Source organism: Anas acuta, chromosome 7 (genome assembly GCF_963932015.1).
Source record: "Anas acuta chromosome 7, bAnaAcu1.1, whole genome shotgun sequence".
In the NCBI taxonomy this organism is placed as follows: Eukaryota; Metazoa; Chordata; class Aves; order Anseriformes; family Anatidae; genus Anas; species Anas acuta.
In genome coordinates, this window is record NC_088985.1 from 31,709,901 (window position 1) to 31,770,848 (window position 60,948).

Consider the following 60,948-nt stretch of genomic DNA (forward strand, 5'->3'; position numbering starts at 1 on the left):
CTATGTTCTGCTACCAGTTGGGAAGAACTGAGCACCAGCTCCGTGTGCCCCCAACCCTGCCTGCTTCACCTGCCTGCCTGCCAGGCAGCGAGCTGTGAGAGCTGGTGCCTCCTTGTGACACAGGCAGTGAGCAGGAAAGTACCCAGCAGGGATTATAATCTGCCCTCTAGTGAGTCATGCAGTTAGCATTTGGCAGTGTCATTAGCCTTATTTATGCATTACATAATTACGTATGCATTATATAGTTATTTCATTATGCGACAGTGATAATGCTCATGCTTTACACCTTCCTAAGAGGCTCTTTAATACAATCAATGGATTGAGCATCTAGGAGTTTGCTGATAATTATGGGCACGATCATTAATAACTCTTTCTATTGGTATATTATAGCTATATAGGACACAAATCATGCCTATTTTCCTAGGGCAGTTATTGTTGCACAAAGCCATCTGTAAGTACACCTGAGATTGTGCAAATCAACCCTCCAGTTGTTGAGCCTCAGTGCTCAGGGTCAATGTTTTTAGCTGTCTGAGCTATCAGACAATAACACCCAGATCCTCTTCTGTGAGGTTGAACAGGATTTTTCTCACTGATTTAAATGGCACAGAAACAGATTTGAAACACACATTTTTAGCCAAAGGAGCAGGATGATAAAAAGGAGTTTGTGATTTGGAAGGGCATGGTCCCTGAGGTCTGCTCTTGTAAGCTGTCTTTGACAACTAAAAGGCCCTTTATCAAGAGTTAATTGCATCATGCCAGAATAACTCAACAGCACACCGTAGCAGTGCTCCTGTATCCTGGGACAACTCTGCTTCAGGAGATGGGAAGAGGTTCCATCATTGCCCTAAATGCCAAATCTCCTTTAGGGCAGGCACCACAATCCCATTGTTACCTGATAATTCAGCTGGGCAAAAACATGAGAGACGGCATCATTAGAGTCTTGGTCTGGAGTTTTGCCTGTGATGTGTACTCTTCCTAAAGCAGAAACCTGAGAGCAAGTCCTGCAATGATTGATCATGCCTGCAGGAGTATTGGGGCACAACCAAGAAGAGTGTGAGTCCCTCTCAACTGCAGGAGCAGTTCACCCAGCATGGCCTCATGTTTCATCCACCATCATCAGCACTGGCTGGAGGTGCTCTAATAGAGCTGGGGGAACCCACCCTCATCCTACAGTCACTTCATTCCTGTATAGGAAGCTTTTATTGGCTTCATCATTTTATCTATCCTACCACCTAGGAAATGTGTTTCAATAAAAGGACATTTATTGAACAGTCTTTATCATAACAGTATGTCCCCTAAAGTAAGACTTCCAAGATTCAACTTTCTGTATTTAAAATGCAAAATTCAAGGAGGTTTTATTGCCAGACTTTCACTTCTCAATAATTATGTTTTAATTGTTCTTCAAATCCACATTACAATGTGTCATATATTCAAGGAATTAGGATAGAGAAAAACCCACTTTCCTTTTTCTTAATAAGTCAAGAAGAAGTGTTTTAAATGCTGCTTTTTGAATACAGCCATGCAGTAGTATTCTTCCTAGATTTTTAAATAGGTAAATACTACTGGGGTATGTGAGCAAGAAAAAAAAATAAAAAAAGATTAAAGAATGATGAGATCACTGGGGGAAGAAAAGTGTCATAGCAAGTTCCATATAACAAGTTAGATAGCAAACATAGTCAGCTAAGAAAAAAGAGATCAGGCACTGAACTCAATTTTTATTGTATTAAATTTGAAATACCACATCTCTTCATTCCCATGAGAGAAGTTTTTTACAGTCTCTAAGTTCTTTCACATTGTACTTCTGTAAGAGCCATTTGCAGCCATGGTTATGGTTTCCAAGGCCTGTATCTGTAAGATACTAAGGCAAATTTTTTTAGCATGCCGTCAGTCAAAGTGCACTCACCCACTGAAGGTCTAAACATTTCCTGCAGCAACTTCGGAGGTGAAGACTTTCTGATACTTGCGAGCCCTGTAAAATATATTGTTTACAAATGAGAAATTCTGATGCCTGATATTCCAGGCAGCACTAAGTGTCAGATCTTCCTTCTCGACATCATTACATGCTTGCAGGTGTTAGGTATTTCATTATTTAAGAGTAGGCAGAAAAAGCAGACAATAAGTATTCATAAAATGTCAGACATTCTCCAAAGGGCTGTTTGAGTTAATGCAGCCCATAAAGCTCTCACTTTTATTGGGCTTGAAAATGATAGTTATTCAAAGGAAATTATGTCACTACTTAAAATATTTTACCAGAAGAAACTGCTTAGCACCATATCTTTAACCACCAAGAAAGAAACTGTAGTTTCCACTACTTTACAGCTTTTTGACAGAAAAAAATAATCTCCCTATCCTGGGTCAAGAATATGAACACTATTTTTGGCTAGGACCTGATTCAAGTTGTGTGCCCTGCTTGGTGATTATCCATACTATTAACCCTCTAAATCCAGGCTTTTGTCATCTGAATCCGAAATCCTCTGGGGTACACAAATGAATATAGGGTCAGATGAAGGCCAGCTCAGTTCAAAGAACCTGAGTTTCCTCACACAGGTATTTGGATGCACACGAAAGCTTGGCTGAAGAACAGAATTAACAGCTGTGAGGTGACACAAAACACTCCCTGACACTACCCTGCAGCTCGAACAAGTACTTGGGATCTTGGTGGCTGCCTTGCAGCTACACTTTATGCTTGCCTAGCTACTAACTGGAGCAGCAAGCTAGAGGGTTGTGATGATGACTATGACAAATATATTCCCACAGAGTAGTTTTCTGCCACTTCTTATTCATCCCTGTGTGGGACTGGAGCATTCCAGTCATCTGGCAGAGGCAGGTGCATGGATAGGGTCAACAAATTCACCTTGCCATGTCCCCTTTCAGCAAAGGGCTGATGGGTGCTTCTGAAAGGGGAAGAGCCGAGAGGCAAAAAGACAGTGCTCGCAATGGGCAAACAGTGATGATCAAGAAAGCAGAAACCATGTTACATAGGTTCCTGCTACTGCCTAGGTGAGGATATAAAAGCAGAATAAAAATAACTGAGCTTGGATACAGAATGGGTTCCAGCTCCTGCTAGAATTTTGGGTCTGTGACAAATACTTGTGACAAATATTTGTTTTAAGTCTGCAGATCAAAGTCAGTGCACAAACCATGCTGTTGCTTATACCTTTACAAAGCTCACAAGACACCAAAAAAAGCCTGATGGCCAATGTGAGAGGAAAAGTAACTCTCTAAGATAGCTGAAAACAACGTTTGTTTTTAAGGATTTCATACAGACATAAACACAACGTATTTTACCTATATAGCTTTACAACACTAGTAAGGGCTGTTCACCTCTAGGGGAATGATTCTTGTTATTTGTACACATATATTTTAAAACAGAATGAACAAATAAAAAGCACTAAAGTATCTCATTGTTGTCCATGTTTCTGACTTGCCAGAATAGTCTTAGAAACCAATCATGCTGCATAGCAAATTAGCTAATTAAAAGGAGAGAAAAATTACATTCAAATTGTATAGTTCATATTTTCTAGAAGACTGAATGGAGGCAATCTAACAGACCCTCTTTATCTGTTATTATAAAATACTTCTGAATTAGCAAATAAATTCTGCACCAGAGAATATTTTTTGAACGTCTGTTCAAATATGCAATCACAATTGTTGGTGACAAACTGGTAGTGATACAGCTGTCCATTTGCCTTCGTGACTTTTGCTGCATCCATCAATACAGTCATTCTGGAGGGCCCAGATGTTCGGTCTAACAACTCACAAACCTTATGTGTGCTACAAGCCCCTCACTCTTCAGTGAGGCTGTGCTTATTCCTGTAAAGACAAAGTAGGTATTTCTTTCAATAACATTCACTTGTCATTAGAAAAATATCCTAATTATGAATTCAGAAGTGACAGATTGTGAGATTCAGTTTGCAAAGATGATGTCACTGGTGGGGAATTGGTGGGTAACCTGCAATTACCTCTTTGAATAAAGACATCAGTGTTGTATCTTGAGAAATAATGGCTAATGATATGTCTTCCAAAAGGAAATAGCGTTATTAATTACCTTACTGTGAACACACCACTTATTGACAGCTTTGAAGGCCATTCATCCAATTAAGTATAATGACTAAAAGCTTCATTTGGCCTTCATGCTTATACAGATGGGCTAAGAACAGAGAGCAAGATCCTGATTTCATTTATAACCTTCATAAATATTCAGAGAAAGTCACAAACACCCATGGAGCTACCCCAGTTTCTATTGCTGTGATTAGAGTCAGACTGAGGCAGGTAATGATGGTATAGAAAGGGCTGTAAATTGATACCTCTAATACCTTGAAGACTTATTGTTGTGCAATAATACAATCTGTCATCTCTTCTGATTGTTACTAAGCACTTTGCTTCCAAGCACTTTCCTATCAACATTTAGGAGGGGATTTCTTTTCCAAACTATCGTCCAGACCTACAGGCATTTCAGTGACAGATGATTGCAACCACAGCCCTATCTAAGTTACTTCTTGCTTAAAAAAAATTAACACACACACACAAAAAAAAACCAAACAACACAAAACCACCACCAACAAAAACACCACCTACAACAAAAAGAAAAAGAAAGCCACAAGAAAACAAACAAATAAGCAAAAAGCAGTATTTCAGAGTTCCACATTTTTTCTTTTTCTCTCAGGCAAATCAAACAGTCATTCTAAAAAAACATTTGTTCAGAGAACTGTCCTGGCTTCAGACATACAGGATCATTTTTCTGAACCCATCTAGGCATCTCTAAAGTCCTCATTAATGTGTCATTTTGTTGATTAATTATTCTAATGGCTGCAAGACATATCTTACTACACGGCACAGCTCAGCTAACATGCCTGTAAGATAACAGTGTGGCTATTAATGTTGCTTTTGCCCTCACTGACTTTTATCTTTGAACAGCAACAGGTTGCTAATGATATGTGGTTATCGTTTTCGCATTTTGGAACATCAAAAATGCTGACAGACTAAGGTGGCAACAGTTTGTAAGCACTCAGGTAGAACATCAAAGACCTTACTAAAGGTTTAGTACACACCAGCAGTAGCAACAGTTTTAGATCTACCTGTGCCACCATTATAATCGCTTGGAAATCTGATACTGATGCTCACATGACATCCAAGAAATGCTTTTTTGTTAAATGGAAAGCAACATTACAGCCAAATGGCAAAGCAACTGCAAGTGTTTTGTTTCTATGCAGTGCTGAAAAGCCAAGAAGTTCACAACCTTGCAACAGCTGACATTGGAGAATAACTTAATGCTGCCAACAGGTCTTGAGAGAATGCAAAATTATATGTAAATACATCAAGTAAATGTTTTTAAGTGATAGGTCTTCACCCTGTGCAAACAAGTTGCAACAGCAGTATTTATCAAAAGGGTGCCTGATGCAAAGAAGATTAATTGTTTATGCAGAGGCATTCAGTCTGCATTGCAATGAGTGCAAGCACGGACAATAAATGCTTCTAGAAACCACCTCCTTCACGGCAATGACTGTGAATGAACTAAACACAGTGGCAGCAATTTTAAGCATTATTTTAATACCTCCTGCCACTTTGCATTGGTAGTGTTCATAACACTTGAATATATATTTAGAGTTGATGCCAAGCAGAGAGAGTAACTGTTACTAAGCAGGCCAGAATTACAACTGCTTTGTAGAGGTGCCTCACACATAAGGATACCCAACAGTGGAAAAACATGCTCTTGTCTGGGGATCCCTAGAAACCCGTTGTACCAGGAACAAGGCAATTTTTTCAACTTGAAGCTAGTAAATATTTATCTTTTCTTGTTATACTACCAGATGTCTACTACTATAACTAAAGTCTGGTAGTGTGGTAGGCGATGCTTCCTGCAAGATGGGCAGGGATCCCAAGGAGAGGTCTACTTTGCTTTTCCTGGCTGCTCTTCAGAAGTTACATCTGACCTTCATATTTCCCAAGGTAAAGCAACCATTTCTGCTACTAGGAAAGTGGGACCCAGGGACAATCAACGTGCCGATAAAACGCAAATGGATCTGATGGTTTTGAAGAGAGAGTCTGAATTTTGCACAGAATAGCTTGGCACATGCTTTGGAGATCTGCAGTGCCACAGGGACAATTCCACAGCAAGGCTTCACCCCCCTGCTCAGCCTAGTCAGCCCCCCAGGCTCAGCTGTGGAGCTGCAACTCAGTTTTGTCATCGTTGCTGCTGTTTGAGACATTTCATTTTGCTTATGAGCTCAGGAGGGAAAGTTTTCCCTGCAACATTCTCTGCAGCCTAGAAACTAATTAAGCAACAAGACAAGTGGCTTCGCTTTCATCATATCATGTCCCAAACAGCAATGAAGTAAGTACAGTGATTGCAAAACCGCAGTAATACATCCTCCCTGTCTTAGGTGGATCTCCATAAGGGATCCTACATACCGGATAAGGAAGAATAAGAATTATATTTTCTGAGGGTACAGCTTGTAGAGGGATGAAATATCTGTCTTCTGATCTTGCACTTGGTTGCAAGTCAGTAAAACATAATGAGGAAAAAGGTTCAAAAAACTTGTAAAATCATTAGGGGAGTTGTTTTACTGATACATGATTTTGTAATGAAGTTCATGCAGAAATCATACAAAAAAAAAAAAAAAACACATACAAAAAAACACTAAAACAAACAAACAACAACAACAAAAACACATTCCTAGAAAGTAAACAAAAACATTTTCTAATTAAAACATTTAATTTTGACAACTACACAATGAGGGGGGAAAAAAAGAATATTAACAATGAAAGTCTGCTTTCTCTATAGCATTCTAATTCAGAACCTCATTTTCTAAACATTTAATTTGAACAGCAAAAAGAACAGCACTGATTTCGTGCACTCTTTTTTTTTTTTTTGATGCTAAAGGTAATCATGAATACAAGCATTTTCAAGAGTGTAATTTAAAGTTAGTGAACACATGATAAAATTTAGAACAATCCCTGCAGTACAAAAAGAAAAAAAGTGTAATAACTTTTTACCTCCTACAGTCCAGAATATTAGGGCAAGATTTATGTAGGCTTTCACATTCTTAAACCAAGTCACACAGCAAAAAATGACAAATATTGAAGTTAACAGAAAATATTGCAAGTACCAATGTACATGAGATAAAATCATTGATAACAGCAACCCTGTCACAGAAATATAACTCAATGCCTAAGTGCAAAGACTCGTGTCATAAATAAAAATAGAAGCCAAGCTTAGGAGGACCAATCATATTTTATGATATACTAATGCAAAGCACTATATAGCTGTGATGCAAACACCTGCTCCACTTTCAATTGTACGTTCCTTACTGGCCACAATAACACTGCTAGCATCCTGTTAAACCTGGGTGCCATAAAGTAACTCGAGGCTGACAATATTTAACAAAGACTAATGCAATACCTGAGCTTCCGTAATTTACACCAGTCAACAGGCTATCTATTTATCCTTCAAGGTACGTATTAAACTCTGAGTGAAGTAATAGTGCATAAGCTATCGCAATAAATTATGCCTGCTACATCAGTGAGACAGAAATGAAAATTAAAAAAAAAAAAAAAAAAAGATACAAAATTAAAAAATTTGTCAGAAGCACATAAAAAAAAAAAAAAAAAGTTGTTCTGTTTAATGTTCTTGCCATGAGAAAATCTGCTGATAGAGTTAATGAGAGATTACCTTGGGCAGAGGGCAGGGGGAGGGGGAAATGTTACGGGAAATGCTTATCTTTTCCAAATCTTTCTTGAGGGCAGTGTTAAAAAAAGGTTGATGTGATTGAAGCTTAATGTCATTACTTGCCAGGGGAAATACAGGATGTTAAGAGGGTGATTAACCTGCCTTCACAGTGCAAGCATGTTGGCCCTAAACTTCTCTCATATTAACTTTTTATCTTCTGAAGTTCTCCTGTGCATACGCGCAGGTAAACTCAAAAGGTCAGTTCTGCAGTCGGAGTGCGAGACGGGAGCCGAGAGCTGCAGCTGCAGCCAGAGCTCCTCCGGACACTTTTTGAATCTGAGGGGGGGTCAGCTCCAAGGGTTTAGTTTAGATCCGTGCTTAGCTAAAATTAATTGAGGGCAAATTATGACCCCTTCAATCAGAGAAATACAGAGCAATACTGCTTTTGTCAGTGTTTCTTGGGCTTGCACAGAATTTCTTGATGTTAAGAGCAGAATTTGTTCTGAATCATTTATTTCTTTGTGCACTTATAAACCAAGCTTTCTGTGTACATGATTTTTATGCTACAGGACAGATCCACTGCCTAGCAGCTATTTTTCAGCAGCCTCCCCCAGCCTGGTAACTAACACTCATCTGTGATTTACAAAACAAAGTTCTCACCATCAGCTGTTGGAAGTTCCTATTCTGGCTGCCTGGTATGGAGCAGAGCATGACTTCATGGGATGCCTTCACCCCATGAAGGGAAGACATCTCCCAGGAGATTCAGGGAGAGTCCAGCAGCAGGGGCAGGAGCAAGGGTTCCCAGAACATACAAAGCTGAGGAAGAAAGCCCCAGAGGCAAATATAAGCATGCCAGCTCACGTCTCCTAACACTGTAAGAACAGGATGTTCCAGAGCGGGCATCATGACAGCCCAAACCTTGTTGACACCTTGATGTCTGTTGGAACACCAATGAACAGCATCGTTACTCTTAAATTTGTGAATAAGGTGACTCTCCAGAGATGCAAGCTTCTTCACCTGCAGGAAAACTGTGTTCGTACCTTCTCCCAGTGCTGGTAGAAAACAGTCTTGTGTTAAAATTATATCAAATTACAGCTCTAAAAATGTTAGAAAGATAGATTTATAAAGTCAAGTGCTCCAGAACTGAGAAATAACAGTGTTAGAGTTTCCTGATTGCTCACATATAATTTTTCCTGCAGGTTTTACTGTGCTCATGTTGAGAGCTGAAATTATACCTCTTGCTTTCTCCCCTTCCTCTCCCAATTACCTAGATGAGTCAAGCTTTAAAGACACATTTTTTAGAGACATTTCAAGGCCCTCAACAGTCTTGCAGTTACATATTTTATAGCTATTAACTAATTATCTTAGAGCAGGTGGGTGAGATGAACTGGCCTTGCTGCATCAGCAGCTACTGCAGCAGCACAGCAGCCACGCATGCTAGGCTTCCCGACCGATGAGTGAAGCAGAGATGTTGCAAGGAAAGGGAAAGGTGTGTGACACATAACCAAAGCCTCTATAACACTCTTGAGGCAGGTGAGTGAGATCCTGGGGCACTTCACGACCTATTTTCCAGCAAATCCCAACGCCACTGTAAATCTGATGGCAAGAGCCTCAGCTGTGGTTCTGTACGCCTCAGTCTGACTTGTCCTCAGTTGCTCTGCTTAGCAGATCAGCATCTTCCCTCCCATCTACAGTACAGAAGATAAAGATCTATCCTTTCTGACATCTTATTCACTTTGTCATTGTGACTTAACATCTATTTGTGTCTGTGTAATCATCCCAGGACAGTTACTGGGAGTGTGTGTGTGCTTGCACCTGAAAATTTGACTGGCCAGGGAAAAAGCATCTTCTTATAAAGCAGATGGTCTGGACCCTGACAGAATCTTGCAGAAGAGGACAGAAAACCTGAATTTCCTACAGCCTGGCCAGCTCTTTAACCATTAATGTGTTCTTTGTCCTGCTCACTTATTTCTCTCCCATCATAAAAATAAATAAATAAATAAAAGGTATCATTTCCATCTTTAAAAAGAACTCCATAAAAAGCTTAATTACATAAAAGAGTCTAGCTCAGTGTAGGCTACGTGTTATTTTGTCCCAGTCAATCAAAATGACAGATTAAATACCTCAACAGTGTTCTTACACTCACTTGCACCAATGAATAATCTACAGTCTGTTGCAAAAAGCTTTTTCACCTACACCACTAGGAAAATCTATAACCATATGCAAAGAGTGTGGTGCCAATCAAATATTTTTAAAGTGAATCTAGAGAAACAGAAGTGGTGTAATTTACATGCTACAGTGAGCATATATGTTACTTGATTATCAAAACTTTTATTCCATTTGCTGTAACAAAGTTTCCAAAATTGGAGTGCACTCATGGGACCACCTTTTACAAGACTCATTCAGAGACATATCAACAGTTAGAGCCGATTAGGTACAGGAGAACATTGTAGAACATTCACAGTTCATATAACCTAGTATAACAACTGCCAAACTCCATAATACCTTGCTTTCAGAAGAACAATTCACCCCTTTATACATCAAACAGCAATTTTCTTAACTGCGGCAATTTCGTATGTGATGATAAATTCTTGTGGAAATTAGCCCAATAGTTTCTCAAGAAAAGTAATGCTAAGAAACTCCCTAAGCTTATTGGTGCATCTTATTCAAAATTCATATATGATTTAAATACTTAAATATACTTATATTTCTTTGAAAAAATGGATGCCTATGCTCCTGATGCTTGCACAGGTCTTCCTCTGCCTGGATTAGTCTCACTGCAGCTCATACGATTTACCATGACTACTTATAACCACTGGTTGAAAAATTGACAGGCAAGGTATTTTTTCCAAGAAAAGTACTTTGTAGGGCTTAAGGAATATATATATTGGTAATCGAATTTAGAAAGTGAATGCACATACATGTAAAGAAAGATCATTGTTAGCTGATGTGTAACAGATCTAGTCCATATTAATCTATACTGACTTGATGAAAATCCATGACTTCACTGAATTTTGGATTGACTCCTAACAATTGCAGATCTCAGCCAAATATAACATACTCTTACAATGGTGATTTTCAGATTGGCCCACTTAGGATAATATGTTTCATAAAAACCTAGACTGTAAAACTCATGAGTTCTTTCTAGCTTAAATAGCTCCAAGGAACTAGATTAATTGCAATTTGAACTCTGGTTTACATAAGCCTTTATGATATTTTGAAGTATCATAATAAATCCTCAATTTTTTAATTATTGTACATTAAGCACCCTAAGTCTCCCTTAGAAAAAATGTAAGTCCAGCAAAACCAAATAATAAAGTCTATTTCAAAAGGAGATTTGTTCTTTCCTTTTTGTTTTGCTTTCCTTGTGTGAAAATATTGTGCCTTTTTGAACCATGAGTTTTACTTCAGTCCAGTGACTTGGGATTTCAAACATAAGTTACAAGTTATAGCCTAAGCCTGTATCAGTTTACTTTATGGGAGTCTGGAGTGGTTAAACAATGATAAATTCATGATAATATGTAAGGATTAAAAATATTTTCAGCTTAATGACCATCAATACTGTGGCCAAATTCTGCTCTTTTAAACCAAGATAAAATACTTTTAACTTATTTTCATTCAATATTATGAAAACCAAGATTTTGCTTATATGGAAATCAGAGCACAGTTCATGCCCTTCTCAAGCTTTGTTTATATCTTTTCCCCATCCAGATTTTGTTGTGCTGAGTCTTCTGGTTTCAGTTTAGCAACTGTTGGATTGGATTATTAATGATTTAGAAAGTATGGAACTGTTGGATTAGATGTTTTAAATTTAATATTTCTTGTTTTGTTTTCCATTTGTTCACTATGAATTGGCATGACTAAGAGAAACAACTTTAAAATGTTAAGATTTTCTTTAAATCAAAAATGACTGCATTTCAGTAAATTTGCAATAATCTTAGTTAGTTCTAATTTTACCATAATCCGTTCAATCATTTAAAATCTAGAAATATCCAAGCCAGTGCAATTTATTTATTTTTTTTTTAATTTTGAAGAAAGTCAAGTGCTGAGTTAGAAATCCTGGCTCAACATCTGTACTAGCTTGTCTTAAACCAGGTTATGACAACACTAGCATCTTCTATTATACAAGAATATTTCATCTGCATCAGTTTATTCCACTGGTTCTGATTAGTAATTTGCTCATCCACAGCTGAAAAAAAAAATCAAACAGGAATTAAGAAATAAAAAGGGGATTATTCTGTTTTTCCTATCTGTATATAACAATACAGTGTAAGAGGAAGAGATCTATCTCTGAAATTATGAAGGATAAGGATGAATGTAAGCAAATTGATTCAATTTTTAAATTAAATACAATATTCCCTTTGTTTAATAATTGAATTTAGATGAATTTATATTGTTTTCTTATATATATAGCCTACTTAGGGTAATTTATTTCAGTAGCATCAACAAGATTAATTCCTATATTTTTTATCCATTGGAATTATAGTTTCTACACAAATGGTGATACAATCATTATCCAACATATAACAAATGCAAAGATAAATATATATATATATATACAAAAAAATTATACAAGTGCTTCAATAATATACACTAGATATGGTGTACCCTGCTTTATTCTTGATTGTTATTATTTAGATTTATTTATTTATTTATTTTACTATTTTGATTTGACCTAGTTCACAGAAACATTTATTTCCCTGTGGCTTGTAATTTATGGTAGATATTTGTTGACCTTTAGGTAAAAATGATGAATTTCATAGAATTATCCTTTAAAAATAATAATAATAAAAAACAATGAGTATTGGCTGTGCTTGGGCAAGCTTTTCCTTATTGCTACCACAATAAAAACATTTGTGTGTAGGAGGTTTACCATTACATGGTAATGTAATGTTCCCTGCTTTATTGCATACCAGAATGTGATTGTCCAAGCTGGTTCCTGAACTTTCTTCTTTACTCAGTGTTCACACTGATCTTATCTTGTTTCTATTTACCCAACTGCCTTTATCCTCTCTGACTTTTTTATAAATATACATTTAATAGTAACCTTACACAATTTTAAATTCCTTGAAGAGTATTTTACGTTATTCTAGATTACTGTCATTTTTATCTCTTTAATATCAGTAGATACGTTAATAGACTGAATATTCCATGTTTTATTCTCCATCTACATCTGTTTATAGGCCTTCAGTGTTTTTTAATTTTTCTGCTTCATTTTCAATGAGAACTTTATTTGATAATGAGAACTATTATTGATGTAACTAACTGTAGTTAGGCACAGTCCTGTCCTTTTTACAAACTGGCACTTTCTAACATGATCCTTGGAGAATATATAATCATACAAAAATATAATATTAAAAAAAAAAAAAAAAAAAAAAAAGCTTATCGTTGTTCTTATTGCTTCAGTAGTAATTTTGTCACAAACATAGCTTGAATATTTTGGGTTTTATCAGAGTAAAAATGTAAATTTTAATATTACTTATCATACAGTTCATATTAGTTTGAATAAAGGGTTTCTCCCGGATTCCTAGATGTCATATTCTCTTTTAATGTACGCATAGAGGTAATACTTACCTGCACACATCTCTGAGTAGTTTTGCAATGTCAGTTTGAATTCATTATTATCAACTCATTTAGCCAGCTAGAAGATGACCTAATCCCTTATCTATCACTCACAAATGTAGTCATGTTAGAATTAGTAAAACAGAATACAAGAATAAAAGATTGTAAAATCTTTTGCTTTGTTTTGTTTTTACATCTTAAAAGACACTACCCAGTTCAATTCTGCATTTTGAGATACAAAAAAACATGAAGGTTGGTTATATTCTTATGAGGTAGCTATTTAATTAACACACATATCCTGGTAAGGGGATGTTGCCCAACTATAAGGGTTGACCCAAATTGAGGTCCCTTCCAACCTGAATTAGTTCATGATTCTAGGATAAAAATGTCCCTGTAGCACTTGGTGAAAATTGATGTCCAAGACATATTAACAAATATTTGACTAGGAATTTTTTTTTCCTGTTAACATTTTGGTCATGAAGAAACATTTCAGCCTTCTTGGCTGGACTTGGTAGTGGCCATATTACACAGACTACTTCTTCTAGTATTGACATGATAAAAGATGGATATTTAAATTGAATTTTTTCTCCTCTCTCAGGCTGTGCCACTATATTTTTAGTAATAATTTTCTTTAGGTAAACACAGGAATATCTGAAAAAAAAAAAAAAAGTATGTTGAAAGCAACCAGTACAACCTCGAGACAAACATTACAATGCCTCACCAGATGGTCTCCTGACCCAGTGCGGACAGTGACCACTGAGCAAGAGAGGCAAATGCTTTCAATATGGGAGATCCTGGAGGTGAAGAAGAAGCTACTGATGGGAGAAAGAGCTTGAAACAAGATTTCACCTGCCAGCCACAGGAGGGAGAACAGGTGCCTTGGGGGCTAAACAACATCAGAAGATGAAAGCTGGTCCTGGAGAATGACAGAACTTAGGGTTTAGAATTCAGTTCCCATCAGTGATTCAATATTTACAAACACTTTTATTTGCAGAAGATAATACAAGGCTGTTTGGCCCAGTAGAATTATTAAAGAATTAATTTGACAGTGAAGTCCCACGTAGTCTGCTAATTACACAAAGAGATGGTACAAGAACTTCATACTATGTGCCCTGCCCAGTAGCAAGCATCCCTCTTTCAAAAACATTTCAACAATTATGGTAGTAAATTTGTCCATTCTGAAACTCATTTTCTGGCTGCTTGAAAGAAAAATGCATTGCAAAAGCAACGTGTTCTTTTCCTCATATAACAAGAATATATTTATGATAACTTAACATTTGTTCAAATGGTGAAAATCCCTTTTAATTGAATAAATTTTCTGAAAAGCTTCCTAGCTACAATAGGTTTATGAGTCATTTATTAGAAAAGGTTGAAGTTTTTAAGAGAATCCAGCTGGAACTTGCCCTGAGCATTGTACAAATGCTTTAGTAAATGCTGATGACTTTTTTCATGTTTGCGTGATTGAAAAAAATACACAGTAGTTTTGTTTATTAATGCAGAAACTTGCTTAAACATATTCAGAACTGTTTCTGGTTTGATTGAACATAATCTCTCTGTTTCTTTTATTAAGAATGCTTTAATATAAACAATCAAAAATATGAAACTGTATGCCTCGTTCACATGGAAGTTGAGAACATATAATGGCAGGAACTCTGGCCTTTCTGGGAACCAATGTTTGGCACCACTGCACGCTTTCTAGTACTTTCCAATTACCTGAAGGAACAGATAAAGAAAAGAATAAGGACAAGGAAAAGTTAAGTAATTGGAAAAAAACACACTTAGCTGTGATGGCATTTGGTTTAAACACTAAGAATATAAAACCAGTAAAATCTTCTCTGATTTAGAGTCGCTTTCTGTCTCTCAACTGGAATTTATTTCTGGATTCAGAGGTGTTGCCTAAATGTCCTACACGTAAAATCAACACAATACCACAAGGTGCCAAATCCCTCCAAAGTCTCGTGCTGAGTCTGCTGCCTTCACCGAAGTGATGCCCTTACTACACATTCCTGGAAGAAGAGTTTTCCCTTTGAGCTACTGATCTAAAAATGAGCACTTCAGCAAGCACTGCATTTTCCTTTGCCATGATTAAGGGAGAAAAAAAAGAAAAAAAACTCCTGAATTTCCTCTATTTCTACCTATGTAACCTCACAGATCCTAATGGAGAAAATGAGGCTGTAACTCAACACATGATTTTGCATAATTGGACCCATCTTAAATTACAATCTTCTAGTATTACTAGCCCTGCAGTCTGACCTTGGTTTTAATTTTTAAAAGTTTACTTTGCTAAAATGTCTCTTTCTCAACTTCAGTGATATATTCAAAACAATGACTGAGTAAGCTAATAACTACAAAGTGGGCAAACAACAGAGCACTCATCAAACTTTTTTTTGTACTCTGATACCATTTTAAACACAAGGGATATTAGGAACAGAATGTGATTTAAATGTGCTTTGACATGGGAGATGATACTGGGGAAGATAAATGTTTTAAATCAAACTCTATTTAAGATAAGCGTGGCATACAAAGTAGCTACTTGACTCTTGAATTTAAGAGCAGAGTTATTCAGATACATACTTAAATATACACAAGTATATCTGGAAAATATGTTCAATGAGTATTAGTAAAGAAATGCAATATGCTTGGGCAGTATGCTGTTTATTATTGTTCTGCAACTAATTTTTACAGCTTTCTGAAGTGCAAAGTCTATACCAATTAGAAGCCAAATTTAAAATACAGGTGAACCAGCTTGTAAGAGTATTTCAACAGCTAATGAAATGGCTTATTCAGAATTGATGTGCAAATCAATGTCTTCAGCTGCTTACCTGTGTGTCAGAGGAAGGATAGGTCTCAGAAAGGAATGGACCGATGCTGCTGCCATCTCTCAAAGATCTTGGGATACAAACACATTATTTTTTTTATATAAGTTTACCATTAGACAACCCAGAATATTTCCTAGCAACCAGGATTTATATTCATCCCTAAATTTTCCTGTGTTTCAATAAAGCTAATCACTACTCTGAAAACAGGTGTAGTAAGGATCTGCTGCCCTGGATCCAAGATAGTCATTAACATTAATGCAAAGTGGGAATAACTGCTAATATTGGAATTTAGTGGCCTTTTGAGCTCATATTGACCTGGCATAATGCCAAAGTCTGACATTAATGTCAAAGTTTGAAGAAGAAAAAAAAAAAAGGTTTATTGAGAATTTCACAACTTTCTACTTAGTAAGGGCCTATAGACAAAACAAAAACCCACTTCACAAGTGGATTGATTATGGTCGTTGGCAGGTTTGCTTCCATCTTTCCTCACAGGTAGCAATAGACAGTGAAAACTCCAGGACCACAACTAAAATAAACAGATTTTGTACCTGAGGGAAGCAGGGGATGTCAGTTTTCCAATGCCTAAATAATTAATATCCAGCAGTTGAGAGATACAAGTTAATATAATATAGTGTGGTTTCAAAGTGTACTATAGAAAAAGAATAACAATAATCCAAATGTCATGCTGAGATCTGCCACTGTACAAACCATAAGGTCGCCAGACAGCTTGCTCAAAGGTTTTCAGATTGACGTTGCTGTCCAAGCACCACCCCTAGATCTACCCTGAGAAAAATGTGATGCTATTATGCCTAAGTCTCTTAATGAGCACAGACTTCTAAAATACATTGAAAGTATCACTTTGCATTTGGGGTTGCAGTGAGTGAGTGTTTCATCTGGCCACTGATGTACGAATAACTCTTCCCAAACCAGACTGATAGCTACCCTGTACGGGGATGAAATCAGGGAAGGGTGTTTCCCAGGACATTAAGACCACGTATCACAACAAGTACTGAGTGCTCCTGACCGATGATCACCATTGCACTAAAAAGATTTTAGTTGTAGAAAGAGCTCTACCAGCCTAATGTTTCTCCTCCTCACTCCCTGTTCCTGTGTCAGTCTTTGAACAGAGCAAGGACTCCATTGGCTTTTTGTCATATTAAAATCCACAATTTGTCTTCTGAAGCTGAGTCAAAGAAAGACTCCTATAAAGCAATGAAATATTTAATATTTTATTTAATATTTTATGTATCTGCTAATTGTCCTTTGGGCAAACAGAGAAATATATAAATAAAAACAGGGACTTGCAATTCAAGTAATTTATTTTGGGAGAATATTTGTGTACTTTTCTCCAGGTAATAGAAAAATCTCAGAAATCTGTTCCTATTTGTGTTCACAGCATCGAGCACACTCTTAAGTGTGATGCTTACTGTTGCTACCCAGTTATTGCCTCCTGTAAGCAGCTGGTTATTGCTTCTCATGCCTGCCACAGGAAAACTCAGCAAGCTCATTCCTCACCTTCTATATTCGGAGTGAGATGCTGTTCCTGTCTACAGCTACCTTCTATATTAGCATATGGTCAATCTTTAATACAGTGCCTATCTAAAAACTGTCTTACTTCCTCTCCCAAAATTAGCATTTCACTTTTTTACCTAAATGCATAACTCACAGTTGTTTAAAACCATCACAGCCGAATGTTGGTTTTTTTTCTACTTCTTTGTTCCTGAACACCTTATAATCCCAGGACTTTGAAAAATACTGTGTTTGTGAGAGAGGCTTTGGTTAGGTTTTTCACAGAACTCTTCTCCAAAGCTAGCTTTTCTTTATTAACACACATATTCAACTGCAAAGTACAGCCATCTACTCAGTTACATCAGTTGTAGTTTGCAACACTACACAATTCTCAGCTGGATACATGGGAAGGAAAAAGATGGTCTCTTTATTCAGATGAACAGGCTAGTACTAATGAATTTAAGCTAAATGTTCACATATTTTAAAAATTTTCATCTCCAAACCTAGTAACTTTTCAGCCAAGTTAACGTACCACATGACATTATCAAGAAGAGCTACTTTACGTGTTAACGTGTCTTAGCTAAAGAGCATTGAACTATTTGTGTGTACTAAGCCTAAACAGGACCTGCTTATCCCATCCTGATGGATATGCATTTGGAAACCCATCTGCTTATTTGCTTCCCTTCACTTATGACAAGGTAGTTGCAAATCTTCACCTGTAATCAAGAACTTTGTTCCCACCTTGGCTATTCACTATCTCTTGTTCTATTTAGACTGTGGCTTTCAGTCATTCTTCCAAGGCTTAAGATAATTTTCAAATGAGCCCTTTATAAATTTGCTTTGATCCCAGTTTTGGCAGGCAGCTCCTGTCACATATTTTGATTGTTACTTTACATAGAGGTCCCCATCCAACCCAGCCAAAGAGCGAAGAAGAGGAACGGCCTCCAAATATGGCGAGAGCGGAGCCGCTTTCTGGAGCGGTTTAGCACATGAGCACGCATAAGAATGAAGAGAACTGGAACAAGTTTTAAATAATGCTCTAAATAGAATGTGGTGAAATGTTCAGAACTTAAAACTACTACAGAAAACTGTGAAACAGATAGGATAACTAAGTCCCCATTAGTAAATACAATCATGTGCAACTCTAGCAAAAAAAGGATGCTTCAACTCTCTGAAATTATGCCCAATGTAACAAAGGTTAAGCATAAGTCTTTAACATAATATTTGGTTTATAAAGAGCTAGAAAAATGTATACTATCAAACATGAAGTTTTTTTTTTTTTTTAATTATTTTTTTTTCTTCCAAGCTGTTATACTGGACACTTGTAATTGCTTGCCAGAAAAAACAGTTTTCAGTACCCACCAACTGAATCTTAATTCAGATCACATAATTCTTTTGCTTTTAATTAGGATTATTTTATTTCTCCCCACTGCTGTTGGCTGCTCCTTTCATTTAGTCTCTCAACTTAAAATTCATGCTACTTCTCTGTATTCTGTGTGTGGATTATGATGAGGCCAATTACAAGAAGGTCTCAAACTGCAGTAACATTAATCAAGTGAACTTGATTAATACATGCATTAATACATGTATTGTAGCCAACAATAACTATTTCGCATTGTTAAAGGCCACATTATTTATACAAGTCTTTAAATAGGAAAATATAAGAAATGTCTGATTCTGGAAATACATAAGCCTGGCACTCACATATTTCATGCGCACACAAAAGTCAAGACCACATCTCTCATTGTGTCAATATATTTTTTTCCATAATAGCAGTACCTAGCACCTGTTGTAATGTGACTCCTATTCTCGTCCTCTGTTTTATAAACAAAGGAAAGCAAATTTGATGCTAGCCTCTTTGATAAAGGAGTGCTTTGGGCTATATACCCAAAAGTAGTTGCACTGCAGTTTATCCCAAAGGTTTGTATAATTTAATTTATTTATTTAATTAACTTAGGAAAATCTCAATTCTCCCAGAGCTCATTTTTAACTTCTACAGTACACAAAAGAGTATATCAGATACTTTGGCTATGTAAATTTTGGAAAGTAATAATTTGTGATCTCACAATGTTATTTTACAAGTTAAATATCTAACTGTGGTAGCTTTCGAATCCTAAAATATGGGAGCTGATATCTATAAAGGAATTGAAACTATAAACAGCATAAACACTTTGAATTGCTTTTTGTTATACAACTGTGATGATTTAATTTAGAAGAGCATGTAAAAATTCCCTTAAAATAGTGCATTGAAGAATGCTTATTGAAATGAAATTCTATGCACAAGTCTTTTTTTTTTTTTAAGTGACATTTTGCGTTTTGTGATTGTGTTCCTTAAAAATAAGTACTAAGTAATCTAAAATTAGCAAAATATAAGCATGTTTAAGCTATGAATTGTAAGTTAATGAAATAAGCTACTTTAATGACAAAAACTTATTACTAGGAAATAGAAATACTTATGGCTTGAGAGTCAGCAGCTGTTTTTAAAGGATGCATTAAGCTGCTGTTATTTGGACAAAGCTCTGGCCTCCAAGAGGCAGATTTTAATGCATTGTACAAGTCCTTAGCGAATTGCAAAATAAATTCATTAAATTTAAATGGAGACTCTTGGTGTTTTCTGTAAAGATGTCCCAGGGAGTCAATTTTCAAGGAATTTGTAATGTAAGCAGCAAGTTATCGGAGAAGGAGACATTCATCACCTAAGAAGGCCCCAAATTAATCATTTAGAGAAAGAGGTGCTATGACACTTTTTGGCACTGCACTTGTCAGACTCCACGAGAAGCCAGACACCCACTTCAAGTACCAGTAGAGGCAATCTGGCCAGCCGTGTGCTGCAGACCCCAAATTTCATCGGACACTTTCTAACTTTCTTATGGAAGTGGCCAGTTTAAAGTTAATACTACAATGGCAAAGAGACTAAGAAAGCAGAGGTGCCAGATCTTGCTTGTGAAGGATGCTCTGTTACCTTCTTCTGTTAAAAAAAGAATCTGGCACATGCTGGGCAAACAGATTCCTTAAAATTGCAATCCTGTGCTACTAACTTGAGCTTTTTGTTGGTGGTGTTCATTTTGTTTCGCTTTCCCTCTCCAACAGTGAAATCTACCCAATGTGTCTCTCCTTGGTCCCTCTTTATCACACAGCAGATCCTTTTAAGGCTAAAGCAAAGGATGATCCCAGGAAGCTCTTTCCCTTTTGAATACTGGACTTCATTTAAATATTGCAGGTACCTAAAAGCTTATTAAGTTGCTCACTTTTAAACTTGTCAGCATTCAGCCTTGGAGGGTACTTGTCTGTCATAAACAACCATTCATTTACTAACAGCTGATCTGCATTGCTATATGTTGTAAAAAAAACACATTGTAGATACACTACAAAAATCTCCATGTAACTGCCATTGTCCTCCAGGATGGGATGTATTGATACTTAAATAAGCATTGCACAATACCTTAAAATGGCATATGGTTTTCAAACTGGAATGTACTGAGCGTGGTAGCCTTCCATCACATTATTCATATGTAGAACAGACCAGAGAGTAACAGCTTCCTTTAACAGCTAGTCTCACCCCTCCCTCAGAAAATGGCACTAGTACAAATTAAGTGAACATTTCATTTATTAACGTGGAATGGGGGAATGAGAGATCTGATTTTCATAATTCCTTGTAACTTTACTAACATGTTCAATGTTATACAAAAGGACAACATTTCACAAGTGAGCTGCAGCCAAAGTTTGCACAACACCCCCTTAACAACAGATTAAACAACTTAAATATGAAAATGAAATCCTGATTTTTACCCTGTATGGTTCTATAAAGAACTGACTCAAATAACTTTAGGATATATGTAATTGAAGAGAGACAAATTGTCCATAATAGTCCTTCTAGTTTACATCTAAGTATTTCAATAGATTTTTAACTGCTAAACTATTTTTAAAGTATCCTTGAAAAACCTTTATTAAGTCCCCAAAGTGGTTCAGTGTAGGACCTGGTCATGCAGCCAGTTAACTGCAAGGAAAGGAAGCACATCCAAATGAATTTCAAGCCTCCTCATGTGACTGGGTGAACTACCCATAAAATTATTCTTCTCTGAGCTCAGGACTACCCTCTGTACCTCCTTAGAAGCCAAGGAAACTACAAATGTGCAGGGACAGACTTTGCTGTCTTGCTGCCTCTAGAAAGAAGGAAAGAAGACACGCAGAAGCATCTTTTGCTGAGAACAGTGTGCTGAAGTGATCATTGAAAAAGTACCTGTGGGGCAAGAAGATACCAGTTTTCTGCCATTCTGGTGGGTTGTATTTTGTCAAGCAGAATAACAAAATCTGCAGTTTGTCCTCATGCTGAATGCAACTAAGAACTGCAGCGCCAAAGATCTAGCAGTGTTAACACAACAAGACAATCAGAGGAGTGGTGCATTTCAAAGAACTGCCGCTGCCGTGTAAAAACGACATTTATTTTAGCACATTAATAACATGCCCCTTTTTCCCCCCCGATTGTAAGGTTTGGACACTACTGAAGAGACCTCCTACAACAACTGTCCTGCATTTACCACTCATGTAGAACCATCCTTAAGGAACTAGTCCTCTCTACGACTTCTGAGTCTTAAAACCTTGGGCCTTATAAACATGTATTTAAGTGGGGCTTAGAAGTTACATGCTTTGCATAACACAGATTAATATCACAATTCAAGGAATACCATGGTAGTGCATCGTGGTGCTTTATTAGTGTTAGACATGCAATTTTTTTTTTTTTTTTTAATGGACAGAAATTAAAATATTAAGATAACATTTTAATCAAATTAAAGGAGCTGAAGTTGCAATAATGAAACAAAAATAAAGCTTTTCATGCATTCTAAGTTTATAGTTCTCACATGTGCATATAGTTGTGATTCTGTACCATTATTAAATTTAGACAAAGTACCATTGATTGCACAAGACAAGAATCAACCTTCAAGTTATAAGTAATGCTCATATCTTTTACAAACTTCCTGTATAACCTGGATCTTCAGCTTTTTATAGCACATTGTAATAATACAAGACATCTGGAAGCTTCTAAGATGAATAGGAATGGCTCTATCGCTTGTAATATACAGTGGCTTCTTCGATGTATAAATTGTGAAAGATAAAGCAAATGCCCACTATGCTTTAAAAGACCATGACTTTTTCCAACAGAAACAAATCTCAAAATCCTTCATAAACAGATTAAAGTGCTACCTATTGCATATCAAATACTTCCAGTGCCTGTATCTAGATTTAGAAGTTATAAATCCCTGAAAATAGGGTTTCATTCTCAAAGTGCTGACAGACCCTTAAATCTAGCATCATGAATACAGCAGCACTATAATCCTTCACCACGGACTTCAAAGAGAGGAAGTTAGTCAACATGCTTTAAATATCGCCATTTGAAAATCATACAGCTAACGCCTCTATCGTATCTACAACAGTAATGGATACGTAAACAGCAAAAAAGCAGGAGCTTACTTTACATACTTGATACAATAATTTTTCTTTAAAGCTGGAAGTGTAAATAAACCTCCAGTGCAGCAGTAAACATATTAAGACAACAGTTCTGTTTGTTTTAAGATGCTTCTAAGAAAGGGCATCCTGTACGGAAAGAACTGCACACTAGTACCTAAGGAGTATGAGTTTCATTAGGTCCCCACATCATGAAACCTTTCTAAATGCAAGGCAACATTTTCACAGCTGGAAAATTACAAATAGTTCTTGATACACAGCCAACAGCAATAAATGTAGTTATGTATAATCTAAGGAGAATGCTACATTCATTAGTAGGTGGAAAACCAAGCTAAACATAAAATACAGCAGCAAGAGGTAACGTACATAAATATTAAAGAAAATATTTCTGCTCTTGAAGAGCAAAAAGTTTTGTTACTTGCAAAATTAAAATATGGCCTTTTTATTTGTTCTTTAAAGTAAGTAAAGTACATTGCTATGTGCAGAGCTGTTTTGAAGGAGAATTTCCAAGTCCATTGTGTGCATGGATGAACTTTTATACTAAGTTCTGACAGATCAAAATAATGTAGAGATATCCAAAATTTTCATCCCTCCAAGTGTGAAGGGCAAGAAAAACTAATTGTAAGTGGCAAGTTATTACAACTTTTAAATGATCAGCAAGAAAATTTACAATTTTATCCTACAGGAGAAACATTTTTTTTTCTTCGACATATACATTACTCAGTATGAAGTATTTTCATTTGAAAGCTGCATTGTTCATCAAACACAGGTGGGGTGAAGATGCTTTTCAAAAATAATCTCAAAACATAGAAAAATATTAAAATTGCTTTCTAAACAGAAAATTATATGTGTGCAATCCTTCCAGAATTGCTCCAAAGTAGCTTATATCTTTAGTCATAAAGACTCCATAAAATATTTTCAGAGTTGTAAATGTCCCATTCTGTCTCTTTTGGTATCTTTACCTTTTCCTAAATTGCATTTCTCGTTCTCCTCTCTTTCTTGACTAACAAAAGGTGCTTTTATTCACTTATAGATCAGATAAAGACCTGATAGCACATTCAAAGCTTCACTAAATTTCTTCACTAATGCACAAAAATTGATCTTTTCGCTACCTTTAATCTGCTTATCATTCTTGGTATGCAAATATGTCAAATGATGTGCTTTTAGTCAATTATGCAGTTTGATATTCTACATTTACATTCTAAAAGAAGTGATTTCAGAGGTGCTAAATATAGTAGAGTTTCATTTTAATAATTATAAGTTGGCTTCCAAGTGAAAAGTCATTGGAGCATAGTCTCTGGTTAGTTTACTTGTTAAACCCCATCAATGTGTATGGTTTAATCATCACGGATAGTACAGATCATCTCATAGCGTACCAGTTAGTTTTAATATGTCTGTTGAATTCAAAACAACTGCACAACAATTCCCCATTTACAATATGAGAAAACCACTTGCCTCAGCCAAATATTCAAAAATGTTCAAGAACTTTTATGGAAATACTGAGTAACTGCAATACATCTTGGTGTAATTAGGAAATTAAAATCTAATTGAGTGCAAAATCTAACTTCCAACAGTAAACGTACCATAACTTAGTACATAACCTTTGGCACTTCAAATATATTACAACAAATCTACAGCCATTTAGACCTTGAGTGGGTCAAAAGAACATTCATATGGTTTACGAGGTACAGAACTTGATAAATCCTTCAGTCGTCAAAAGAGAAATTACTTGATGAAGTTGGCCTCTTTCTTTGTTCCAAATGTCTAAATGCACTACAACTGGTAGGGCTTGACTGGAATTGCTGAGGCTCCATGCAAGCAAAATTACCTACCCTACTGTATCCCAACATAGGGCTGAGAATACTCAAACTGCATTAATGTTAGTGCTGGGGAATGGGAGGCAGTTCCTAAAAATGGAAGAAAATGAAAAGAACAAAGATGAAAAGAAAAAAAAAAAGAAGAAAGAAAATAAAATCTGGGAACAATTGTACCACAGAATTTTTTTGTCTAAGAAGAATAATTCTGTGCTGTCATAGAAAACTAACATTGTCAAAAGCATTAAGAAAGCAGAACTTTTTCAGCTTGTCCAGATGACAGTTAATCAAGATATTACTAATCTTTGCAGATTTAAAAATGAAAATATAGATCTTTTATATCTGAAAAAGAAACAGATATTACTTGATGATATAAGAAAACAGGTCAGGTGTAGAAAGAGGAGGAAAAGACAGTCATTCCTTCCAAATCCAAATCTAAATTGTCCTAAAATTTTTTTAATACCTTCTTACTGTTTCACAGCAACAGACTAAGATGCTTATGAAGGAAATTAAAATTAAGATCTAATATTGTTCATATTGTGAGGATTATTCTCCTACTGTATTTTCCCATTGTAAGTTCATCACGATATTTTGCCAATTTATTGAATAACATATCCCTTTCATATGTCATCTTACAAACAATTATTAAATGATCAGGAAGACTTTCATTACATTCTTCTTTCATCTGCCTCAATGAAAACTGACTTTTAAAAGCACTTACAAGGAATACAGATCTTTTTTTTTAATTTTTTTTCCAAATGATAACCCTTTTTAAGTACTCTAGACGTGTTTCAGCAACACAGCCTAATTCTAAAGGCATATACTTTGTTGTCTTAAGTTTAAAAACCTGAAGAGACATACATGTATATCATGTAAAACTCAACCTTAAATTGAGTCGGTTATATACTTGCAGAATTATCATGTCTATTTAAGTCAGTCTGTTCATTTCTCCTATATTTTTACTGTAGTAGACTAACTGAACAAAGTATTCTTATCTTATTCCATACTTTTCTCCATCCTATTTCTGACTCTATTAACACTGGTCAAAGTACTTTAACATATAAAAAGGCATGCAATAACTTCATACAAAAAGATCCTCAAAATAATCCTGTCATGAGCTCACTACCAAAGTTCAATCATTATACACAAAATTCAGCATTTAAGTGTAAAATAACTGATTCCAGCATGTGCCATTAGTGAAATGGCATGATATTTTTTACATTGTCATACAAAAAGCACATTGTATACAGTACAGCATTTACTCTGCAAAGATTGTGCATCACTGCTTTCTTCTAGCATGTGTAGAACGAACTGCATTCCATTGCAACAAGTCACATTTAGATTTAGTAAAGCATACTACACTGGCTTGAAAACAGTGGTTTTGATGGCATGCTGTAATATCAGAATTGATATATTTGCATAATACCAATAATCAGTCGAGAAAACATTCAAAACAGCACAGGCTATCCCAGCTGAAACTGCCACACAGTGAACACTAAGCCATCAGATAAAACTGCATGGACATATTTCATGTGCATTATTTACTCTACTGTACGTATGGTGTACCTAAAGGTATTTTCAAGAAAAAAAAAAAAAAAGTATGTAGCTAATCCAACAAAACATTACTTTTGGCAGTCCCTGCTAGTGTTTGGAGTAAAAAACAAACGAACAAACAAACACCAATAAAATAAAACAAACAAAAACATGCCATAGTTCTGTCTCCCAATTCCTGAAATTTCTTAGGACAAAAGTAATGAAAAGAAATCAAAATGCTGAAGTGTTATTTCCTTCCCCTAATGTATTCAGCAGAAAGTACCATCAAGGGTCACTATCTTAGCTTTTGGAAAATTTGCCAGCTTTTCGAGAAGGTTCATATGGCACTCTGAGAATGCTAGGTGTTTCTTCCATTACTCGTACAAGAAGATTATCAATGTAATCCTCCAGTTCACGAATATGGGTGTCCTTCTTCTTAAGTTGCTCTTTATGTTTTACCAGCTCCTGCAAAACCTCTTCATAGGTAAGGTTACGGTATCCTGCAGTGGCATCAAAAGGATTTACATCCTACAGAAAAATTAAAAACAAAAACAAGAAAACAAAACAAAACGAAAACAGATTTTATTAAACAGTTCATTGATCTGAACACGCTTTTGAGTTTTCATGTATTTCCCACATACATGTCTTAACAGAAGCCATTTTTCTTCTACAACATAACTCAATTTGCTCTAGAGCTTTTCCCTCCAATAACCACACTGAAGCAAACAGTTGGAGACATTGCCCAGTTTGAACAGTTTCCCTCCACAATCACGTCAGCAAAAAATGTTGTTCTCAGAAAGACATATCCATGGCTTGTCAACATCTGAGCTGTAACCCCAAGAAAGGTTAGCAGGACCATTCTGGAAACCGACTACATGGTAACATTAATAATAAAAGAAAAAAAGAAAGAGCCCTGAGAATTCAAGCCCAAGCATAACGTTCTTGAGTTCTTGCCTTTTGAGAATATTATAGCAAAACATTTACTTAGCTTTAAATTACATCAGCCCTCATCTGTCTTTCATATTCTATTTTTAGTCATCAGTGGCTTGCCAGACCTTGGCCTCTGAATCATACATTACAACTTCCAATTTTAAATTTCAGGTGAAGTTAAAAGGCTGCATCTCATTTGCACCAGAGCACTTAAGGCAGAACTGTGTACTACTAAAAGATCTGGCTTGCTTCCTTCAAAGCAGAAGAGGCACAGAATTAAACAGCAAAGGAAACAGAGGTGTTTCAATAATGACGTCTGCTGACTCAATAAATACAGGCATTAGCAGAGATGGACAAATTAGTCCCTGTAACAAAGGGCAAGACATGGTCCAAAACACTACACACTTGAGTGTCTTATTCTGTGTCAAGAAGAAATAGCTGCAACCTTAAGGAACCAGATTAGGAGACATTTGGGAATGTATAAAAGGAAAAGATTCTGAGAGTCAGTTCATAAAGGTATTAGCACCACAAGATGTGAAAAACGGTTAAGTTTTCTCTGATTCAGGAACTGAAAAAAATCAAAGATAGGGAACCTCAAAGTACAATCATCTAACCTCTCAAATCCTGAACTACCAGGGCAGCAGAAGAACACAAGACAGCTTTTGTTTACAGTAGAAACTCCTCATTAAAAATGATAAAGCATGCACAGCTAGGTAGCACAGCACATAATCAAGTGTTCAGACACAAGTGTTCTGCTTCATTCCTTTTCTTCCCATACAGCTCCATATTTACACATTGGCATATGTCAAATCATTAAAACATGCAGGTGGTCAAAGTTTCCAAATAAACCTAATTAGAAGTGATGGTGTACTGCAAATAGGTTGAAGTACGACAGATCAATCAGCCTCTCTCCATCAATTATATTCTAATAGCAGCTCCTGAAATTATGTGCTTTTAAAGATTTCTCACTACATTTGAGATATTTAATGTCACGTTTATGTACTTGTATTTAGTATCTTAAACTTATGTTATCAAGTTGCAGCATTTTACAGGATCAATAATTCCCACGTTATAAAAATGTCTACCTTGATGAAATTTATATATTAGTAACTGATTTCCAGCAAGTATAGAAGAGAAAATAACTTCACTTTGTGGCTGTTAGATTTTTAACACGTCTTCTTCCACAAGAAGGAAGCTAAATCTTATTTTTACAGAATTATTAAAAAAAATATAAAATGAAAAATTCACTTCGATGTCTAAAATATAGGGTTTGCTTCATTTTCTGATTTGGCAAAGGAACTGGAATGAAGATGCAATTATGTTTTTAATTATTATATAAAGTTTACTGGAAAACTGTGTGTAATACATATGCTTTAAAGATGTGTTGCCATACACATGCTCTACACAGATCTTTTGAGTGAGTAACTTATCACGTTAAATATACAAGAAAATTCTAAAATGCTTTTACTACTTAGAAATAAATATTGTTAAAATTAGGAAGATTTTAAATGTCCATTTTGAACAATTATGCAACACATATCAGGAAGAACTATATCCTTACAAAAACAGCTACTAGAAATTTAATTCAAAACATCAGTCTTCTAATAAAGTATTTTTTAAAAAGATTTTAAATAACAGGCTATGCAAAGAAGGATTGCCTCAGCTACAAATTCCTACTGGGGAACAAACGGACATCCAGAGGAGCCGGAGGAAGTGGAGTCAGATAAAACGAAGGCCTGGCAATCTCTGATCATCTCTTTATTGTTCTAATGAGGAATTCTGCTCTGGGAATATCATCTAAGCTACTTTCACATCTTTTGTCCTACTTACTTCATCTTCCTTTCAGTTCTTAATTAGGCCTTAAAGAGCTCACACTGCCCTTTCAACTGGCTACTGCTCCCATTCAAGCACTCCTTTCAGAGACAGGTGTTGGCACCAGAGTAGAAGACATACAAACATAATTACTAAATGTGATGCACAAGGAAGAAATATAATAACTTGGTGAGGGCTATTATTGCAGAACCTAATAATAAATTACTTCAAACACCTTAGAAAGCAATCTTGAACATTTTAAAAAAATAATCAAATGGTTTCATTCAAAACTATGGTTGAGATATAGCTTCTTCTCTCCTAATTTGTATTTTGTATTAGATGAGCACCACCTTATAATCCTGCAACTGACATTTAGGATAGCTGCTATTCCACAAGAAAAATTATCAAGGATTTCTTTTATCACCTTTAAATCCTTTAAATAAAACAATTCACATATTATTTCTTAAAAGAATTATAAAGATGCTTTTACCAGCAATAAATTACATGATTTGCAGTAGTACATTTGCAAGCACACAGAAACTGTAATTATGGTTACGTTACAGACAATAGCTGCAAAGTTAAATCAATTTTTTTGATGTTGTGTTTTGTCAGAGATTAAGTAACCGCCTGGTAGCATTCAGTTTACTATCTGATCAAAGGCAGCATTCATATACTCTGACATCTCCCACCCGTTACTTACATTATAAAAACTTGGGTGTTTATAATAACATCAAATATTATTACAAGTCATTTCCATAAAGCAGCAAAAAACAAACAGTACAAAGTCATACTTCCTTGTGAAATTTGTTTTCTATATATTTTAAAGATTGAAAACAAACCCACGTTTAAAGATTTGATCTATTCACAGAATAAATTCTAGTAAGACCACATTTTCTTGCAAACAAAGACACTGTACAGTAAATCCATGGATTTTGTTTCGTCTTTTCTTTCTTAGTACACATTTTTAGATACCTTTAGAGTATTCGGAATAATAACTTCTAGTACATCTATTTTTAGTGTTTTCTGTGAGGCTGTTCATTTATTACTTGTGCTATTAATCTTGCCACATATCAGTTCATTACTTCCATTTGGATTGGCCACCTACAAATGGTCCTCAGGTCTCACTTTAGTGATAGGAAACACCTGCTAGGCCAGCTAATGCCTTGCTGCCTAATACAGGGTTACTCACCTGACTACACTTCTCTAGAGCTCTCCGAAATACCCCAATGTTTGTTTGTTTTTTTTTCTTACTGTGTGTGTAAAAATCTAATTATCCCTTTCTTCTCTACATCATAACACCAGAAGTTATCCAAATATTTTGCACATTTCCAAGTTTATTTTAGGCCTCTAATTTTCCAACTAGATTTTCTGGAAATAGCAATCAAAGGCAAGGATAAAACAAACAAACAAAACATAAGCATTTCCTTATAAGAGGTTCAATAAGAATAACAGCTCATATTGTGTTGGGCACCAATTAGTCGGTATTTACTGATGGTTTTCCATGACACTTCATAACTCACCATTGTTTTCCTGAGGTCCTCAATACCAGAAGGATTCGTATTAAAACTGTGGGGAAAACAAACAAACAACTATTAAAGGTCCATTTATCTGAACAAAACTTCTACTAGACACTGCTAGTAAACCAGGTGTATTAGGTGTACAAAGTATTTATGATGATTTAGTTACCTGATTTGTGAAACGTATTACAATTAGTACAGTATTCAAAGTTAATGGAAAATTTTGTATATTCTTCATTCACAATTTTTTCTTTCCTTCTGGTCATAAAATTAGAGCAATGCTAAGATATTACAGATTGGGCTTCACTAGCTCTTTGATTATTTCAAGACTTACCTTGAAATAATCAAAGAAAAAAAAAAAAGATATTTGAAAAAAAAAAAAAAAAAAAAAAAGATATTTTAAATGAAATATTCTGGAAATAGGTCCCTGGGACAAGGTTGTTTAAAAAAAAAAAAAACTAAAAAAAAAAAACTAATGTGTATTTCCAGTTTTCACTGCAGCTGCCAGAGGAGAAAGGCCCTTCAGAAATTCCACTCAGGTCACCAGGTTAAGTTAGAGATGAAAAGCTATCTTGTATTAATAATATTTATTTTACATATAAATTTGAGTTAAAAAGCTATTATTTTGTAAACTTAGAGATTATCTCACACATCCAGAAGGCAAAGCTATTTCACTGTATTGTATGGTTGAGATGCTTTTCTTCCTCAACTGCAAAAGGGCAGTAGATACTGATAGAAGCAGCCATTGTCAAAGTGTCAGACCCAAGAATCAGTCCACTGTTCTCATGGGTTGATGTAATTATTTGTAAATGTCTTCAAAACTCAGTGCTTGCTATAGCAAGTTTCAAGAGAAACTAAATCTTAGAGAAACCGTGCGCAGAATTTGGACACAAGTCAGAATTTGGATATGACTCACTGATAATATTTACTTCATAGCATCATAGTAGGTATCATTACTTCACATCACAAAGCCTACCATTTAGTCAGGTTGTACCTATTGGCTGTCAAGGGTAACATCTGTTGACAGCTTCTAGAAAACAGATCTCTGGAGTTGGCTGCATTGAACTGGTAACAAGCTACTACGAATGCTACATAAGCTTTCATAGACTTCAGAAGTAACAAGTTCATTTCTTTCATATTTTTTTACACTAGAGAACCTCAACGGCCTAATACTACTGATTAGTTCTACAGTCAACAAGCTGGTACATGAATACAAATAAATTAGTAATAAAATACTGCAATCCTAGTCTCTGGTTGAAAGAGTAAGTCCAAAAGTTACGCAAGTAATTGTACACCTTTTTTAATAATTTTATATGTAGCTTAAAGGAAGGAATTTTGTGTCCATCACTCTTTGTTCTCTGCATTTGAAAGCCATGTATTTCATGGTGTAAAAGTGGAAGAGACATAATACTTAATAAAACATCATTTTGTGTACTTTTTTGTTTCAAAAGTAGTCTTTTGCTCATAGAGAAGCCCAGTGAACCATCTGCCAGACTGAGGATATTAGATGAAGATTGGATTACAAGACCAGTCACAACCAGAAATAAAAAGGTGTCTGAAGAATCAAGTTCTGGCTAATTCCCATTGTACCTGTTTGTAACAGTGATCTGAAGCATTCTGCTGGAGTTTGCTGGAGAACGGTTTTGAATGAGGGGCCGCTTTCATCGGGTATTGTCTAAGCAGCGAAAGGCAGGAACCCTCCCTCACGGCCTGCCTTTTAGTTGCACGCTGATGTGTCAAACCCATGATGAACTTGCTTCATTCATGGCTGCCTTTTGTGATCCAAGCACAAAAAAAATGAGTTAACTGAACTGGATCGAATTAGCTTGGTGAAAACCAAGAATGTCTCTATTTAACGAAGTGTGGCGTTAATTTGGGCTATCTTTCTTTTGGGACTGTTTCCTCATGTTAGACAAGATATAGAATAATGCGGCCTGACTGCTCAACTGAGCGACTTTCTGAAAGGTTAAAACAGCAAGATCTTTCACTGCACTGAATGACTTTATGGTTTCTGCGAAATAACTTCTGGGACTCTCTTTCATAGCAGCAGCTTAAAAGAAAAGGGGCAGTTCTGACTAGGAAAAGTTACATTAGAAAATTAGAAATATAAATCACTGCCAATATGGGCTATTTTTTTTCCAACTAAAAACATATCTTGTTTCTCTAACATTGTGGACATTGCAATTACAAAAGAGTACATCCGCCTATTTCACGTGAAGTAATTTGAATACCCCTGCAAAAAAATGAAAAACTATTAAATGCAATATTCACCAATAAAACCCAAATCCCATGAATACTCATATTTTAGAGAGATATGTGGAAATATACTGCTTCTCAGTGAAGCAGGAAGAAACAGGTGCCGAGATTGCGTCTAACATTTTCAAGTCAGATTGTCTAACTAACTGACTTGGGAGCTCCATGGCCTCGCCGAGCCTCTCTGGGTTTCCTGGCAGCTCTTCCAGCCCGAGGTGAACGTGAGCAGTTGCAGACTCTCCCAGCTGCACCCATAATTCACTGTCCAAGAACCTTTTAATACCTTGAAAGAGCATACTGTAAAATTATGAATGCATACAGCTGGGGGAGTTGCAGATATTGTGCACTGAAATTAACGAGAGCATTTATTTTTGCATTTAAATTTCATCACAATAACACACACCCCTTCAGTTATCATCTTACTTGATTGCTTGATAGCTCATAACAGATTACAGAACACACACCTCTAGGACTACAGCCCATGAATTGCACAATGATCATAAGCATCCTTCAAGCAACTCTTTTCTCAAGTCCGTAAGAGCATTCCAAAAGTATTGATGTAAGCAATAATATGAAATCGTGTCATTTTTACTGCATTACCATCTCAGCACATAGGCAAGCTATAGTCCTGACTCTCTTTTTTTTTTTTCCCCCAGGGCTTGATAAATTTGCAGGGAACTTTTGCTATGGAAAAGACTGGGAGCAAAAAGCTTGGGAAAAAAAAAATCTTTTTTGTTTTTAGAATGCAGTTCACTGTAAAAAGTGATTGTTAAAAAATGACATTATGACTATAATTACTGTCTCAATTATGTCCAGGCTAAACATGCTCAGTTTATAAGTAAAAAGATGTTTCTTTTCTAATAAATGGATTTTTCACCAACTCGCCTGAGAACTGAAGTCAGGCTGGGTTTCTCTGGCTCATGCATCGTCATTAGGACTGTGTGTACCTCCCAGGTGTTACATCTGATTCTGATGCCTGCTTATTGCATGTACCTTCTAACCTATACAAACTGGCCTGACTGCTCCTTGCTCCTGTTTCCTTCATCATCTCAAGGAATGGAGTCATCTTCTCCTCTTCTGCTCATCCAGACAGGCTGAGAAGCCTCCCTCTCCACCACTGTAGGTCAGGTCCCACAGTGATTGGTATCAGGAGGTCCATAAATCTTCTCTTACAGCTAATAAACTTTCACTGTCTGATCACCTTTAAGAAATTTGGGAACTAGTAAACGAAGTCAAATTACATTGGCAGGTCTGAGGAAGAACGCACAGGTTCAAGATCAGCTGCAGTAAGATCAAGAAGGGGACTGACCAAGCACGCCACCCAGCTTCCACATCCCCTCTAGCCACCAGCGGTACAATAGTCTCATTCAATCTAGCAAAGAAATTCATTATGCCCCCATTTCACTCATCTGGGAATTCAATTATTTGCCTTAAGAATTACTTTATGTCAGATATTTTCACTGCATTAAGTCATACCCATTATTTTACTACAACTTTGTCTTTATATGTTTACTGCACAGTAAAGCTTGCTAGAATTTCTGTTTTATTAGCTTAGATTTCAGTTTAGGTATGTGAGATGAGAATCCTTTCCTATTGCCATGTTGCTGGGGGGAGAAAAACGATGAGAAATAAATATGGTATAAAATGATAATGGTGACAGACATACATAAGTCTGATTCTACGTTTTGGATCATAATCATAACAAGCATATTATTTCTACTTTCTTGCTATTTTCCTTAAATGCATTTTGTTAGAATCACATGAAACTCTCAAGCTTCTTTCCTAACACCTCCCCTTTATGAGGCAGTTTCATAGTTGCATTCCTGGCTGATTATTTGCAGTTTAGGTAGGGACTTCAGTGGAAACATTCCAGGAACGGTGTGAAGGAGGCACTCCTCCAGCACAATCAAGGTGAAGCACTGCAAGAAGAGGGGCCACCCATTGCTGAGCCTTCCCTGTGCTAGTATAGCACTGTCTGGGTTCTCTATTGTTAAGATTAAATGTACCTCGAGTTGAAGATTTATCACAAGCTCAGGTTTATAATTGGAGTTTTAAATTTTGTCTTCTGAAGTTTAATGGTAGTTAAAAATTCAAACATTAGGACTAGTGGCTGCTTAAATATTTAGCTTCTAAGTATCTAGAAATTAAAACCATGCTTATTTTTTTTTTCCTACAACTGATTTAACCATTTTAGTGCCTGAACCATTTACTCTGACAACATAATGAATGGGAATCAGACTCCTAAATTATGCTGTATGGAAATCATATTTTTCCAAGGAGCAAAAGCTTTTTACTTATATTATCCATATTAGTTATATGGATATGTTATCCATATTATTTATATGATCACTGTTTTGTATACTATTAGAAATTAAAATGAGGATACTTACATTAATATTCAATATTCAAAGTATTTCATATTAGATATGAAGTATATTTCATATTATATAAAGTATTTCATATTATATATGAAAGTATTTCATATCTTGTAAAATATCCATTGTATCAATGTGTTCAGTGTGAGCTTTCAGTTTTCTTTAATTCAGAACATCTCTGTAAAGGTAATTAGCAAAACTACCATGGTCATATTCTGTTAGTCTAAAAATTATTCTTCTTCTTACTTACTTAGTCTTTGGCCTGTTGCTTATTATTCTTTGGATTATCACAACACACATACCAGCAACTTAAAATACTAAGATACAGTTTAAGTTATTACCAATGTACTAGAAAAACAAAAGAAATGAATAAAATCAGATACAGTTAATGAAATTCAGAAACTGAGTTTTCCATAGAATAGGATTAGCCTGCTGTGTCTGGCAATGCAGACATCACTTTAGACTCTGAAAAGGAATGACTGTCACGTCTGGCAGTTAAGCAAGCATATTGCTATTTCGTTCCCAATCAGATTCTGGGGAACATCACTTAAGACACTTTGCTATATAAATTGTCCTGCTGTCGAGCCATGCTCTGAAGCCTTCTGGAGTTTGTGTAACCCCAGGAGGACACACAAAGAACATCATTTTTTGTTCCTATCGCTCCATTTTCTTAATATTGCTAAGAAGACTCATGCCAAGAGTTAACTGGACCAAAAATCTCAAACTTTGAATGCAAGATGCATTTCTATTGCAAACCATTTGTTCCCAATCTACATATTCTTTACACAGACTTCTTTGGAAATGACCTGTTCATGAGCAGACTGCTGCACTTTGTGGAGCCCTTCTGATAGCAGAAGGCTCCATGAAGATAAAGGATATACAGGCTCAGAGTGCAGTCCTTGATAAAGGTCCTCAACAAAATGCACTTCAAGGCAGCAACCTTTTCTCTTGTATCTCTCTTTATATATAATACATATATATATATATAAATAAAATGTAGCACAGTAAAAACACTACAGTGCAACTAAATAGAAGACCAGAAGCTTTCAGTTACAAAACTTGAATAATTTAACAAAAAATAATTGCTACATACAGGAGAGTTATACTAAATTAAGGGAGAGTTATACTAAATTAATAAATAGTATGGCTAGCTACGGTAAAGAACCTGTTGGCAGAAGTGAAGCACATCCTACAGTGTTTGACTTTCCTTGCTGACTGCACTAAATAAACTGTTTGTAAGGACTAACAGCAACTCAGGATATGACAATCCTTAAATAACACAGCCTAAGCACTTTGAAAATTGCATTGTTTTGCCTGAAATGACATATTTTTGAAAGTGTTTTGCTGGTGGTGTTTTTGATGATTTAAATAAGTAAAAGATACAAGAGCACAACCACATGATGTAGTCATTCATGTGTCTGTAAGAAATCTGAGAAGCAGATATAAAATGTTAAGGCGGATCTCTAATTTATGCATATGTATAAACAACTTCATTAGGAAAACAGACATGAATTGGGATCCACAACAGGCTGTGGCTGGTTTTGAGGCATCAGATGCTGCTGGAGACAGATGGAGAGATCTGGAAGCATGCAGAGCTGTACTTGTGAGCTCTACCTGATGGGTAGCCTTCTCCTTCCAAAAATGTTGGTATCTTTCAATAATGGACCTTGTATTTGCCCAGAGCTGGACACATTACTCATGTAAATTCACTCATTAGTCAGGTCTTACAAGGTATCTAAACCCAAATTGATCTTAAGCAGTGTACTCAACCAAATATTAATGCAAGTTTTGGAAACAAACAACAGTTTTATATAAAAAAGTTAGTATTTCTAAGCGTTTAAACATTTCTGCTTTTATTAGGCAGCTGTGCTATGGCTAAAAAACTCATGAATTTTTGTCCACAAGAGACCATTAAAGACCCTTGGTAATAAAGGTTGTGCCAGCACCTCTACTAGGAGACCCTACTTACATGGATCTGTAGTCAACCAAAAAAAAACACCAATAACCCTGAAGTAAAACTTTGCACCGAAAATTTGAGAATGATTTTTAAATTCTTTTATTAATAAAGAAACTGGATATAAGTGTTCAATATTACTTAAAAGCAAACAGAACAGGCAGCGCATTCCCCCTTGGGACAGGTGATATGCATCAAAGCCTTTCAAAAAAGATTTCACATAGCCTAATGTGCACCAACAGTTAATGAAAGCTTAAAAAATTATAATTGTCATTCTGCGGGAAGAACTCTTAAAACAGTGTTTCTAACCCAGACAACTAATAAGAAGTCATTGCTGGTAAAGAGTCTATAGCAGAGTAATACTAAGTACTAATATTTCTAATTGCAGAAATAGTTGGTAGTCTCTCTCCAGGAATCAATTGCTCCAACCCATCCTAGTAATGTCACAAATAATGTGATCATTGATTTGTGGCAGCTTTAGGAAAGATTTCATTATTCTCTCATCACATGGTGTGATCTTTCTAAATCAGATACTAACCGTCTTAGCAGGACGGACCAAGACTCCCTGCATGACTTCTCCTGGTTTCGTAGATTCTTTTTACCTCCCATATACCTGTAATGTATTTGTTTTGTTGACTGAAGGATGTGCTACTGACAGCTTTGCCATCCTGAATTAACAAATATTAACAGTCTAGAAAATAATTAATGCACTGCCATAAAAATCAAAATTCTACCTAGCAATGATCACACGACTAGAAATACGCATAGTCAAACTTCAGTAGAGAACTGAAAAAAAAGAACACTTTCCTATCAAGAAGAGCAATGCAGTTGCATGCTGTTCTTAAAACATGACATGCTAACACCAGCAGATGAAACAAAATTCTGAAAATAGTGTAGTTTACCCAATTTCATTTTTTGACTAAGTGAGAAGTGCATGCTAAAATGTCTGAACAGGCCTTGCTCTCGCAAGCACTGCTATAAACTCATTAGAGATCAAAGTTTCTAAACAGGGCACAGGAAAAAAAAAAAAAAAAAAAAAAAAAAAAAAAAAAAAAAAGTGAGATGTATTGTGCACTGGAAAAGGGTGACCTGCTTTGTAAGGGCCTACACAGACATTACAACCATTTGCTCTGATCGGGCAGTTTCTAGGGTTCCATTTCCATGGAGCTGCGTCCAGTAACCATGCCCATCACACATAAGTGGGCAAGGCTGAAACCATTCAGCAGTCATATATCTTTGATGTTCAAGTTATTGCACTAATAACTTATCTTCACTGTGGTTGGAGCTAACATATTTTACTTGACAAGTGCAGTTGACTGGTGCCAGGCACCTGCTCTACTAACCCGGCTCAATAAGCTGACCTAGAAAGTCAGAGTAACGCATGATTTTGCAATAGCCTCTCTAATTAGTTAACAACCACACATAATATTTCCTAACAACCACACATACATTTCCTAAAATTTAACATCAGCTGTTCCTTAGGCTCCAACTCACCAATAGCTGATGTTTATATGAGTGTTATTCATACCTTCTGCTATGTAAGATGTATGTTAAGCTTCTTCTCCACCTTTCCATCTTGCCATCTCCCAGTTTTTAGAATATAGCACATTTACTGCTTGAACTTCAGATAAAGTATAAGAAGTATGCGGCATAAGCTTCATCTTATTTTGTCGAAGTTTAACGACATTTAGGTTATGGAAGTGTTATTTTATAAATTGTTTGTAGTTAATGCACCTCTATATGTGTATACATGTATGTATACATACATACACTTATACTGTGTTCCAGACTTAGAGAACCCTATACATATATTACACACAAACATATATTTTATGTATAAATATACATACACGCACTACATACAATGTTTCTTAGAAGGCTCACAGCTATCAACCCAGTTTCTGAGATGTGGAATTTGATCAGACTAGTAACAACCTGTCAGCTTTAAATATTGGACTATTTGTTTCCCTGTGTCCATTGCCTAAGATCTTGTTAATTACCTAAACTCTCTTTCTGTAGGTCTTGTTAATTACCCGTCTCCTGTCTCAGAGGACCTTGTTAATAACTTGTACAATCTCTCTAAAAAGGTCCTAATAACACATTAAAATTAAAGATGCTTTTCTCTTAGCACTTGTCAAGTGGTGTAAATTGAGAAATTTTCACATCATTTTATTAGCCTACTGTAGTGTATTTTCCTAAACACAAACAATTTCAGAGAAATGATGCATAAGGTTTGGTCACCGCACAATAAAAAATCTTTGTTTTCAGGGATTACTGTCAATTTCTTTAACTGTGTTCAATACAAAATCCACGTGGCTACTGACTGCAAATTAACCTCTTGAGAGCCACAACAACAGAAGTAATTGTTAAGAATGAATGCATTTAAAGATTATAATAGGTGAACCCTTCAAAGCAGTGGATGAAGAAATACGAAGACAAATCTATTACTGGTAAATGCTAACAAAAAATAGTAGAACATGTTGCATGCTTCATCGGCTATATAAGTGGTTTGGAACTAATGAATTTTGTAATATTTACAAAAGGCATTTCTGCTTTCACTAGGAGACTGCAGCATTTTGAAATTGTCAGGAAAACAGCTCATAAATATCTACATTCCACTTACACCAGACAACAAAAAATAAATGTGACACTACCAACCCTAACAAATACTAATGGATCCATGCAGCATTTGGAAGAGGTAACAAAGCCCCACTTAATAGAGAATGCAGAAAGAAGACTAAGTCATTTTCTCAAAAACCACAAGAAAAGCCTTTGCCAGAGCTCAGATTAATAGAAAGTAGGGGTCCTTATTTTGTGATTTCCTGACAACTCGTGTTTTACAAAAAAAAAAAAAAAAAAGAAAAAAAGAAAAAAAAAAAGGTTTTATTTTGCTTTTTCAAAATACTTCTTAGTCCTTCTTGAAATAACAATAAATAATAGTAATAACAATAAATCATAACTTTAAATAATCCTGGTACACTTTTTGCTTTTAGGTAAAAAATATATATATATATATCCTGCAACTGTTGTTGAACCAGCCAGGTCTACATTTTCTGTATCAGCAGCTAAGACACACATGGAAAATGTATTTATATTCACTCTTTTAATTAGTAAATAACAGGAATTAATGACAGAGTATGAATGCAGCCAGTTAACACTAAATAACTGGTTGGGGAAGGCACTGCTCAGCAACTCTCCCAGCCCCTAGCCAGCACTGCTGTTACAAGCTGCTGTTCCACAGATCATTGTTGTCTAGTCAAGGCTACCAAACCAAATTAATTAGGATGGACTTGAGGCCTGACCCCATTAACTTTAAAGACCTAGGATTAGGCCCATGGAGTATCCGTCACCCTTTTTCAGACCTGAAACAATGAAGGAATAGAGCGAGTGCACCGACTCTCTAAGCCTGTTTACTTCTGCATGAAACCAAAATCATCTCATGCTCCCTTTTACATGGAAAAGAGTTTGAAGATATTCCAAACATCTTAAGAAAAGCAATACGGAGTATATTATCATGAACTGAAACCATTTTTTTAAATCAATTAAAATCACTGGCCAAGGAACATTAACCATATACACTGTGAAGTGTGGATATGACACTTGATAATATAGTAATGTTTGGGTCATATTTGGGAATTGGTAATATTTGGGTCATAACAATCATAATTTCTGTTACAGACAAAGTGGTCTTTGCCTTGAGATATAAAATTCTGACCTGGGGAAGTTATCAGAGCAGACACACAGCCCGTTCTGCTAGCCATGCACTGAGGACACTATTTCAGCTTTTTGCTCTAGGTACACGATTACCAAACCTGATAACATCAGAAGTTAAATAATTTTCCCCTACTCGTTCCAAAGTATGTGTTTTACATTTCGTATCTAAGCAGGACAAATATTTTTTCTGTTATGTCTGTTGAAGAAGACATTCAAACAACAAACTGGAAGCCAGGTTCTGCACACTTTCACATCATAGGACAATTCACTGACTTCAGGAGTAACAATGTGAGACTTATAGTCTTCTTTGTTATACACTAATGCAAGCTGGAAGAACTAAAGAGAATGATAAGAGAGAGCAGATAATATCAAAATATCCTTCAAATATTTCATGAGCCACCCACAACTTTAGCAACCACCACATCAGCATGATGTGTAACTGTAGCAGTCAATTTCTAGGTTATGCTTTTCTGCCCAAAGCTGTGATGGCAAATCTAGAACTTCGGCACTGTCAGTAATACAGCAACCTGAACATTTAAACACAGATACATGTCCCCAAGTGCCATGGGAAGTCTCTTGTAGATCCACTGGATTCTAACCTAAAATTTGTCACCTTGCTCATTAGAGGTTAATAGGCAAGGCAAAACCAAATGTCAGTTGCTCTTAAAGCAGGAAAGCAAACTGATAATGCTAAAAATAAAATAGCAATTAAACCTAAAACGAACAAGTGGCAATAGGAGCCTCTAACGACGATGATTAAGAAGGTAAACACATTATCTTTTATAAAAGTGATGACTGATGAAATGTTTATGATTACAAAGAGACAAGTAATGCTAACATGTAGATTATGTTATAGATCACAGCTATCAAGGGAGGCAAGAATGTGAAAAAAGACTAAAGGATCAGGGAGAGATGAATCACTGAATCTAAATGAAAACAAAAGAGAAGGTAAGAGTATAAAGAGGCACAGATGTATAGAGGTATCCCCAGACTGAGACCCTCTTCAGTGTAAGGTAAACATATAGTGACAGATCCTAAAGACTGGATTACACTCATGAGGTTGTACAACCCCCCTGAGATCTTGTTAACTACATGACAGAGGAGAAAGAAAAAACCTTCTTGTGGCCCCTTAGCTGACTTAAGGTATAAATATATTGGCAAAGGTTTTTAATTTATGCAGGTTCCAGGCCGAGGTTGGTTGGTTCACTTGGTGGTTTCTGTTTTTTTTTTTTTTTTGGGGTGGGGGAAGGCATTTTGTGATTGTGTGGCTTGGTTCTGTGTTCCTTTGTTTTCTTTTCTTCCTGTTTGCACCAGCTCCATCCTGGACCCATGGCTGTAATGCACATCTTCCCGTGAGTTTCATCAGGCAGGAATCCATGAACACTCCATCATTCAAAGCAAGGCATAGCTAGGTGGGGATAAATGGGAGATCCAACTGCAAAGCAAACTCCTCATCCACACCAGAACACTGATTTTGGACATAGCTTACTAAACAGATACCTGCCTGTCTTACTTGCAAAGATGCTATCCATCCAAAAGAGATTAATAGCATACCGAGTAAACAAAAAAACAACTCAAAATCTACGTTGACTGTGTATGCTTTCTGCATACCGAGTTTGTTACTCAACCTCAATTACTTCGTGCCCACAGATTTATACAGTTCTTTCTTCACAGTATTACTAATTCTAAAAATTAAAAATGGATTCTATTCAGCAAATCCTCCCCAGATAAAAGGTAAACTTAAACTGTAAACTTATTAAATATGCACATTTTATATTAGTTTCTACTTCAAAAGAAAATCATTGTACAAGATACATATGAAAGAAAGTGAACTTATTGTAAAAGATTCTCATAGACCATAATAGTGGTGCATGCAAACACAGAGAGCTTCTAACAAATTATTGCATGATAGATATTATTCCATAGTAGCTGTCTTATCCATAAGGTCAGAATGTTTACTATTTGTGGCTTTTTGAAAATAACAAAATAAACTTTTGATAAGACAAATAGATATGTTTACATAAAAGTCAAGAACTAGTAAAAGAGTCTCATACAAAAAGGGGGAATAAATGACTAGAGTCCTTCTGAAGGGGCACTGTGATGAGCTTTTTAATTACAAAGAAAAACAGTCCATCATGATTACCGTTTATGATTTATATTTATCAAGATCTGTTGCATTCAAGAACTTCAGAAGATTTCACTACTTATATCTAGCATCTGCCTCAATAGAAATTTTCATTTTAAAAAAAATTAAATGCTATGTAATTTTAATTGTTATTTAAATTACTCCTCCTTAAAGGAGCTTATTTAAATGAAAGTTTAACTTCTGACAAACCAAGCTACATCCTAACCTTACTCTAATCTTTATTAAATAAATAATATTCTAATACTCTGGCTGTAAACTTGTTATTTAAGACAGTTGCACTGACTTGTCTTGTGGGAAGCAATAACTCACTGAAGTCCATATGCGCTTCTAGCAACTGAATCTTTTCTACAGTTGTTCCATTTCAGTTTATCTAATTCACATCCAAGATTAGTTTTATTGAGAAAAATGATTATAAGTTTAAAACAGGAGTGCATACATTCAAACCTATGAATAAAATTGAGTTGGGATACAGTAAGACTGATTTGTTCTATAATCTTAAAGAACAAATTAATGAAGAATGAGTTAATTATTTAACTGTTTAAACGTATATATTGGACTCAGCATATGCAGTGTGTATGTATGTATGCATATACATATATGTATATATAAGACTATCTTTCTCATTGGTAAACAAAAGCCAGAAGGGAAATGAAATTTTGGATACACTTTTTTTTAATTTAAGGAAAACAAGTAAACTGTTGATAAGCAAACAAAGATTAGAACGGATTATTTAAATCAAAGTTTCTTATCACCCCCTGTAACTCAATTCACTTTGCTTAGCATATAAACTGCTGTCTCGTGTAAGGCCTTGAATACACATGAACTCAGGAAAGCTACAGTGAGCCAAATGATTTCAAGCATGATAGTGCCCATGCAGATGCTCCCATTTAGAAACAGAATGGTCTTCAGCTCTTGAGGTTTCACAAAGAATCTAAACCCAGTTCTTTCCCAAGTGGTAAGAAGAAGAGCATTTGTTATCATTACTCAAATTTTCTTCACCATGTATTTATTCTGTTTCACTTTTCCCTTAGACTTAAACCTTTCCCTAGACATAAAGCATTGTAATAGTGATGAATGTTCAATGAAAGCAGAATCATAGAATCATAGAATCATAAAATATCCAGAGTTGGAAGGGACCCTTAAGGATCATCAAGTCCAACTCTTGACACCGCACAGGTCTACCCAAAGACTCTCAGGAGTCATTTTGAAGCATGAGCAAGGTTTTCCACAAACGCAAGTAACCTAGAACAGTCAGAGTTCATATTAGCAATATAAATATATCTTCTAAATTAAATAAAACTGTATTAGAAGTTGCTAACTTTTACTTAGGAGCAGATGAGCAATGATATAAATGTATATAAAGCACAAAGATTGTGTTTCTCAACACTTCGCATTTTCAATTATATAGCATAGTCAACATATCAGATCAAAGTACAGTAGAAACCTACCTTGAAGATGGCAACATGCTTGGAGGCTTGAAGTTTGTCATAAACGGATTAGTCGACTCATAATCAAAACTCTCCTGATGAGTCTCCCCAAATGCACTGGGTGATTTCAAGTCCGTAGAACTCTCTGATCCCCCATTGCTAAATTTATCTGACCTCCTGCTGTCTTTTTTTCCAGTCACTCTTTCAAAAAGACTAACTTTCTCTCTTTTCTCTTTTTTCATTTCTTTTTTTATTTCAACAGGTTTGGAAAACAGACTTATGTTTTGATCCCATGCTGCTGGGCTTTCTTCAAACGGATTCTTCTGTCGTGGCAGTGTAGCGAATTTCTGGGGTAGCGAAGCACTCACATTGGTAAATGGGTCGTTTTGTGCTTCAAGTGCAGCTTCATCAACTGTGCTGTCAAGCTGGTTCATTTTAGAAGTATCGACACTTAACGTCCTTCTATGTGGAGACTTTACACTCCCTACAAACAATCTGTTATTAGTACATTATCAATGAGATAGTACAGCACACCTTACAACATGCAGAGAACGCACTCTAACTTAGTTCTAGGTTACCAATTGAGTCTTAGCTCAAAACATGCTTGAATAATTAATGTATTTTTAAAAATGAACAGCTGTGGCCTCGACTTGGTGGTTCAGAAACGTTTAAGGAAGCAATAGATACTACAGAATTTTATTTTCTGTGTGAAAATTACGTTGTACAAACAATACAGCTGTGGCTAGCGTGGCATTCCAGAAAACAGCAGTAGTCTATTGCATAATAACTTTGCACAATGCAAAATACTTTCAGTTCTTCGTATAAATCAGGTTTAAAACTTTGGTGATAGTTTCTAAACTTTTTAAAGACACTTTTATTTTTCAGAAGACATTATTTTGCCTAGAGTTCTTTCTTGAACGCAATGTTTCATTACAACATACTCTTAAATGAGGACATAAGATGAAAAATGATAAATTATCATACACTGTGGCTTATAAATGATTCCTTATGCTCAGAAACAGCATTTATAAGTAACCACCAACTAACAGAAGTGAAAAAACATATATATTATTAACTATTTAGCCTTGGAATAGCTTCATAAACTAAAGAAATAGACTTTTGAATGTCCTAGTAGCAGTGACTTGTGATTATTATTGTCAAGATTAAGTAGCATGACTTTTACTTACCGCCTTCATCAACCGAACCAAAAGATTCTAGCTGGCGCCTGAAGAGATGAGAGTAGCCGACTGTGCTGGATTTTAGTTTTTCTGAGGAGACGTGTGATCCTGTTAAATCTGACATCGAATGAGCTGAAGATAGCCGCTGAGGTCCCAAAAGGAAAGGTTTTTTTGGTTTTGATTTCATTTGTACTTCTCCACTACATATCTCTATGTTTGCATCTGGTATGTGAGTGCTTGGAATGATGGCAGAGGATGTATCCGAAAACGTCCCATCATTTTTTCGACCCTTCATTTTGTCTTTTAGTTTAGCAAAAGGGGATTTGGTTTTGTCCTTCATTGACAAATCAAACATACTTGCTGTCATATTATTCCTCATGAACTGAATATTGACCTTTATTTCACCTCTGTCTTTAGTTCTTTTTCCTTGTCTGGACTCTAGGTGAAACCACCTTAAAGGAGAAAAAGAACAAGTTAAGCTGTGTTTTCTGGAGGCTAGTCATTAAATTCTAGTTAGTTGGTTAATGTCTGGCTAGTACAGTTAAAAATAGGAAAACCAAATTTCATACCAAAAATCAAAATATTCCTGTATTGAAAAGCTTTTTAGTCCATATTTGGTTTTGAAAGAGGAAACATTTAATAAGTAAAGTAGCATGAAGCTCTTTGCACTATTCACTTGTTGCAAGAACCAAAGTCAGTTCAGTGGAAGCTTACTAAACTTCACCAGAGTTAATGGGCTCACATCTACTTACAGAGAATTTGTACCTCATTAATTATAGACACAAATAAATATTGTTGTGCTATTTAAGGAGCACTGGTATTCTTCAAGTAGTCTTTATTTACCTGAGATGCATTAGCCAAATGCTTACTACATGCCAACTATTTCATTCATTAACCTATTCTCGTTTGATTTTGCCTAGGTTATGTGCTAGCAAACGTTCTTCCTCTCTGTCCCTTCCTTCTAACCACTGGTAATGATTCATATCAGTTGCACTACCAAGGAAATATCTGAGACCTTAGAATGATTTTACAGTCAATCATCATTTTGGTTTTGCAACTGGAACCCCTGGCGACAGCATCTCCACACGCAGCAATGGCAGAACAGCGAGCACGTAGGGGTATCTAACACCTGCCCCATCTTTTGGGGGTCACCAATAGGATTAGCTTTAGGACTATTTCCACAAGCTTTGGAACCATGTCTCACACCTCCACTTTAAGCTTTTTCTAAGTATTAAAGTACTCTGGCTTATTTGCTTGGTACCATGAAGGAAAAGAAATACACCACTTCTCAACCTCCCTGAAAAGTCTGGGGAGGAGAGGACAAATCCCCTAAAGGACAAGCTCTTCCACCTGTCTAGAGACGAAACTAAACCAAAAGTCCCAAAAAAGTGTGCAAATCCCTCACTATTTATGGAATTACTAATTTCAAAATTCTGTAACAATAAATGTATTTTAGCTCAGTGCTTACACAAGTTAGACCAGGACAAAGCTCAGCTAAACACAGGAGTAGTAGCAACCCTACAGTTACTTTAAGACTGTCCCGTGTAGTAATGCATTGCTAGGAGCAATGCACGCATCCCAGCACAACAATACATCGTCATGATCAAGTAACTTTTGAACCGGAGACTAAGAAATGAAATTGCCTATCAACGCAGATGCAAAATTGATTATGCAGTTACACATGCATTATTCAACACTGCCAAACACACAAAACAAGGTCAGAAAAGGAGAAAAATAGCCCTCAATTTCCTTTCAGATTTCATAAATATTTTTAAAGGTGACAGCTGAAATAATGTTTTCAGGAAGAGATACTATTTTTTTTGAGATGAGAAAATACTTTCAAAAGTGACCTTCCAAAGAAATAATGAAAGGGTAAAGAGCATTATGGACTTTACTGTTGCCTTGCGACATCCAAAATGTTTTATATACCACAGTAAAACAGAATAATTAAGAAATATCAGACCACCTCTGTCCTGACACTGGACAACACGAACCCAGACCAGCAGATCCACAAGTTCAAAAAGAAGGACAATTAATGCAGGATGATTAAACTTCTTTCCTAAAAGTTTTCCTTCTGCTGTGAGATAACTTCGCTTATGTATTTTAAATGAAATGCAAAAACTGAAATATGTTAAGTGTCTAAAAAAGATGGATTGTTTTTCCTTTTAGTTAATAAAATTTCACTTCTTGGTAACTGATTCCAGAAACTCTTTAATTCATCTACAGTCTCTAAAGAAAACATACGCAGCAGAAACAAGAGTAACTCTCTTTTTTATGATGCATAACATCACAAAAACTGGAAGACAAGATAGGCTGCTTTCTTTAAAACTCTTTAAAAGAAATTATGTTCATACGTTCTTTTTTTTATATATAAAAAAGAGCAATTAAAATACATGTAACAACCAAGCAAAGACCTTGCTTATAGATCTCTACAGATTTTGTCTGTGTGAAAAAACAAAAAGAAAAAAAAGAGAAAGCCCTGGCCATGATTGCTTACATAGTAAACAAATATACATATATAAGGCTTATACTTTTTGACACTCAAATTTATTAGCTCACCCTAGACAGTAAAGAAACATTTTCCCTTTCCCTCCACTCTTATCTCTCAAACATCGTGTCTCTGATAAGATTTTCATGTTTCTAGTTAGAAATAACCGAAACTTTAAACACATACGACACACGCTAACTTGTTTTAGAGCAATATCAAGATATAAATTCTTCAGCTTTTGCTGTGTTGAAGAAAGACTTTTTATTTAAAACTGAATTTAACCCAATTATTGACATTCTTATCATGAACTAACAACTACTCCATGTCACTATCAGCGCTCCCCACTAATGGCATACCCACACATACTGTTTTGACATTCACCAGGTCTGAAGGAGAGCATTTCGGTACACAGCTCATACACCAACATCTGCGGTTCGTACATTCGTTTTCAAAGCAGACTTTGAAGAACTTTACACCAAAACTAAGTTCAGCTGAGAAAACAAAGAAACTCTCCTTACCCTAGTGAGATAGAGGTGCATGAGGCACTGGACCTTGTACCTGGTGGGACCAGGCTCAACGCTACTTCTGATTCCAATAGAATTTGATCATAAACTTTTTACTCTAGCTAAATTCCTCTGGACTTCAGTGGAATTTCTATTTGAAGAATGATTGCTAGATCAGGTCTGTGTATAAAACACATATATTTAATTTTTATAGGCATTTCAAGGAGGGTTTTTTTGTTACCTTGGAGAGTTTATCTCGATTAACTTACAATGAAGGTTCCATATGCTTCAGCTCATAACAGGACAATATGAGAAGCAGACTCGATGATTTTCTTCAAATTCAAAGGCAAATAATTATTTTTTTAAACAGATGAGAACAAATGCAAGCAACACATTTGTGTGGAGCTGCACGTGAATAAGCAACCGAGTCTGTAAATGTTTCTTATTAGAATCTGTTTCTACAACACATGGGCGTGAGCAACAAATAGAAAAACAGTGCTGAACATAATAGAAAAAAGAATTGGAAAATGAAGTCCACTGTTTTCAGATAACATTTTGATCTTAAAATACTAAATTCCACTATACCACTGCCAATTTTAAAAATTGTAATGTATTATAAAAGCCAATAAAACTTGCTATTTTGGTTTTGTTTACAGTACTTTTAGCCACAATAAATGCTCCATTTGTCAGGCTGCCATAAGCTTATTCTATAGAAAGCCTGAACAAAGTAGGAAAATAGCCAATAACATACACGAACAAAACAGGGTGGCTTTTATGAGAGCAGATGCCCTTTTATTTAATAACCAAATATTACATCCAGTCTTGCAGACAGTCTTTATTTAAACAGACCTTGTACAAAGTCTGGCAAATTTTCTCAACTTCAAAGGAAGCCCTATTGCCTCCTGAATCACATTCATACTTCTTGCTCTCACCTTCCAATGTCCTGTAGGACAACATCCTCCATACACCCTCTAATTTCTTCTTCTCCCCTATGGTTTCTATCAGAAGAACCATTGCTTCTTTTTCTCATATGGTTTGGAGTGTGCTAATGGGCTTTCCCTGTCCTGCACAGGTTTCTGATCATTTTTATTCTGTAAGTATTATTTAAACTGTCAGTCTACATGCTGGCAATTTTTTGAACACATAAAGAGATCAAGATTCATGGCTAAATAGGAAAAATCCTGTTGCGCAGCCCATCCTGAAAAACAAAGTCCCAATCTGCAGAAATGTGGCAATTTTCTAACCATGACAAAATTACTTAATTTTGGCCACACCTACAATTAGGGGTGGAAAAAGAAAGCTCCCTTATTTCTGGGAGAGACACTAACAATCGTCTTCATATTATTAAATTGTATGGTATGAGCGGCACTGAATCCTGTACCTTAGGAAAGACAGACAGGAAGAGTGAAGGAGAAAAGTGAAGTAAGTTACTATTAATAAATTACAAAAAATCTAGTCTGCTTAATTCCACCCAAATAACTAGCAATCTATAAATATTTCTATTTTCAACAAAATTTCTTCAACCGCTCTTTTATTCACGTTTTGCTGATTTCATTTTCTTTCCATGTATTCTGTTTTTCAACTCACTCTTGCTTACCTATACTACTCCCATTAAACCCTTCATCCTGCATTCAACAAGTACTTTGGAAAAAGCATATTTTTTGTCCCCTACTAACAGCAGGAAGCTGATGTCATGGTGCCTTATCCTCAAACACTGCCATGGAATTTGACTGTTCCAAGCCTTGGTCCTCTCTTTTGTTTGAAGAAGCATCACTCAACCTATTCTGCTGAATATGTGATTAACAGTATGGGCATGAAAAATCACTATCTATTTTAATCATATACAACTTTATAAGCCTCCAAAACCACTGGGATACCTATTTACCAACTTCAACAGGCATTGGAAGTATTCTAGCCAGCACATTCAACCTGTGCATGAAAGAGCATCTTCTGACTCGGTTTCCTTGCCAGTGCTGAAGATGGGACAAAGAAATTTTCCCCTTCATTTTGCTGCTTTGCAAATATGGTATTCTGCTTTCACTCCGCAAACACCTACTGAGTTGATCTAATATCACTTTGCTGTAATTTTGACTTGCAATTAAAGATTTTTGCAAAATCCGGATTTTAATTCCCAAATTACTGAATTAATTCTGTTTCTAACCTTGATTTTATGGCTAAAACCAGTAGCCTGATCTGGTAAGTGACATTACTCTGCTACCCAGTTATGAGGAGGCCAGCAGGTACTTATCAAACTGCCCCTAAAAATGCTACCAAAATCCCAGTGACAGAACATGCCCACTAGCCGTCATGGAAAGGAACTACTTTGTGTTAGATTACATGTGTGTGAGTTAGGTACAATGAAGAAATTTACTCCACCAAATCTCAATAACAGAAATGTCCCCAGCTAATGGCTAAAAACAGCATCCAAAGTGCTGACTTGTCTAACAAATTCCTTAGCAGCAAACACACCTTTAAAAAAATACAGGAGGTATTTTTTCCCAGTAAGTCACTCTGATACCATACCAGGAGTTTCACCAAAAAGGTGGAAAAGTAGGAAAATTAAAGCAAGGGACTGAGCCCAGCCTCCATGGCGCATGAGGGGAAATGCAGAAGAAAATGGATTATTTATTAAGATAAGTGATGACATTCACAAAGATGAATACTATTACTTTCTGGAAGCCAACCGAAATGAGATATACAAAGTAGAGTTTAAAAATAAATATTACAGACTGACATTGTAACACCACAAAACATATGGGAGCTGACACATATTACAATACCCGTACAAAGGGGTTAGCTAACATCAGCTGGAATCAAAGTAATTAAACCGGTCTTCGTTTACACTATTTATTGTTTTGGCTGAAGACCGCGTGTGAAAACTTTTATTTCAGAAACAAACTAAGTGAAGGTATGAGGATTAAGGCAAGTTATTTCAGTTGTGTGTGTGGAAGCATGCGTGTGTGCACAGAAACCGGCGCACAGAAGGATTGCAGTCCAGATGGCACTCAGGCTCTGAGTCAGAATTATGACTTATTCGGGATACATGCTCGCAGTTGTTGTTGAAACCTAAATGCTGGGAATATTGCTAGCCCATTTTAAAATATTGCTATGTTCCAGCTACAGCTGGGCTCCACTTCTTGGTTTCCCCCATAAGCAGCTTTTTCTTCTGTTTGTTCCCCACTACCAACTTTCCTCCTTTGTTTTGTTTGTTCGTTTCCTGAGTGCTACCATGAAAGCAACAGAACGAATCCATATGGATCCTCCATGTTGCTTATTCCTTTTGTACCTTTGAGAAATTGTGTAATTACTGCTCTTCCCACTTTTGACTAGAGCAGAATGAGTTCTTCTCTCTTGCTTTAACCACAACATTTTGATAATTTCTGTTCCAGCCTGCCATTTCCACTATTATTTAACACTGTAAAGTGAGCCAAAATACATTGTTCTGGTTTGAAATAAACATAAGGCTCAGAAACAGTAAATAATATTTATTATGCTTTGTATAATTATTTATAAAAGTGCTTCTTGACGAGCGCTGAGCCCCCACAACCCTGCTTTCTGTTTATTCACAGTTGTTTGCTGACTCGATCCAAGCTGCACTGGAAGCCTGCCTCCTGCTCACGCTGCTGCAGATGAGAGAGGACAGGGCAGAGGCAAGCGAAGGGGGAACCTTCCCGTATAATAGAGGGCGGCTGATGAGAAGGAATTCACATTAATTTGGAGGAAGTCACAACATTTTCCTCTCTTTCAGGAAGCTCAGCAGTCATAAGAAGAAGCACGTACGTTAATGTGAAGTGGTATTGATCGAGGTCAATCTTCAATTTTTGTGCTTCGCTTCATGAGAAGTTGTTTGCGACTCTTTTATATGGCCAGCGTACAGAGGACAAACATCTTAGATAAGGCCAAGACTCCTTCACTGTACTCTGCTCAGATAAACATTTTTGTCAATACTGCTGCAATTTGATGGTGTGGAGAGGAGGCTGAGGTATTACAGAAGCCAGGGAGAAGGGGAAATAAGTCACATACCTAAAATGTCTCCTCCTAAAAAAAAATATTTAAGAAATAACAACTCTACTACGGCCTGCCCCCTCTAGATTTAACCTTCCAGAGAAGTGTTGCACCTTGAATCAGCTGAAGGGATAATAAAATTAGCTCTCCAGGAAAGGTAATAAAGGAATGGACAATAAATAATGCGGAATCAAGAGGATAACAAGGACCAAATGAGCGCTGATGAAATAAGTAATATCATGGTGAAAGCTAATGAAAATTCTTTTTTCTGCTGTTGTGCTCATTTATCATGCAGGAGTTAAAAAAAAAAAAAAAACCTACGCACAGTCATTAAGAAAGCTACTGAGAAATACTGCAGTAAACTGTGTCAGTAAATGGGTATTTTTCACTCCATAGTAATTCAAAAATTTGTTTTGATGTTACGCAGTGTCAGATCATCAGCAGTATCAAGGCAACTATGAATTATAACAATTGAAATAATTACAAAAATATACATACACTTTAAAACAACACAGTCACCCATCATCATTTAAATTTAACTGCAAGAGCAAAAGAGGTGCATTTGTTCTAGGATAGCAGGCCAAAAAAAATGCAACGTATTTACCAGTATGAATAAAAAGGAAAAATGCCATGGGATTTTACTGCAAAAAAAATAAACTATGGCAGAAATCTAAGATCAGAAGAATTATGTTCAATATACCTCCAATGAAGCCGTATCTCCCAAGTTTCTCAAACAGTTAAATAAACTCACTAAAAACTCCAGACATCTGGAGCCTAGTTTCAAGCCTGGAGAAATGAACAGAAAGAGTAAAAAGCGCCTGCCCATTCCTAATTACAGCAGAGTCGCCAGAGAGTCAAATTTACAAAGCTACCACAATGCGATGGGCATTATTTTTTTTTTTTCCATAAAGGCAGAAAGAAAATGAACTAGGATCCTGCAGATGCTTTGGCTGAGGTCTCTGGAAGAAACCTAGCAAATGACCATCTGAGCAGCATCTGGATCTAACTGTTCCAGGAATTTTCACTTTTAAGAAATTGAAAAATCATCAGTTTAGGAAGAAAAAGGACATTGCATGATGGTGCATACAGAACTTTCACTATTAAATTACACTAAATCGTTGCTTTGTTTCATTAAACCCTGTGTCACAGCAAGTTTCTTGGAACACCAGACATGCAAATCTTATCGTGAGGCCTCTGCCTAAAAACTTCACTGCATAAAGTATTTTTCTTAAGGTGTCACAATCAACAAACAAAAAACATTATACATAAAAAAGGATTATTTTTCTCTAGCATGTTTTTCAAGCTGCAGCGAATATGTAAAAGGTACCTCTTCCAAATTAGCAAATATTAAATTAAAAAAAAATACAAAAAGCTGAACGTCACACACCCTGTACTCTTCCTAGGAATTCAAAATCAGCTGGTAGCCTTCACTTCTCATACCTCCTTACTAAAAAAGCACTAGGGAATTGCTGACAGGGTTCAGCATTGTGTAGAATATTAAATATCTTTTTTGCAATACCCTGGTGACTCTTGAGTCTGTCTCTTACAGCACCATATGTACAGCTGTGTTGGAAAGAGGAAGCTATTAAATATATTAAAAAGTAGAAATATTACCAATAGACACTTCATCAAATAACTGGATCTCATTCATCCCCAAACAAAGCAAGAAATGTTAAGGTTACATCAACATAAGAAAATAACTCTGGATTTAATAACACCACAAGCCTGTTGAACATATTTGAAAGTAAAAACATTGCTTAATAAAACAGATTAGTGTTTCTGAAACAATGAATATAGCTTTCAACCATCAAATGCTTCGGTAATAAAGACATTGGACTCAGTCTTGAAAGGTACTGGGTATCTCAGTTCCCACACCACAGTCACGGCTGGATGGTCTTCAGGTCCAAATATATCACCCTCAGTTTACTGCCAACTTAGGACTCGGAATATTTTGTATCAAAAAGGATTTAATAAAAGAAAAAAAGAAAGAGAAAGCATTTTTTTGCGATCACATTTTTGAGTATTTTCTTGAAAGTTTGCCCCCCTCTCACATACACATTCAAGTATTTCATCCACATCTCCAGCTAACGCTTATGGGAAACAGCAACAGCAGACATGCATTCACGAAGGCATAAAGGAGACGACCACAATAACATTTCAAAAACATCTACATGCTTAAGGACCACGTTATTTTTTTTTTCCAAAATGATTTTCCAAGGGACACATTTTTCTTGGTTTCTAAGCGTATAAAGACCACAATAAGAAAGTGGATTTTCAATGGCTCCTACCTCATAAGAGTTTAAATCAGCAGTAAGAGAGCACGTGCTGCCAAAACTCCAAGCAACCATTTAGCTGCGCTTTTACACGCAAGACTTTTACAAGTAGGGCTGTTAGGCTCTAGAAGCCTAACACCCATCAGCTTCTAATAAGATTTGCAATCTTAAATGCTCAAGTAACTCCTGAAAACAGGACTTAGGCTGTTTGTAAAAGTTTCCCGACGGGCCCCTGTCTGGTGAAGCATAGCTCGCAGGCAGCACAGAGCGCTCTCAGGAGCCCTCGCGTTTTCAGTGGTGGTCTGGGGAAGCATCGCTGCATGTTTACGTAGCAGTTCTTCTCTCACACTTCAGAGAAAGAAATGAAAGAACAACGAACATACATATGAAACCGGGCTAAGCACAACTTCACGTAAAAAGTACTGGCAGGATCTGAATATTTATTGAATTGACAAGGACTATGTTAATTTTGCCAGTTATAAATTCTTGAGATAATTTTTTAACACTCCAAAACTATTTTTACTAAAATTGATGCAGAAGTGTCTGGATCCCCAAAGGGAAACAGGTTTTCTTATTCACAGTAATACATGAATAATTTACATATTTTCCTCCAGTTTGTGAATACATATTTTTATCTAGTTTGACAAAGTTTTCACATTTAGTAGCATTTTTATGTCATCCATTCACCTTTTTCTTGCAGAGCAGCTAGGTGTTTAACCTAAAGCAGTTGTCTGCTGACTTTCAAGATAATTATGGCTGATGATTAAAAGAATATTTAAGATCCCTGTCTGAAGAACACTGAAACTTTTTGAACCAAGTGTAAACAGAAATTAAGACCTTAAGGCTAGAGGCATTAACATGTATTGCAAAAAGATAACTGTACCGCTACTGGTTTTGCCTTATCTTTTTAAGATAAGCAATTAAAAGGTGTATTACTTTGCACTACAGACCCACAACAGATTCTTTATGGACATGTTATTCCCTGTTATATGGTTAGTGAACATACTGCTTTGCTAAAACTTCAGTTTAAAAAAAAAAAAAAAAAAAAAAACACAAAGCAAAGACAGCTTTGACCTGTCTTTGGTGCTCCTTCAACCTCAACCACCACTCCACATAAGCAGAACCAGGTTTTGAGATGGTTTTCAGGCTGTGATCAACAAGATCTGGCTAGTGTTGCTGCACTGACTGCCGCCTCCAACTGTCTGCTCCAACTCTGCTGGAGGTTGACGCCTCCAGAGCACAGTCAGCAAAAGATAAACGATGCCAGAGTCTTAGTCACTTTGATGCAAAGTCCACCACCTCACCATAAACCACCACCTCTAGCAGAATACCTCTAACAGAAGAACTGCCTAACTTTGGTTTTACCAGCTGAGGTCTGGGCACAGGTTCCTTTCTACTCTACTGAAGAGAGAGGAGGGAAGAAAGACATCTGGGGCAGGAACTTCTTAACTGCTGCAGAACATCTTTGACCACTCACAGCTTGCTTAGAGGTCTCCATGCTGTTCTTGTACTACTTCTGTGCGACAAATCTAGCTAAACCAAACACAAATAATTTAGTCATAGGCATGCTAGCAGTACACTTACACCTCTACAGTTATTCCCATACACTTTGAATGATAAATCAATGAATCACACTGGCACCAGACATCTTGGTACAACCATTCCCTCACTAGAGATGCTAACAATTTTACTAGTTTTGTTAAATAACAGACTCACAAGAACAGTTAGATGCATTTACTGTTAAGTCTAATAAACTGCTATGATGCTTTTTTAAATTATATTTTTATTTTTTGCATTCTAGTGAATTTGCTGGAAAACAACATTTTTACTTGAAAAGTATTCTGTAGGTAGTAATGGAGGCTACTACAATGGCAGAAATTTCTCTTTGGTCTTCTCCGTAGAGGCCTGCTTGCAGGATCATGGCCTAAGACTAAACAGGATCAGAAAAGTACCATACTGCTGTGGGAAGCCTTCATTAAGTCACAGTTCATTAACCACTAAAACATAAATATAAAATATTTAAAGACACATGGTTGGAGCGATCGGAGAAAAACATTTTTAGAGGGAATGACACCAGGCTTCAGAGTCTGAGTCTCATACATGGTTCAAACAGGTACAAGCTGAACAGGGATTCTGCCTTTAGCAGAACAGAAAAAAAGAAATCATTAGAAAAACAGACTGTAATGAGCTCATGTTGCACACAATAATCTGTCAAAAAGCGTTAATGTTATTGACAGCCCTGCCCTGCGCTGGGTGACCACTATGATTACAGTAAATTTCTCTTTGGAAGAGGTCAGTCCCCACTGACAGAACTGTATATGCCTGGGGCTTTGAACACACCATAGAAGAAAGAAATGTCCTAATTTTGTTTCAGAATTCCTTAATCACGAGGCTTCTATTTCCCATCCCCCCTCCAAAGCGCGTGCACACAAGTTATAATGAGAAAACAAACAAAACCAAAGAACCGTCACTCACTCTGTTTTCCTCCTTTGCTTGTCCTCAAATATATCGTTCAGGCTGATCGCCACCTGGCCCAAAAACTTGTCCAGCCCCACCAGCGACCTGTGCATGACAATCAGGTACAGGATGTATCTCTCTGGGTTCTCCTGCATGAGTAATCCGGGCAGCTCGAAGGAGGCCTCCTCTTTCCATACCGGATCCAGGGTCTTCTCGGCTACCGAGGTGGAGTACTTCTCCTTGCCCAGCTGGATGATGGTGTACGCGTCGTTGGTGCCGCCTTTGCCTTTGGGCTTCAGCCCTTTGGCTTGAAGCACCGTGACTTGCACGTGAGTTGGGAACCACTTCTGGGCTTGCTCTGCCAGCATCATCTTCGAGGCAGCAACACCCGGGGGGCCGCGAGCCTCCGGCAGGGCACTTCCAGCACCGACACCTGTCAGCCTCAGGGCGCTCCCCACACACTTCTCCCTACGCCTGGCACCCCCCGGCCCCCGCCAGCCCTACCGGCGGCTCCATCCGACCCTATTCGCGTCCCCTCGGCCCCCGGCTTCTCCCGGGGCCGCCCGGCGCTGCCCGGAGCCCGGCTCCCCGCCCGCCCGCTGCCGGCCGGCCCCGCCGCCCGCAGGGCATCCCCCGGCCCCGGGCCCGCCTCAGCCGCTCCCCCTTCGCCCGGGCCGGGCTCCCCGCAGGCCTCCCCCGGCCCCTTACGGTGTCGGTGCTGCCGGAGGGCGGCGGGCAGAGCCGCGGGGCCGGCCCCGCCGCCGCCTCCTCCTCAGCCTCTCGCCGCGCTCCCCCCGGCCTGACGGGCCTGGCGGGCCGGCTCCGCCGCTTCCGCCTTCCCCATGCTGCCGGCGGCGGCGGCGGTCAGAGGGCAGAGGGCAGGGTTCGCCCCCTCCCCGCCGCCACAGCCACAGCCACCGCCACAGCCGGGCGGTGCCTCCCCTTCGCCTTCCCCGCCGGGCTCTGAGGAGCTCTTCGCCCGCATCCGCCCGGGGAAGGCTCCTGACGGGGGGCTGAGGGGGAGCAGGGCTCGCAGGCCGGCCCCAGCCCGGCTTGTCCTGGTGCAAGCTGCCTGGGGAAACCCTGGAGCTTCTGTTGGTTTATTTTTATTTCCTTCCTACCCCACCCTGACAACCGTATTTAACTTAAATGAGGAAGCAAAGGTAGCCGGCGGACGTTTTGAGGACACAATTCTGTTAACACACCTGGAGTCAATGGGTGTTTGTGCAAATGCACCTGTAAGCAGAGTCACAGGCATTAACTTCACTTCTGCAAAACAAAACAGCAGCCCACACACACAATATCAGTTGCCAGGGTCTATATCCCACCCATGTAAACCACAGCAAGCAGAGAAATCAGCAGCCCAGTCAGATAATACTTCATCCACCACCCCTCACTCACGAGTCCCCAGCCCGTGGCCCACGGGTTAGCGAGCAACAAAAGCTTGGGAGACCTTCTCCTGCTGCGCTGAGCTACAGGAAATTAAAAAGTTAAAGTTGAAGGCCATTAGGGAGAGTAAAGTATGATGCTGCCCACAACACATAACGCTGAGCGAGTTATTGTCCAGGGTCAGAAAAGGTTGGGGATCGCTGGTCTGCACACAGTCATTAGTTTCCCTTTACAAGCTGAGACTAGGCTCATGTTATCTCTAACAGTTTAAATAACTACTTGGATGACCCTTAAGTTTTGACTGTGAACTGGATATTTGTCTGCACGCTCTGATAATTAATGCGGTGCTGGCATGTCGTTCCTCTTCCTCACTGTATCTGCTTTCTGTTCATGTTGGAAGACAGTCCAGTTGGAAATGATATCTCCAGAACATTTCTTGGGATCATACTTAGACAAAAGCATGTAGCTGAGTTGTCTAGGGTAACAGTTTCTTGAAGAGTATGAACCCATCACTCCAAATATCCCCCACTGCCTCCTCCTTTACCCCTGCTGTTATTGCTGAGCGCGATGCTGTAAGGTGTGGGATATCCCTTTGGCCAGCTGTCCTGGCTGTGTCCCCACACAGCTCCTGGTGCACCCCCAGCCCAAGACTGGCTGAGCAGAAAGTCCTTGTGTCTGTGTAAGCACTGCTTTGCAACAACTAAACATCAGTGTGTTATCACCACTGTTTTCATCAAAAATCCAAAACACAACTTCATTTGAGCCTCTACAAAGAAAATCAACTATCCCAGAAAAAAAAAAAAAAAAAAAAAAAAAAAAAAAAAAAAAAAAAAAAAAATCCACCCCTTATTCCACACTTCTTAAGCCATGCTCAGGTCCCACACTTTCCTATACATCCTCATTAAGCACCACTCTTCAATTAACACACTGATATCATTCCCTTAGTCTGTAGACCACCCCTGTGACGTCCATAAAATGTCCACGGTTTTTTTTTTTAGTCCATGACTTAGCTTCTCTGGTATGGTGGTTGCTCAAGACAGGAGAAGCAGTATGTTGTGTGAAGTTACTAGACACCAAAGCCAGCTCAGGTCAGGTCACTTGCTCCGCTGCTTGTGAGGCTAATCCTCCTACATTTCAAGTGGCTCCTGCTATAGTACTTCCCATAATATGCAACTCAGAGTTACAGTAATTTAAAGATTTATCCATCAAAATCTCCACCCTTGTTCCCTTTGGACCAGACTACAGGGTTTAAGATTGCAAAGAATTCCTCCCCTTGCCCATGCTCCAGCCTTCTGCATTGGCCACAGTTCTTCAAGAGGTACCTGCTCCAGCACGGCCTTTTCCATGAACCACAGTCCCTTCAGAGGTCTACCAGCTTTGTAAGCACTGCTCAGCAACAACTAAAATATCAGTGTGTTATTAACATTATTTTTCTCCTAAATTAAAACAAAACAAACAAAAAAATACCATCCACTATGAAGAAAATCAATTCTATCCAGCTGAAACCATGACAATGAGATACGATTGATCAAATTAAGGCTGCACATCAACTCTTTGGGATAAATCACCTTCACCCCTCATCTGGAAATTGCTTGCCCTCCTCTCCAGCTGCCAGTGTCCCCTAAGATCCTTTGGTTTCTTTCCCAAATGTGTCACAATAAGTTTTTAACAAAGTTCCCAGGCTGAATTGCTGTGCTTGAGGATGGTGTAGCAATATTTAAGACAAATGGCTGGAAGAGTGAGGAAGGATAATGATAAAAGTGTTCTGCAGGAGGCTGAGGCAATGGGGATAAAACACTGGGGAACCAGTAAGACACATTTAAATCACATTATTTCTTAAATGAATTTTACCACATACAACTTCTGTTTTAATGGAGTATTCTTCATTGCATCAAATCTAAACCAAGCATGATGCAATTGTCAAATCAAAACAAGAAATTAATTTTAGGTAGGCAGAATGTATTTATTTAATCAGAAATTTAAGTCAGAAATCATGTTTTGCATGCTGTGTCATAGAAAAAGTTTTATGAGCTCTTACAGCAGGCAGGATTTGTGCTTTTTCCTTGAATTTTATTGGTATTCTATTTTTTCATCTCATCAGATCTTTCTCAGTTGGGGCTAGCTTGAATACATATGCTTGCAGCTGAACAGAGGAAGA

General features: G+C 36.9%; 1 protein-coding gene across 1 annotated transcript; it reads right to left on the reverse strand.

The window, feature by feature from the left end:
* Window positions 1-22,241: 22,241 nt before the first annotated feature.
* Window positions 22,242-58,456, reverse strand: RAB11FIP2 (RAB11 family interacting protein 2). Its single transcript, XM_068688949.1, has 5 exons — window positions 57,420-58,456; window positions 45,685-46,127; window positions 44,519-44,981; window positions 30,632-30,677; window positions 22,242-26,897 (listed from the first exon to the last, which is right to left on the reverse strand). The coding sequence occupies exons 1-5, from the start codon at window positions 57,770-57,772 to the stop codon at window positions 26,670-26,672; spliced, it is 1,533 nt and encodes a 510-aa protein (XP_068545050.1). The 5' UTR covers window positions 57,773-58,456; the 3' UTR covers window positions 22,242-26,669.
* Window positions 58,457-60,948: the final 2,492 nt, after the last annotated feature.

Bases quoted from the DNA above. Each gene is read 5' to 3' on its own strand.
- RAB11FIP2 (XM_068688949.1), bottom strand. From the start codon at position 57,772: ATGATGCTGGCAGAGCAAGCCCAGAAGTGGTTCCCAACTCACGTGCAA. The intron at 46,128-57,419 runs GTGAGTGACGGT...TTCTCCTTTAAG, and splicing joins AAGCAAAGGAGGAAAACAGA to GTGGTTTCACCTAGAGTCCA. The intron at 26,898-30,631 runs GTGAGTTATGAA...ATTTTTCTGTAG, and splicing joins AGGACCTCAGGAAAACAATG to GATGTAAATCCTTTTGATGC.